The 72,089-nt window shown below is 45.3% G+C and overlaps 1 pseudogene; it reads left to right on the top strand.

The window, feature by feature from the left end:
* The first annotated feature begins 45,421 nt into the window (after positions 1–45,421).
* On the top strand, positions 45,422–46,532 carry LOC146805728 (twisted gastrulation protein homolog 1 pseudogene; annotated as a pseudogene).
* The last annotated feature ends 25,557 nt before the right edge of the window (positions 46,533–72,089 follow it).

The following is a 72,089-nucleotide window of genomic DNA, read 5'->3' as shown; positions in this document are numbered from 1 at the left end:
ATTATTGGTGGGTGACTTGCGTCCTTCACACATGTTTGGTTGCGACATCTCGCAACATTCAGCTATTGTGTGGCTGAGGGGCCATGCTGTGTTTGGAAGGTTCGCTGTCCTGTTGTGCGCTGCCTCGGTGGTAGCAAGAGGGGTGGTCCGGGGGGAGGTCCTGAGGGTGGTGGCAGTGGGTTTTGTGGCCTTCTTGGGTGTGGGAGGTGCATGATCAATAGCTCTATGACATGAGTTGGTCTTCAGATGTGATTCTGGGCTGGGCTCCCTTTCACAGTGTGGGTAGTCGTCCTACTTTACAACAGTAAAAGGCAGATGTTACATTCCTACTGCTAACGCAGCTTATCGCCTGTTTTATTATTATTATTAGCGTTAGTTGTTGCTCTCATTTGTGGCGATCTTTTTTTGCTGAAGCTATTGCTGGAAAACTGGCGATATCGGCTGTTTTCACCAGGTTGAGAATGGAATGATAATTTAAAATCACTGAAAAAAACATAGGTTAATGAACATTATAATTAGAAATAAGCATTTAAAAAACCTTTGAAATTAACTAAAAAAATACATAGGTTTCAGGGACGTTACAGTTAAAAATTATCATTTTAAAAACCTTTGAAATTCACTGAAAAAAACATAGGTTTCAGGGACGTTATAGTTACAAATTAACATTTACAAAACCTTTGTAATTCACTGATAAATCCATAGGTTTCAGGGACGTTATAGTTAGTTGCACATTTCACTTGTACAAAACCATAGAAATTCGGCCGTTATCGTTATTTGACCTAACTATAACTCTTGCCCCCGCAATGCACTGCTGATGACGTCTCATATTACATCATTCATGACATGGTCAGTGACATTACTGGTGACATCACTGATGACATCACTGATGACATCTCAAATTACATCACTGATGACATCACTAATGACATCATCCACGTGAAAACCTGATGCACCTCCTTATACCTTAATAAAACCTTTGATACATCCACTCTAAAATACAGACTACCATTTTCGAAACAATAGAGACACCAATACCAGTTACTACGTATGCACGCACTGATTCCTAGGTCTACACACACATCCACTCATTCACCCATACAGTCACTCATACATGCAGTGACTCATCAATATAATACTAATATAGGCACTCATATACCTATACAAACACTCACACACCGCCACTCATCCAGAGTTACTCACACATCTAGTCAGTCATGCAAAGAATCAATTACACTTCTATTTACTCAGCTATACAGTTATACACACACAACCTCACTTATTCATAGTGATACTAACATATACTTACTCTCCTATACAATCACTGATACAAGTATACACTCATCCATATAGCACTCTCACAATCACTGACTCTCACGAATAGTCATTTATATACTCCAACTCTCTCATACACTGCGTTTAACATATGTAGTTACATTGACATGTAGCAATGAGATATCCATTCACTCACCAACACACCCATATACATACTCACCCACCCATACAGCTGTTTCCACATGCAGTCTTGAACCCATACACCCAGTGAATAAAGAACTCACACATCTATACACAACATCCCTGAAATCTATGTTTTTTTCAGTGAAAATACATATATATATATATATATATATATATATATATATATATATATATATATATATATATATTTATATATATATATATATATATATATATATATATATATATATATATATATATATATATATATATATATATATATATTATATATATATTTATATTTGCTAACCAGAGTGTTTTATCTACCTCACTTATCTGTGGCACAACATCCCTCTGTTAATAACAGATTGTAAGTGGATGACCCATGTTGCCTGCTGATGCCCGGATAGTATGTAAGAATTGAACGGCAGTGTTGCACCTGTACTGTGTATCTTGCTGATAGGCCCAACTCTACAATAGGGGATGGGTTGAGTAACCGAGAATCAGCAACTCTAGATGTCTTTGCCTCACACATTCATATATAGCCTATCAGATAATGAATGCAGTTTTTGTGATTTTTATTTATTAGAATTCTCAAAATGAGTTATCGTGAATCTAAATTTTCGTAATGCACTCTATCCTGTATGTTGGAATCTGAGGTGGCAGTATGTAGATATTTCTCTCCCTTGAAAAGACTATGATTCATCTCTGTGAGAAAGAGTTCTATTGGATGCCCTGTATTTTTGCCCATCACAAGTAAGAAAGCCACTGTCTTGCTTGGTCCAGTCAAAGGTTTCAGTAATTCAGTAATTTAAACCGGAGCTCAAACCATGGTAGCTGTGGCACATGGTAGACAAGCTTACCTTAGAGAATCTGTGCAAAACATTTGGAAGTACCAAAACAGTTAACAATTATAAAACACAACACAAATCCAAATCCTATTTCAATTTATAAAAACAGAGTACATTTTAATAAACAAATGACAAAACAAACAATAGGGAGAAATTGATTTTCTGAACCTGGGAATACCAGGTATTATAGCTCTGGAAACAGTCCTCTCGTTGTTCCTGGGAGCCCTATTCACTCTTACTGAAACCACCCCATATTTTAATGAGTGCCTAAATTCTTTTTAACACCACTGTTTGAAGAGCATACATACAGTCAAATCTACAAAAATAGTCAAAACTTGAAAAATAGCACAAGTTGTTGACATCCATGTATGTGCCTATGCATGGTTATATTTTTTTGTGGATTGCCTTGAAAGGGGACAATCCGTGGTAGCAAGAATTGTGTAGAAGTGCATTAGAGTATATAATGTCTTCTTTCTCTATCACCCATGGAGGATATGTTTGCTGTGAAGAAAACCATTCAGATATAGCCCCTTCAAATTGGTACCTTCACCAGCATTTTGGCACAAAATATTAAGTGACAATATTTGATGTGATATTCTCCTAAGAATTGTTAGATATAACAGCCTTAGGGTCGTCTTTGTACAAAGTTTTGCTTGCCTCCCTCCATTTTTCTGCACTCGTTTTTGCTGGCTTTAGTACTCTGCACACTTTACCACTCCTTGCCAGTGCTGAAGTGCATGTGTTCTCTCCCTAATACATGCTTTCATTGGCTCCTTACTAATTGACAAATTGTCACGATAAGGGTACCTCCCACCTGAAATCTAAGGAGGATGATGTCGCGTGATGGTGTGTTCCATATCACGTAGACCCTCCTCTGTTTTTACAGCCTGCAAATACGGAAGCCTGGACAGAAGATCAAGACACCCGTGGAGATATTAAGCCTGTTTTATACCAAAGTGTCTCCTTTAAAGGGGGTTGATTACCATGAGACTCAACCCCTGTCATTCCCCACGTGGACAACAATCTCAGAGCCGGAAGAGCCAAGAAAGAGAAAACGTCAGACAGTCTGACCACCAAGGAGACGGGAAACAGGACTACGAGCCAGAGGAGAGCAACTTTCAGAAACTGGCAGACGACCTCAGATGAGAGGAAGCGTCCACGGAGAAGCCAGGAGATGAATGAACCAGCGAATCATCCTGCCACACTCACGGAAGAGCGTGGCTTACACAGGTATGTCTGCATTTCCAGGGGTTATTTGGGAGGATGGAGGCAAGAGGCACAGCAGGGGAACCACAACCAACCCCTAGAACAGTCGCATGCAAAACCCTCACTTTTACCCTAAAACACATGTGGTGGTGGATACCCATACTTTGGGTGATCCCTCACTTTCCCTTCCCCAATAAGAGATAGATAGTGTGACAGAAAAACTTACCTTTATCTATTCTGTTTCCTTGCGGTGCACAGATCGACTAGCTGATTCCCTTGATGACGGAAGATGGATAGACAGACCGGAAGACCGGAGCACCATATATGGAGTTCAAAGAAATGCGAAAGACGGACTAATAAAATAAATATTAAAATAAATATGACTGAAAATTTCATTACCGCCCGCCTGATCATTTCAATAGATTACACGTATTTAATTTATTTATAAGCTCCTCGTAAAGTGCACCACATGTGCAAAGGGCCTGTAAATTAAATGCTACTAGTGGGCCTACAGCACTGCTTGGGCCATCCACCTAAGTAGCCCTCTAACCATGTCTCAGGCCTGCCACTGCAGGGCCTGTGCGTGCAGTGTGTGCAGTTTATAGCCACTTTGACTTGGCATTTAAAATCCCTTGCCAAGCCTTAAACTCCCCTTTTATTACACACTACACCTAAGTCACCCCGAAGGTAGGCCCTCGGATGCCCTAAGGCCAGGGTGCTGTGTAAGTAAGAGGTAGGACATGTACTCTTGTATTTTACACATCCTGATAGTGTCAAACAGCTAAATTCGTTTTTCACTGCTGTGAGGCCTACTCCTCTCATAGGTTATCATTGGGTATTACTTAAAATACCTTTAAGTTGTTATTCCTAATCAGAAAGAAGTAGCTGCATCATGTTTCATATTTTTGGAATGGTAGTATTAAATCCTCTGTCCTGGTAAAATGAATTTACCATCACTATTTTAAAAATGTCACTTGGAAAGTTGACATTTCACTGATTTTACTGCTCTGTTTGCATTGAAGTCTGCCTTCAATACATGTCTGAGATGGATGAAAGATACACTTTGTGCATTCCCTCCCAACAGTGACGAACACAGGAAGGCTAAGTGTGGCTGAGTACCCATCTACATACATCTACATTCTAATGGCCCTTCCTAAGCAGGAAGGGATGAAGGGACTAACACTTAGACTTTAATAGGTAGTGGGCTGACCCCATACAATGGACTGAGCCCACTACCTACCCCCACATATAGGCTGGAAGACAGGACTGGGTTGAAAGGCATATTGGTGCACTTCAAAGCCACTTTTTGAAGTCTCCCACACTTCAAAGGCACATTTGGGTGTAAGGCCTTGGTCTCTAACTCCACCAAATCAGACATTTTTGGAGCTACACCTGGACCTCTTTCAGAAGAACTGCTGTGCTGCTCAAAGGACTCATCTGGATAGCTGATCTGGTTTGCCTGCTTTTCTGTTTGTTGCCCTGCTGCCTGCTACTCTCTGGCTCCGCTGCAGGAGATCTGGACTCTGCCTTCTTCTAAGTATTCTCAAAGGGCTTGCTGACGCATCCCCTCAGCTGCATATTAGAAACCCATGCATTGCTCGATGCCGTTTGATTCCAGCAACCATCTTCGTACCTCATGCATCGCCTTTGCTGTGTGGAGAAGATTGACACATCTCGCTGCTTGTGAGCAGCATGGGTACATTGTTCACTGCAGCCTGCGTTGGTCTTGTACACACCCGGCGCTCCATTGCAGTTGTCGTGAACTTTGACTTTGCCCTGGTCCAGCACGACCTAAAGTAAACATTTTAGCACTACATGGTTCTAAGCACTTTTCTGCATTTATTTATTTAGAAATCAATATCTCAACCTCTACACATTGGATTTTTGTCATTTTGGTCTTGGTGTGCTTTAAATGTCTTATTGTATGAGTTATTGCACAAATACCTTAAAGATTGCCTTCTAAGTTAAGCCTGCCTGTAATGTGCCAATATATCAGAGGGTGAGCACAGGATAATTCTGGTAGTGTTGTGGCTTGCCCTGACTAGAATTGTGGTCCCTACTTGGAGAGGGTGCATACCTCTGCCAACTAAAGGCAACATTTCTACCAAGACCATATGTTAATAGGGCATGGACTGGCTCAAGGCCAATGTGGTGGCTCCTATTTGAGCTCTGTCGGACTTCCAGTGATTCAAGTCAAGTCAAATCAAAATTCACTTTATTTGGTTAATTAAAACCATAAAAGCATACTACACAAAAGAAAAACACACAAAGAATAACCATTACAAAGAAGTCAACAAGATAAAAATATAAATCTTTATCTTAAAACATTTCATAACATGATTAATTAAAAATTCACCATGGTTAAAAATGGATCTAAATCATAGTAATCCCTCTCTTATTCTTCATTCTGACCGCTGCTGTAAAAAAACTAGCTATATTAAAAGTTTCCCAGACACTAGTCAGCATCTGCAGGTATATAAAAGCCGGTCTAAGCCGGTCTAGCCTGTATAAATCCTTTACCCCTTAAAATAGGTAAAATGATCGTATTACGGATGTGCAAAAAGAGCTCACAAAAAAACCCAAAATGCAATGAGTCCTAGGTGGAAAAATGATCACACTTACAGACATCCAAGTCCTCCACCTTTTTCCATCCCTTTGGTTCTGCAAGAAGTAGGTGCAACTGATCAAGTCTAGACCTCACAAGAAGAAAACGATGATGCTGATTAGTTACTATACCGAAATAGGGTTCCAAAGCACTTGAGGTGGATAACAAATAGTGTTTCTGCACCATTGGTTTACTTAGTTCCCTGGCCTCTCTATATGTCTGTGACATCTGAAGATAATTTTTTTTAGCCCACATCTGCTCTGCCTTCAGAAGCTTCTCTGGAGATTTAAACAACTCTGGCCTTCCTACATAATTGGCCAACCTATTCACATAAGTCAGCCTGGGAATATTTTTAGCATGCTCAAGAGTTAAGCAATCACAAATGATTTCACGATTCATCCTTACCTCCGGATTAATCCAGATTCCTATCCATTTAAGTAAGGGTGCCATGCCAATTAGGTCTGATATAAAACCTAAGCCTGTTTCTTGATGAATTATGTATGAAGGTGTTGACTGTGACACCGCTAACAGATTTCTTAGGAATTAACTTCTCTATATCCCCAGAGATCAGAGCAATAGCATGCTATGGAAATACATTTTGCCCCAATATATATTCAACATTGCTTGCACTGGCTTTGCCCCTAATCTCCGAGCAAAATCAAGAACTGCCAGCGTGGATCTAGCCATTACTTTTCTTTTTGCTTTCATTTGTGGGACCCAGGTGCCCCTTTCATCACATAAACCCCCAAGTATGCGGATGAAGTCACCTGTGAAATTATATTACCTTCACAATAAAAGGTTGTGGGTTTCCTAGGCTTCACACCTAGAGTCATTATGTGAGATTTTGAAAAATTGACATCAAGGTCCAATGACTTCATGAAAGTGGCAAAGGTGTTTAACAAATGCTGTTAACCACTTGATGTTCTAGCTATCAAGGCAGCATCATCTGCGTATAGGAGAGCCGGAATTAACCGCTCCCCTACTTGTGGGATGTCCCTACTTGCCCCCGTTAACACTGAATTGACGTTATTAATATATAAAGTAAATAAAAATGGAGCTAGGATTCAACCCTGTTTGACCCCTTTAACAATGCGAATAGTTGAGTAAGGTTGCCTTTGTGATCATATCTCACTATAGCTGTAAGATCCTTATGCAAATCGGCCAGAAAGTTTACAATATTCTTATCCAGACCTAATTCTAATAACAGAAACCACAATTTTAATCTATTTACTCGGTCAAAGGCCGAAGACAGGTCCATAAATGCCAAATAAAGTGACCCATTGTGTACTTCCCAGCCAATAAAGACAAATTTGATTGATCCATAGTTCATCTCCCTTTCCCAAACCCATACTGGGATTCAGAGAGGATATTAGTATCATTTAACTAGTCAGTTAGCTTAGCAAGAACAACTCTTCCTAAAACCTTTACTGCTGAATCTATCAGTGAGATTGGTCTATAGCATCGAGGGTCTCCTCTATTTCCCTTTTTAAAGACCGGGACGATAACTGACCGTGCCCAGGAATGTGGCAAGCCCAACTCATTAAAAACTTTGACTAATAAATTAGACCATAATAATTCATTAGTTTCAAAAAGATCCGCCAGGACACCGTCTGGACCAGGTGCTCTCTTGCTTGACATCAGATCTATGGCCACCACTACTTCCTTATCAGTAAACACCAGAGTGTAAGGCTCTACTTCACATGGGGTACTTAGGGATCCATGATCACCCTGGTCCCCATATATCTGTTTAAAATGAGTACACCACCTCTCTTCCGGAATATTACATTCCAATGAACGATTGTTAATGTCTGAAAAAAATGGCTTATTAACAACTTTCCAAAATTTGGCGCTATTCCTAATAACGTCAATGGAATGTAACTCGTTCCAGGCCTCATTTTTAGTTTCTGTCTTGCTTGTTTAAATCGCCAATTTATAATTTTTCCTAAGGGTGGCTATACAAGATTTATCTTGTGGGTTATTTTTCAGGGCAGCCATCAACTTCTGATGAGCAACAGAACACTTATGATTAAACCATCTCTCACCTCTGTTGGTTAATTCCTTGCAAGTAAATGTTAGGGCTCTAGCCACCTGATGACATATTTCATCGTCAGCTATAAGTACCTTATTGTCCCTTTTCCTAGTATCAAGGCAAAGCTCTAATTCCGGACCCACTTTAGCAGCTAATTCATTACAAAAATCATCCTTAGACCATCTAAGTCTACGACCCTGATCTTTTGCTCTAATGGTTACGTTAAGGGCATGTTTACTAGTCTCAGGAATAAGCCCAATTCCCCCACTTAGAGTCAGATGTTTAGGGTTATGGTCACTAAACTGTGACCACCTAGCCATATAATATTTGATGCAGGCGTCCAGGGCAGTATTAATAAAATTGTAATCAATAGTTGTAAACATTCCCCTTCCTTTAAAAGATGGAATATCAATGTTCCCTTCCAGATCATTTAAATGCTCTCTCTTCTAAAAATTCCCCTTGTAGTGTATGTTCAAAGTGCGTGTCCATACAATTGCCAGGTCCTAAACTATCAACGCCATGAAAATTCTTTACACATAAATGAATTTTAAATTCACCTAAAATAATAACCGAATAAGGTGTGACTTGTTTCTTTAACTTTAAGACTAAAGCGATACCAAAGGGGATGATGGACGGGGCGTTTGAACAAATCAAACACTCAGCCCCAGTCAACTGATCTGGGTTTAATTCATCATCATTCTTTAGCTCACTCCACCACCCCTGTTCAGACATGGTCATATGCAAATCAGTCTGACCCTGTGCCTCATGGGAACAGTCCAGCCCGAACTGCCAAGCCATGTCTTCCCATCAACAGTTCTTTTTGACTTTAGGACTAGACAGATGCTCCATAGTTGAAGTTCTGTCAAATGAATTATAAAGATTAACAATTCATACCTTGGGTGAGTTTATAGGAATAATTTCAACTGCCAAACAAGTAGGTGACCCTGAATCGAATTTACGATGGTTACCGCAAACCTTCAGGGAGATCAGTATAATTAATCCACCTTTTGGTCTTCCCGCTATGAATGGTCTTGCGGGTTCAACATAAGTTGCATAACCATCCAGCCAAAAGATGTTATCGGTATCCCAAGATTCTTGGAGCCCAATAACATCATACTCTCTTAATAGGTCAATCCATACAGAGTCACTCATTTTATTTCTTACTCCTGCTATAATCCAGCTAAGTATCTTAACTGAAACCACACCTACGCCGCTTAACTCATCCTCAAGGATCATGTTAACTATATACTCCCTCTGTATATCAATTTCCTGCCCATATGTAGAAATGCCAGCACTCAAGTTATTTATATACTTCCCCAGTGTATCAGTTTCCTGCCCATGTACAGGGAGATCATTAATTAGTCAGTCATTCCCATCCAACCTATTCAATGGGGAAAATCTATTTGCCAGCTTCAACGTGTTATTTACTGCAATTTCTCGTGTGTCATCCACCACAGTTACAGAAGCGGTGGAATGCCCACCCAAGCTCATCTGAGGATAATGACAATCATTAGGCTTAAAACTGAAACCAAACTCATTCCTAACCTCTTCTGGTTGTATAAGCAAATGGGGAATTGGGTTATTCGCCCGATCAGCCCATTTGGGCGGGTAAAAGAAACCAAAAGGAAATGCGGCAAAACCACCCTTACCACCGTGTTGATTACCCTGAAAGAGCCAACCCACTACTCCACTCAGATCAAAATTAACAAAAACATAATTTCCCTCGTGTTGTTTAGGGCAGTGACCAACCCATCCAACCCGTCTGACCATAATATGTTTGAGACGATGCTTTGAACCCTCCCTCAGAATGTGTAGTACACCAAAATCTAACTTTACGTATAAGCTCTTTAGATGTTTCCCTACCATTGTCCTTCAGAGGGGGTACCCCAGTTAGAACTGCTACCAAAGGTGTAGCCTCTGGCGGCAAATGAAGCCTGATTTTGTTGGCTGTCCCTTGCCATTGCCTGCCATAGGCTTAACTACAGGTTTCCGTATTAGTCCATTACTATCCCCCTGGCTATCAGCCTGTATGTTTACTGAGGCAGACTTTCCCGACCTAGGTCCTGAGTGGGAGGCACCAGCACAGTCTCCCCCATGGGAATGTCACCTTACCAACATGTGGAGTATTATTTATAGAAGTTTGTTCACTACTATTTACAATCCCACCATTCATTATGTTAATCACACATCCTCCCATTTTTTTCCATGCATAACAATTTCTTCATTATACCCTCTGTACCAAATTTCATACAGTTAACTAACTCTGTTCTTAATGTATCAATAAGGGTATCGATTTGGGCTAAAATTAAGTCCATGTCTATTGAACCGCTTTCTGGCTGAGATAGCATCCGGTCATTCACAGTCAAATGACTTATATGCCCCTCTTGCGTTCCCAGTTCCTTGTCATATGATCCTGCTTTGGCACCCTTATTCCCCCTTTTCTTTATAGCTACCGGCTCTTTAGATTTCAATGCATTATTAACCACATTACCATCAGCACCAGATTGAATTCCTTGACAGTTGTTTGACAAAACTCCCCTGAACCGTATAGAGTCTGAGTCACATGCCCCCATTACAGGATTGGCAACAACTTCGGGACCGGAGTTAACAGTGGTTAAGTCTGCCGTTAAAGAGTTATTGCTAGCTACAGCCTCGGCTCCTAAACCGAACTGTGCTTCAACATTATTAATTTCAGATGTTATGGCTCCAACAGCAGTAGTTAAATATGACATAATGGGTACACAGTTATGGGGTACCTTTGCTTTTGCTATCAGCAAATCATTTGTACAAGGTAATTTCCGCTACCCATCTTAAGGATTACACAAAAGAGGGGTTGCACAGCCCGGCCTCTGCTGGTCGCTGACGGTCACAGACGGGCAAGCACGGATGTGGCCCGGGCAAGCCCGCACGCGTCCCGCGCTGTGGGAGCCCGCCCTGCTTTTTAAAGTGCCTCCAGACGCTGTAAATGGACGTATGCGGCACCAGCTGCATTGGAGGCTGGGACAGGTAGCTGAAGTCTCCCTCAAGCCGACAAACAGCAGGACAAACACCATCCAGTGTAGATGGGCTTCCCACACTGCAGTAGCCCGCACTGCTTTTTAAAGCACCTCCGGGCGCTGAAAATGGACGTATGCAGAACCAGCTGCATTGGAGGCTGGGACAGGTAATTGAAGTCCCCCTCAGGCTGACTAACAGCAGGACAAACACCAGAGCAGTGTAGAAGGGCTTCCCACACTGCAGTAGCCCGCACTGCTTTTTAAAGTGCCTCCGGGCACTGGAATTGGACGTATGCGTCACCAGGCGTGTTGGAGGCTGGTACAGGTAGTTGAAGTCCCCCTCAGGAAGACGAACAGCAGGACAAACACCAGGGCAGAGTAGACAGGCTTCCCACACTGCGGGAGCCCGTGCTGCTTTTTAAAGTGTCTCCGGATGCTGGAAATGGTCGTATACGGCACTAGCCGTGTTCAAGGCTGGGACAGGTACTTGAAGTCTGACGAACAGCAGGACAAACACCAGGGCAGTGTAGACAGGCTTCCCAGTGATTCTTTGTCGCCACAGTGCAGAAGACGACCATATCAGAGAAAAGATGGGTCGGGAGAGGCCCAGCATCCAGCGGCCTCTCACCCGCCATTCAAAATGCTGAAACAAGCCCAAACACAATGGAGCTTTCCTGAGCCTGGAGCCCCATGGCTCCCCAGATGGCAGCACCAGTTTTGGGAGTTCCATACATGGATCCCAGCAACCACACCAGCGCAGCTGCAAGGCTCTAATCAGTAGGATATAATTGAACCTACATGTGAGAAAGTATTCCTTGTTTCCCTGATCACCCCGATTATTTGACTTAAACTGGTGGTAACTGACTCTGATTTTGCCCTCGGCTCTGCTAAACAGAACCAGGGCCAGTGCTCTGTGTAGAAGGTATACGGTAATTAGGTCTAATTAAAATTGGTATGACAACCTACCTGTAAGCCCCTAGTATGTGGTAGGGCATGAAGGTTTGGAGCCACTGCAGATTTAGTGCACTTAAGCGTGCACTGTGGTGTTGCCTGCTGTCATTTTAAAGACAGCCCTGCTTTTCAGGCTGCTTTTTAAAAAATACATTATATTCAAATTCGACTTTGGAATTTAAGGTACTTCCAAAGTCTTAACACCCTTATTTTTTACATATGTCACCTCTAAGGTATCCCCTAAGTGCCCCAGGGGTAAGGTGCCTTGTTACTATAAGCAGGGGCATTCTGAAAGATGTTTTATATGCCCTGATGATGGAAAGACTGTCAATTTAGTTTTTCCCAAATGTAGCACATTTACTCCATAGGCTAACATGGGAATACTTTAATAAAATATAACTATTGACACAAGTTCACCATAAAAGCAGAAAAAAACACAAACAAAACCAAAACAAATGCGAAGAAGAGGAAGACGTGGTTCAGTCCGCAGGGAGACAGGATCCTGATAATGGAGGTGATAGAACACCATCAACTACTGTTCATCACCTCCATTGTGTCATTGGCAACAAAAAACGGAATATGGCAGTCCATCGTGGACAAGGTGAATGCAGTCAGAGTGCTGAGGAGGACAATGAAAGAGGTCAAGAGGCGCTGGAATGATATGAAGCGCAAAACCAAGCAGAAACTCGTCAACAACCAGAAGGCAGCAATGCAGACTGCAGGTTTTCGTTCAGCTTAACACCAGTAAGAGGCAGTTGTTAAATCCCTGAAGCTAGCTCGCCTTATCGCCTGTTTTTGGATTGGTTCGCCGATCTGGCTGGTCGTTGAGAATATTGCGAAGTGGTGTTTTCGCGTGTTTTTGCACTGGAACACCTACTCTGCATATCATTAGCGTTAGTTGTTGCTCTCATCCGTGGCGATGTTCTTTGCGGCAGCTATCGCTGGAAAACTGTCGATATCAGCAGTTTGCACAAGATTGAGAATAGGGTGAAAAATCTATCGCCACTTTTGCGGCACTTAAGTGCTGATAAATCGGCGATAAGTCCTTTAGAATATGCCCCTCAAAAAGGAAAATATAAAAGTGATGGTTACACCCCTTATAAACTTGAGTACATCCATGCTCCCTGGCCGGCTCACACAATCCTTTTTTACCACTATGGATAAACTAATTTTGGCTGTTTGGAGTGGCAAAAGGGCCATAATTGCTTATGAAACCCTTCAACTAGATTTGGCTCAAGGCGGTTGTAAATTGCCAAACAGGTTTGTTACCAAAATGCCTTCCTGGCTGCACAGGTTGTTCACTTGTTTCACTCACACACCTTAGATGACTAAATGTAGACTGCTCACTGTGCTCTCCCTATCACATTTCCCCCATTATCATGTTCCACTGCCCAGTCCTCTAGTCCCGACAGATCTTTGCAGACACTAGCAAAATGTTGAAGCTGCTTGATAAATGAATGTCTAACGCCTTTTCCAAATACTAAAATGCTTCGCTATGGAACAACCCCAAAATTAAAGCAGAAATGACTTCTACTGTATGATCAATATGGTCCAGTAAAGGAATAGGTCTTGTCATCGGTTTACATAATATTGATTCCACTTCATTATCAATTGCAGAGCTCCAAGCACAATGCTGCCTAAATTATATTGATTTTTTTGACTTTCTGAAAATTATATCGAAACTATTTAAACAAGATATCTTAGGTAAACAAGACTTACTGTATGGTATAAAACCATCCATGAGGCCTAAAAAATGTATAAACTGATCATCACCTCCACATTTAAATCCCAACCCCCATGCAACACAAAAATGGGTGTTAGAAATGGAGGTTTCTAGTTGACAATGGTTGTCGCCTTTGACCACATAGGAACCCATCCTCCCAGTCAGGATAAGGGAGATACACTACTGAAATATCCCCCGTGGTAGCTTAGCACGAGCAGTCAGGCTTATCTCAGAGGCAGTGTGTAAAGCATTTACACATAACCAACAGTAATGCAGTGAAAACACTAGACGGGGACAACACATCAGTTTTAGAAAAACAACCAATATTTACCTGTGCAAACAAGACCATAACGATAAAAGACCAACACACAGTTTAAAAAATATGCACTCTAAATTGCAGGTCCTTGAAGCTGGTAGCTATGTCTGGGGTTACCGCAGTGCTGAAAACAACAGAATCCAACACTTCAGTCTGACCGCATCTGTGCAGACCGGCGTTAGTGTCAGCAGACTCATAAGCAGTACCATTGGTTCCAGCCGACGGCGTTAGTGCAGGCTAGTCATGGCAATCGTCGTGGCTGCGATGTGAAGTGCAGTTGTGCGGTGTGCTATGCCCTCAGGTTGCAGTGCAGGCAATGGCTCATGACAGTCGTCCAGCGGTGTCGGAGTGAGGCGGTGCTTGTGGCATTGCTGACAGGTCAGGGTGCTAGCTTCAGTGCCGGTTAGTCGGAGCTGGCATCGGTCAGCCCAGATTGCAATGGTGGGAATGGGCGGTGCATCGTGTGACTTATGAGTGGTGCCCCCAAACCACGGTGCAGTTATGAGTGTTGAGGTCAATGGGCAGGGACGTCATCTGTGAGACCAGGGTGGCAGAGTGAAGTAAGGCAGTGCAGAGTGCGAGGTCCACAGGTAACAGTGCAAGCAGCGACTCAGTGGCGTTGTCTTTGTCGTTGAGACCAGGGTTGCGGTACAGCAAGCAGCAAAGTGGAAATGCCTTCTGACAGCTTTTATAGCTCTTCTTCCTGACAGGTTCCTTAGTTCAGCAGTAATCTAAAGTTCTAGGGTCTGGGCCCCAATGGTTATACTCAGTTCTGTCCTCTCTGGCCCAGTTTCTTGGCAGGAGGTGGAGACAGCATTGTCCAAGGCAGACCAGGCTCATTCAGGTGCTAGGGAAATCTCCTCCCACCACTCTAAATGCAGACAAGGCCTATTCAGCCCAGCCCTGTCTTATTCGAGAAAGGCAGGACACACCTCGACCCCTCCAGTGACTGTCTACAATGAATGCACATCCCCAGCCCCTGTCACTCCAAACCCAGATAGTTAATCCACAACCCAGCATAGGCACACAGGATGGCTAAGCAAGAACATTTCTGCTTTCTAAAAGTGGCAATTTCAAATACAGAACATAAAAATCATCTCCACTAAAAAATGCATTCCTAGATTCTGAGTTCAGGCATACAAAACTCCATTTCTCTATCTTGTCCCAATGGGAAGATATACTTGTAAAATGTTATGAAGCATTCCCGATTCTATCCTACAGGACTAATGGCCTTTCAATAGTGAAAAATGAATTATACTGTATTTTATTATCAGGATATGTCACACACACCGGTACATGTCCTAACTTTCAAATACACTGCACCCTGCCAATAGGAGTACTTAGGTCCTAACTTAGGAGTCACTCTCATGTAATAAAAGAATCAAAGAGAAGGTTAGGGCCTGGCAAGTGGGTGCACTTGCCAATTCGACATTGCAGTCACAACTGTGCTCAGACACTGCAGTGACAGGTCTGAGAACCCTTTGAAAGGCTGCTTGTGTGGGTGCCACAATCAGTGCTGCAGGTCCACTAGCAGCATTTGATTTACAGGCCCTGGGCACAAATTGTGCACTATACTAGAGACTTAGTAGTAAATCAAATAAGCCAAACATGGAAACACTAATCCATTTACATAATTTACAAGGAGAGCATATGCACTTTAGAACTTAATAGCAGTGTTAAAGTGCCCAGAGTTCTAAACCAACAAAAACAGGGCCAATATAGGAGGCCAAAAAGCAAAAAGTCTGGGGGTAAACCTGCTGAAAAGCCAAATCTAACAATGGTCCAAAAGATTTTGTACTCTGAACTCACCTCCCCTTCACCAGATGTCTACAACACTATTTGCAACAAAGTACTACATAATAAAGTTATCTCTTTACACTCGCATTCACATTTTTTCACTATTCACTTTTTACTGGACTTTGGAAAAATCATCTAACATTAAATTATTTAATAATCATATTTGATGGAACTGCAAATGTGCTCATGAGACAGTGGAACATGTTTTTAGCTGCAATCATCTAGGGTCATTCTGGGAAAATGGTGCGGACAACTTATCAAAAATATTCAACAAACGATTTTGTTAACCTTCCCTTTAGTCATCCTAGGTCCTGGGCTACATCCTTGACACAAGACCTCATTAGTAACGATTTGGCACTTCTTGACCTGCTCTTAACAATAGCAGTAAAAATCATTCTCACAGAATGGCAATCTTTTATGCACATTTCTTATCATACTTGTTGGGCATGGGTCACTTATATAAGAAGTGCACTCAAATCACAAAAGGCTCTGTCAGGAAACCCTAACGTCTCACAAACAATATGGCATACTTCAGTTGTATATATACATCTCAACCCAACAGTTTAATCTTTCTTCCTTATTCCATTATAGCGATAACAAACGCAACACCTACACTGACAAATTTTACCCCACTCTTTTATGACATCCCCCTGGACTCTCTCATTCTCCCAGTTCTCTCCCGGTTGTGGATATTGTCCCCTACTGAGTGACATACCTATAATAAGTATAATTATAATGTGCCTTTCACTCAAGATGAATTGTTATTTTAGACATATTTGCTTTATAAAGCAAACACAAGGAGATGATGGACGGAGCGCTGAAACTTTTCAGACACTCATCCCCTGTCACAGATCTGGTTTGAATCGTTCATTGTTCTTTAGCTCACTTTGCCACACCAGTTCACACCCAGCCATAAGCAAATCAATCTTGACCCCGGGCCTCATTGGAACAGTCCAGCCCAAACTGCCAAGGCAGGGCTTATTGGACTGGAAACAAGCATCCTGGGACCGGTTTCGGAGTAATACTCCTCATCAGCCAGGCTAGCTTGAATCCAGTGACAACGTTAGCAAAGGACCCACGTCTGGGTATACCCTGCTAACTTAGGGCTAACAAAGCAAACACAAGTAAATAATGGACGGAGGGCTGAGCCTGGTGGGCCCCTAGTAGTGCTGTGCCTTGTAGGTGCCTTGTAAGTGTTGCTAAGCATATTGTACTGGCAGTGGGTCTGAATGAGGAGCCATTGTATCTGAAGAAGGTGAGGTCAGATGTGTGTATTGCTAGATATTCTGAGAAATAGTCTGGCACTGCTGTGTTTGCTAGTTCAGCACTGGGAAAAGATGCAGTGCTTTCGAGGGCATCAGTGTACTACAGTCTTCATGTGATAAGTCCTAGATGATGGTCTCACAGGTGTCAAGAGGGAGCCATAAGAAGAAAAGTCCGACTATGCAAAATATGTGAAAGCAGGCGGAAGTGGTAAATTGGAATTATGACGTCTCAGGGTGGGGTAAGTGTCCTGGATGAGGGGCAGTATAGTAAAGCAGGATCTGCTTCTTATGGTTACCACCACTTGTTGCTTCATTTGATAGTGTTTTTGAATAGTCTGACTGGGATCCTGCTAATCAGTACCCCAGTCTATCTGCTTTCTCCCTTCACTGTTATGTCATGTTCCTAGCTACACTCCAGATTGGATACTTGGGCACCCTTGTCAGTCCCTAGTATATGGTACCCATGTACCCAGGGCATTGGTACCCCATAGGCCTCCCATGGGCTGAAGCATGTATTATGCCACCCATTAGAGGCCATGCAAAATGGAACTACAGGCCTGCCACAGCAGCCTGTGTACGTTGGTGCATGCACCACTTACTTAAGAGATAGCTTTACTATATTCAAGGGTCACTGCACTTGAAACCTATAACTCAACCCATAGCAGACCTTGGCAATCCTGAAGGCAGGGTGCGTTGTTCTAAGTGAGAGGGTGCCACTGCATGAGCAGGACAACCCTGCAGCCTACGGAGTCCATTCTCACAGGTTGTTAGTGCAGCAGCGATTTACAACTTTTAGAGTGGCATTATGCGACTGCATGATGACCGACTCTAAAACGGCTGAAAGTAACCCTATTGTGTTTGGTGTCAAACATTGTGGAATCATACCCCCACACCAGTAATCAGTGTGGGAGGTATGATTACACCCCTCAGAAGCGAGCTTTGTTGGGTCCCTAGTGTTCCTGGTACCAGTCTTCTAGTCCCAGGCAGCACAAAATGGTTTCTGCCGACCAGAGACACATTTATGCCCTCCTGCTGCTGAGCCAAGCTCGAGCAGTGGAAGGTGGAACAATATGCATCCTGTCACAGGGAGGTGTGACCACCTCCCGGACAGGATTTACTGTATTAGGGCTGGGTGGGTGTGCTTGCCAGCGACCAAAAGTCTGCATAAGGGGCACATTTGGTGTCCCTGTGCATTGTCCAGTTCAAACCAGTCCTGGGAGCCATTGGCACCTGATCTTGAGCGAAACTGGACAAAGGACATGGGAGCAACCTCCCCACTGTTCAGACCTTTCCCTGGGAGGGTCCCCTGAATCTGTCCAACCCTCTCCCATGGGTTTAAAAGGGCTTACCTGGTTGTAGGACCCTAGATTTGACGTAGACAAGATTCTGAACCAGAAACCACTGAACGTCGACCATTTGGATACTCTGGACTTTGTTTGGGCCCCACTTCATCTCCCTCTCAGTCTGAAGCATCGTCTGTGCCGGTGCACCATACAGGCTCCGTGCAGGACCTGTGGAGCATCAAGTACAATCAAAGATATCTCCCTTGGAGTGAAGGAGTCACACCCCTGCAACCGCAGGACCACATCTCGACTGACTGGTCTGCTGATCCTGAGCTCCTGCAGACTCTGAAGGCTCCAGCAACACAGGAGGTGGGTTTCGTATCCCTCAAGGTCAGATCTGCCTTCTCACCAAGTTTGAGGCCAGAATCCCTTGTGGGGGCTGCAATACCCGTACCCCTGTGCACCGCGTTCATTTGCAAGTGCATATACCTATTGGCATTTCCCAAACAAGTACACTGGGATCCAAATAGCCCAAATTTCTAGCATCATTTCCTACAAAGAACTCCAGCCTCCTCACACAGAGTGCTCCATGGGCTGCTGCTTTGTGAAATCGCTTGAGGTCCCTTTGCGACTCCTATGCCTACGGCCTCTGGGTCTACTTGAGAGTCAACTCTTCTTTTCTTGGGCTCCCCTGGTTGATCCAGGCTTGCCCTGACTCCCCTGTGCTTGGGAGTCTCCTGGACCTTGCTGGTCTGAACCATAACATTCCTTGACCTTCTGCATGGGTTGCAGATGCCAAGGCTTGTTGGTGCTCCCCCCAGACACCGACCCCTCAGCACTCGACATCCTTTGTCGGACAGCCCGCATCCAGCTCCTGGTTGTCCTCAACATCTCCTGGTCCCTGTGGCTGCAGTCAAGAATACCCTCAACGCACCTTCAGCACTCGACCTAGGTGGGCATTTGTCTACCAAGCTCCTGGTCACTCTGGGTCTGTCTCCTCTGCCTTCAGGTACTCTTTAACAAGAATACACCTTTGGATTCCAATGGACACTTTTCTACCTTCCAGCAGTGGCTCTTCCTTCGAAGTCCACCGTTGGGTTCGACGACGGTTTCCTACGCCACTTCAGACCTATGCACAGGGTTTCCCTGGGAAAGGTAACTCTGGCACTACGGTATCCATGGGTGGGGTGGCTCTCCATCCTCCTAATTTGCATGGGGTTTCTTTGAAGTCCTCTGGGAAGGGTCCTTACACTTTAAAACTACAACCGTGACTTCCCCATAGAATTGTATGGAGCATGCGGTCGTAACTCCCACACCGCACCCATCCTCCGCGGGGTCCCTACTTACTCACCTTCGGTGGTTCCTTGGGATCCCAGTGATTCTACGTCCTCTAGACACTGTCTTGACTCGAGTTGTGGTTCTTATACCACTATGTCAGTATATGGTCTTGTCTCCCCCTGGAGCCCACTGTGTATTAGTGCTATTTACTATTGTTTATATGCTACAGTATTGCGTGCTTTGTGATTATCTGCTTGTAGCAGATACTGTGTTGAACTAGAGAGTACTAACTCTATGCCTACTAACAACAAACACTTATCCAACAGAATAACAATTAGGAAAGGGAATGTCCTGAGGGAGAAAGTCAAAAATCTGCTGGAAATCCTTTCCATGGAATGCTGCAATGCTAACAACATTTCTCTGAGGCTGGCCTGCTCCTGTTGAATAACAGACATCCTCCTGTTCAGTTTCTCTTCTATCTGACCACTAGATAGAAGACATTTGAAGCTATGGTACAGCTGGGCCTCCTGTCCTATATGGGTGCCTTCTGTGATGCAACTGACATTCCCACTGTGTCCTGTGTGTGGACCTCCTGCTGTCGGACACCCTTCAAATGTGTTGGGGCAGCTGATTCTGCGGGATCCTTCCACCTTCTACTCTTCCATGTTCCCGATGTCTTTTCCTTTTGTATAACATACCCACCTTCCGGTAGTCCATGGCGAGAAGGTGCCGAAAGTGGTCCTGTCTCAACTCAAAGGTCCTTGCTTCATCAGCTGTCATGGTATCACATATTACACATATTACTTCAAGTTGTAAATGCACATGATGTTCCCTAAAACAGGCTGCCATTGTCGTGCAATCATATGTGGCAGTCAAGAGCTATCACAAAACGTTGAGATAGAGATATAGACTATATACCTTCAGTAGAAAGATATCTTCTAATACAACAAGGAAAACTGAGCCAAGTGAAGTCAGTGTAGGTGTACAATATAGAAATGTAGTCACAAAATGATTACAACAATATCACTCATAACAGTGAGTCACACTCATGACAATGTGTCAATAGAAAATTGGACACATGGTCAGGATACGTACACTTTTGGTGTTGGTATTGCATCATGGAAGTGGGGTGAAAGTTGGTCACAAACATACGTGAGCTGTGATGAGGTAAGCAAGTTCAGCTAGTGTGCTTCTCCGTTGCATGACTCATCTGGAGTTATATATAATGTAGGCCCATTTCACGATGATGCACAGGTGCCGGCATTGGTGCTAGCCAGTCCAACTTACCCGGCCAGTAGAATTTATACCTTGCAGTGTATGAATGTCTCACAGAAATGGCACACAGGGCATGAGTTTGCCATTGCAATGCTAATCCATGTGCACACTCTAGTGCGTTTCTCCAGCTAGCTACACCATACCAATGACACTGTAGCCATGCATTGAGGCCCACTGGCACTCCATAGGTTTAGCAACAATTACATTTGAACACTGTGCTGCAAAATATACACATTGCACTGAGCTATGAAGCCTGATATCTGGTTTACACCTTCAAAGCCATTTGACAATAAGCCTGCCATGTGGACATCTGCACTCACAATGTGCTGCAATCATCCAGTCTAGTAATGATTTGTACAACATCATGGTTCAATAGAGTAGCAGATCTACATTCCTACAGCCTCCAGGGCATCAGTTAAATTGTTACTCTGTCACTCTATTTCACATATATATGACATGTACTACCCTGAGGGAAGCTCAGGCCCCCCAGAGGCTGGATTACAACAGCCATCCCTCAGGTTAATTTAGCTAAATGATGATTTATCAACACTTACGAAGATGTATTAACACCCTTATAGAAACACATGTTGAGATGTCATTTGTTCTTTTTCATGGGTCAAATGCATTATGTAGATAAACTTTGGCATGTCACTACCACATTCCCAGCATCCATCATAGGAAAAACAGGGCTACCCTGCTGACACTGTCCCCCATGAATAAACAATTTGGCTTTTGAATTGACACAAGGGGTGGGTGGAATTTTTTATTCCACTGGCCCAATTGGAGGAATTCAGAAATTCTGCGTTACTCTTGTAATGCTGAAATACTAATAAATTCCACTGATCCACGCCACCGGTGGAAGTAATCAGCACTACTTAAAACAATGGCTCTCTACAATGTGTTACCTGTATTGATTCCTACAAATTAACACAATGTTATGACAAATGTGAATGTCTTATGTGTCATCTCTCCTTCCATTTTTAATGTATTTGTATTAGATGGATTTTGATATTTTGGATTGTATTGATTTAATGATGTGAGATTATATATCTTATTAAATGTTATGATTTAAAGTAGTTTTATTCAATATTTGATCTTTCAAGACTGGTTGTATGTATGTGAGGTGAACTGAATAAGTTGTTCGCAGTTGCTGCGTGATTAGTGATCTCAAAGAGAAATCATTTGAGACTGACAGTCTAAGACAGAACCCTGTCTCTAGGAGTAGTAGGGCCTCCCTCTTTGCAATTACATTCTTACCTGGCCCTGCCTTGTTGACACGCTACAAACGTGGGCATTCTCACATACGAATTGTGACCATGCACAGTACGCTATAGTGCACAGCAGCCACAAAGCCATCGGAAAGGCTGCAGCTGTCAACAGATGGCGTCATCAGCAAGGCTAAGATTAACTTTGATGTTACCAATCAGAAGCTAGAGAAATTCATACGTCAAAAAACTACAGCAACCCTTCTGGTGTCTAGGTTCTTCCTTCCCTAGTCAGCCTAGTGGGTGATGTCCAAAGTCACAAGCGCTTGCACCGCAGCCAATCGGTGGCTGTTGGTTCAGTTGGTGCATGAGATTTGTACTTGTGTGTGAGTGGATTTGGCACTATAGATGCAGGGCAGACTGTGGCATGAGTGGAGAGAAAAGGATTATGCTGTGGAGACAAGGCAACCAACCTGTGCTCGCAGCAATATTGAGGTGACGGTTACCCCCCACCTCAGGTGTTTTGTTGTTCGATGGGCCAGGGCACATTGTGGGCTGTAGACTTTTTCCCACTAATTGGGATGGTATTTCCTATGATAACTAAATTCCCTGTCCCATTTGACACACATGCGCCTTCCCACACAGAAGCTCTAGGAAGAGTGTTTATCTGATATGTAGAATTAAAATCCCTCCCATCCCTCAACAGTTGAAGTACCCTTCTTGAGAATTGGCTCGCTGCGACAGGCCCCTGCACTGGCATGTGCAAGATCCAGGTTAACACGTCAGTTTACTTATCTCCCCCTGTGCCGAATGCCTTTTAGAAGTGAGCTGCACATGTGACTGACTCTGCCATACCTCTAACTGGCTGAAGCCTGAGTGACTTCCTCCCCGCCCAACCATCATTTTGAAGGTTAAAGATGACACAATCCCAACACAGCCATCTTTTTACAGTTTAGTCAGGCACATGACTGACTCTCCCTCACTTTTAGGGATTTACTCACAAAAAATAAATGAAAGGAGTGACTCTGCCCCAGTCACCCTTTTGTCCTGAACATTCATATGGGAGACTGTCTTGAGAGAGACTGTGCCATACAATTATTGGCCTCCTAGCGGCTGACCGTTCCCCAGCACTGGCAGCCTTTCAGTTGCAAAGCTGGACAAATTAAGAACCTTTTCCAACCCCTTGCCCCACTTAGGGCCTTATTATGCGATGGCGGTCAGACCACAGCCACACTTCGGGCCCACCTGCAGTAGTACGAGTGTGGTGGTAAGTCTGCCACAGGACCGTTGCATCTGCTGGGCATCAAGGATTCTGTGGCGGTCTCGCAGTGGTCAGGGAGCTGCAATATGCTGGAAGTGACACTGTGGCACTGCAGAACATATTACAAGTTACCTGTCAACTGCCCCTTTAATTGTGGTGAGCCAACCATGAAAAGTATGGTGTAGAGGCAACAAAGGGGGCCATAACCAGCCCCCCTGCTGCTTCTGGGACTGCTGGTGCATGCGGGGCACAGCATGAGCCCCCTGGATTTGCACCCCCTGTTCCTGCACTGTGTGGCATGCATGCCACTCTATGCAAGTCTGTGCAGTTGGCACACTCATGGCGGTGGTCTGCATCTTAGTCTCTCCCATGAGCCTAACAGACCACTGCTGTCAGGCTGCTGCTGCAATCCCTGTCTGCCATGAATTCCACTTGTATTCAGGCAGGCGGGTGCACCACAGCCTTGGCAGTCTTTCAGCAGACGGCGTATTGGTAGCACTACTGGATGACCATCAATGACATAATAAGACCCTTAGAGTTAAATCAGGTGCGTAAAAGTCTTACTCACTTACAGAGGCCCATTACGAAAGTGCCAGACGTGTGACTGACTCTTTCAAAGTCACATTGGCCATTCAGGGGAAACCCTGAGATTGATTGACCCCATCTAAGACACATCACTCTCTATGTGACAGACCCTGTCCTAGTCCTTACTCACATAAGGGCAACTGAGCCAGGAAAGGATAAAACAGAAATAAAGCTCAACTGTCTTCCCAGGGTATTCAAAGATGTTGGAATAGATGCCTCACTCACTTATTGTTAGCAACCACAGGGGCAGCACAAAACACCTGAACCAGGGGCAGTCAGTGTATAATCCTAGCAATGGTTCAAGAAGCAATTTGCTTAAAATTACACAATATATATATTCTAGTCCAATTAGCAAACAAAACAATTAAGATATAAAAGAAATAAAGAAAAAGACCCATATGCAAAAGATAATTTATACAGAATTATGACACATTTATTACATATTCTAAAACAATTAAGACAATTACGATCAATACAGTGTGCTGCTGTACAGACAATAGATATTACAAACCAGACAGGTGGCAAACGAAACAATACACGTTACAAAGAGGGAACACAACATAAACAGAATTGATGTGTCCTTCGTTAGTTTTATGGCCCACATAAGCGTCGACGGCGTTTCGACCACTGTATAATTACACGGTCATCATCAGGACAAAAGTTTCCATTGAGCGTCAAGAATTTCTTTCTAAAAGAACAAGCCAACCTTATGTATTTGCGATGGTGCAAGCGAACTTCCAAGATATCATTAAAATAGACGAGCATGAATTTAAAACGTCCCACAGAGTATGAGTTTTCAAATGGCTGAATCTGTCCTTTTAATCTGGTAGATTATGCCAAGAGCCAAGTGAGCACATCACTAATGTACTTCCACTCCACAGTAGGTGAATAAGTCCATACTGTGCCGACAGAATCGGGAAGCCCAATTCTTGACGCTCAATGGAACATTTGGTCCTGATGATGACCGTGTAATTATACAGTGGTCGAAACGCCGTCGATGCTTATGTGGCCATAAAACTAACGAAGGACACATCAATTCTGTTTATGTTGTTCTCTCTTTGTAACGTGTATTGTTTCGTTTGCCACCTGTCTGGTTTGTAATATCTATTGTCTGTATACCAGCACACTGTATTGAGCGTACTTGTCGTAATTGTCTTAATTGTTTTAGAATATGTAATAAATTTGTCATAATTCTGTATAAATTATCTTTTGCATACGGGTATTTTTCTTTATTTCTTTTATATCTTAATTGTTTTGTTTGCTAATTGGACTAGAATATATATATTGTGTAATTTTAAGTAAATTGCTTCTTGAACCGTTCACTCACTTATCGTGGCATGCTTCATCACTGGCGCCTATCCACACACTGGTTGGGTAATACTACCAGGGCGGGCACAACTGGAAGAAGATCTCTGGAAGTTCCTAGATAAAATATGAACTGGATAATGCAAGGATTCTGAAGAGAGTGGTGGGTAGTGAGCTTTGTTTAAAAAAAAATAAACTCACAGTATATCCTGAGACAGTTTCTTTATTGGTAGAATACTGGGGGTATGGTTAAAACTAAAAACAAGGATCCCATTGAGATTTAGTACTCAATTATCCTTAAATAATGATTGCTGACATGTTTGAGCCAGCACAACAAATCCAACCGGAGCTGGGGTCTTCGTCAGGGCCACATTCATATCCCTGCATTAGAACAATTACACATTCTTTCCAGTTGCGTGTAAGATATCTAAAGCTCTCACATGAGTATATGATCAGAGTGTGGATCATACCTGGAGAAAGAGGAGAAAAAAAACATTTTCAGAGACACTTCCCCTCTATTGTCCCTAGACCCATAATGAACCTGTGAAGCTAGTGGCTCCATAATGTCCTATTGTGGAAGAGTTCTTTGATATTTAAAAAATTTTATGTGTTAGTGACTCTAGTGGTGTATACAGCATTAATAAACCCATAATGATGCACACCTCCCAAAAGTGACAATAATAAAAATGTAATGCATTAAAAAAGGGGGGATAGTTCATGCATTTGCCAAAAATGTGGGAAACACACATACAATTCCTACCCTAGTTGTGGGTTATTCTGGCATCATGCGTATGTGGGGCCTGGTGCCATCTTGTAGTCACACTCTAATTCGAGGGAAAGAAAATTACAGGATAGTATGACAGTGAACCCTGTGATTTAAAAGAACTTCCTGATCAATGAGCATACTTCAAAACTGCCAGTTGACCAGACGTGTTGACGCTATCCATACATCCAAATTAAGTCCTGTACCATTATTACAGCTCAAAACTAAATAGTTTATATAACTGTCACTTCTACAGGTTTGACTACATGACAGTTTCCGCCAAGGTAAAATATAGTGAGTGAAATCTAGCATTCCCTCCATTAAATGGTAAATTGGATGCAACCGAATACTGGCTACTGCCCGCTGCTTTGATTGGTGCACAATGTCATCCACCGGCAAGCCTTCATGATGACATACCGTGTGCCATTCACCAAAAAGGATGGGAATGGACCGTAACGTTTTCCTAGAAGACTGGGCTACAGATCTATTTGAAATGTATCACCACTGTGTGTGCTCATTGATACTTTTTCTCAAGAATTGTAATACATTTGTGTGCCCTCAATCATACTATTTCGCCCCATATGTGTCGCTGCCAGAAAAACAAAATCAAGGTCAATTCATATTTTGCTTGTGATTTACTTACACAACCAAACTATGGTATTGTGGTGAAGTTTACTCACTACATCAAGGTACTGGCACCGCCCATGTACCTACAGGGTGCAGCTGCTTCAGATCACTGCCGAACGGCAAGGTCGCCGGTGAGTGCGATTTAAACCCATTTGGAACGGCTGCAGTTGCACTGGAGTGACGTACGCTAGTGTGTCACTGCCCGTGCCTGAGAAGTCTGAGAGCCCTTGTCCCTATGCACTCCCTTATAAAAACCTCAACAAGAAGAGTTCTCCCACGTTTTGTAAAAACAAATGACAGGGGAGTAGATATTTGAATTGTGCATGTCTATATATGTGTGTGTCTTTTACATGACGTTGATTAATGAGATGCTACTCTTTGGTACATCCGTTACAGCAGAGTCTTTGTAGGAATCAGGATTAATTCCGTCCTAGCCCTACCATCCTTTCCATGTTGCTAAAATGCCTCATGAGTTTGTATATGTCAAAAAGATGGACTTTGAGACTCAAGATGAAGCACTTGGTCCAGTGGATTAAAACAAAAACATGCCGTCCCCTGCAGAATGTGATGACCCCCCCTTCCATGTCTCACATTGGCCTTGGGCTGAACCTGGCCCCTTGAGGGGTTGGGGAACCCCTTAAACGGTGAGGGCCCAGTGTGTCAGGGGCCCTGTATTAACCCTCCGAACTGGCTAATCCGCTCTATGCCCCTGATATACCTCTGTAGCGCCATCCAAAGGGTTTCAGTACGCTTTCTCCAGCAACAAAGTAATTCTCAAAAAAGATTGAATCTACCACTTAGCATCGATACCCACTATCTAACAATGTGCTGGTTTTCATGTCAGGCTGAAGGCAGTTCTCATTCGGAATTGGTTTGGAAAATATTAAGGGGCATATTATCAAGACAGGCGATACAATTATCGCCGCTTTAGCGGCAGAAAACTGCCGCTAAAACGGCGATAATGGGCTTGATAATATGCTCTATGGAATTCCAATTGAAGCCCATGTTAGATGTGAAGGACATCTAACATGGGCTTCAATTGGAATTCCATAGAGCATATTATCAAGCCCATTATCGACGTTTTAGCGGCAGTTTCTGCCGCTAAAGCGGCGATAATTTTATCGCCTGTCTTGATAATATGCCCCTATGTGTGTTGCACGGATTCAGGGGCTGGCAGAAAGGAAGGAATGCGAGTTTGAGGGGAGCCATTCTCAGTTAAGGTACAAGCGGCGCCAGCACAATAGGAAGGTCGATGGGGCAGACCAAATGGGTAATCACCAACCAGGCAAAACTCGCATGATGTTCTGTCACCTTTACCAATGATCTAAATAATTTCATTTACATGCATCTTTGCTTCTGCAGGTGTGTAAAGTTACCTCAGTATTTTTCTTTTTTACAATAATATTTAAGTGTAGCTCTCAACGTTTTGCAGTACGGTGTTTGGTCATTCTATTTTTAGCAAAAAATGCTGTTTTTAAATCAGAATTGTACCTTAAGCGTGTACCTGATCACACATCCGAAAGTGTCACAGATTTCCAGCTGCAAAGCATACAAATGCACCATGTTGTAAATTTGAGAATGTTAATTAGGTGTAGATAAAAGACACCTGAGTTCCCTGATAAGAAAGATCAGAAAATAAAAGCATAACAAATAACTGGCACTGTTAGACCTGACATCCTTGGCGTGGGTTTTTCCCCTATCTGTCGCCTCTGCTACCGGGATTTTTGATGCTGTGATGGATTTCGTTTTTGCTGGTTTAGATGCTTTGGACACTCTGCCACTGCTAATCAGTGCCAGAGTGTAAGTGCTCTGTGTAAAATATCATATTGATTGGATATACCTGATTGGCATATCTGTATCACCATGAAGTCCCTAGTAAAGTGCACTGTGTGTGCCAGGGCTGGTGATGACAGATGCTACTAGTGGGTCTGCAGCGCTGATTGCGCCACCCACCTGTGTAGCCCTAAAATGGTGTCTCAGGCCTGCCACCGCAGGCCTGCCTGCAGTCCCCGGACTGCCATGTCCTCCTGGCCAGTGTCCACACTGGCCGGGCCTAACCCTTCCCTTTTTATACACGTCAGTCATCCCTATGGAAGGCCCAAGGTACCCCCCTGGCCAGGGTGCAGTGTATGTAAAAGGCAGAGCATGTACTATTGCAGGTAACATGTTCTGGTAGTGAACAACGGCCATTTTGTGTGTTCACTGCTGCAAGGTTATCTTGCTCCATAGGCTAACATGGGGGAGTCTGGTGCCAATGACTATCAGCCTATCTTCTCATAGGAACAAGATAAGACATGAGTGTTTGATATCCCTGAGCTCAGCATTTAATAACACATCTTTTAGGAGAGGTTGTTTTTAAATCCTGAGTTGGAGAGCAGAACTTTTTAGAGAGTAGCTGTTCTCTTGTCTGACCCTTCTGTGTGCCTGGGCATGCTTGTGGATTGACTGTCTGGCTTGAGAGTGACAGGGGCTGGGGATCCCCCAGGAGGTTGGCTGAGTCAGCCCTCTGCTGAATGGCGACATTTGCAAGGAGAGTGGAGGGAGGAGATAGCACCTGGGAGTGAATAGGGCTGTGCCTGCCTGCCACACTGCTGGCTCCACCTCCTGCTGGGCGGCTGACAACTCTGCCCCTCACTCTGAAAAGTAAGCAGAAGCCAGGAAAACAAAGTGCTCCAGCAACACCCAGAACTGGATCAGACCGGGCTCAGGACCCACTTGCACAAAGACTTCAAAGACTTTTAGGGGTATAAGTACAAGACCCCTGACAACAGATTTTTAGATTCTACAATCAAGAGGAACCTCTGCCAGAAGAAGGACTGCTGAGGAACTAAAGGAAGATTGCCTTGCTGTGTGCTCTAAGGGCTGACCTGTTCTGCTGTTCGACTGAAGGAGAGAAGAAGGGCTTGCTGTGTGCTGTGCCCCTGCCTGCTTGTACTACCAAGACTTTGCTGTGTGCTGTGTCTGAAACTGAATCTCCAAGGGCCTGAGAAGAGCTGGCCTCCTGTCCTGGAACCCAGGGTCAAAAGGTTCCCAAGAAACTGAACTAAGCTATCAAGATTGTGCTGCACCGGCTTGAAGTGGGAAGTTGCCTGCAGCTGCTAAAATCCCTGTTGCCGTGAGGGTTTTGCACTGCCAGAGGGCCGCACATCGCCCCGCAATCTCGCCGTACCTTGCCAAGACTCCCGAAGCGAAGATCGACCCCGCTGCCCTCTCATTGGTTGAGAGGATCGAGCCCCCTCACCAACGCCGCGCTGGGATTGGTCAGTGACCTCAGGACGTCCCGAGAAGCCGGCAGAGTGGTGCCCGAGTCATCTGCGTGACCAATCTTTATTGAAGGAGCAGCAAGTGTATCCAGCGTGCCCCCAGCCTGTTAACCCAAGAAGAGAAGGGCCGCACTGCCTTCTCGCCGCTCGTTGGATTGTCGAGAGCGGGCGGAAGGGCGGACGTGACCGGCCGGGGCTGTCAAGGAAAGATCTGCCCACGCTGAGGCTGCAGCATAACGCGCACGGTGAGACGAGCTGACTGGATATTACAGCCCCGCTGTAATACCCCCTACGAAAGCGAGTAGAGACCTGAGACTGTTCTTAACCTAGAAGAAACTTCCTAGTAACCTAGTGCAACCATTAAGTTCGTGTGCAACATATCCTGTAAGTGATCATATTTTCCCCTGCTACACTATATAAAGATATATTTTTTATATATACCGGTGTGGTCTACCTTTGTGGTGTACGAGGGGGGGGTCATTGTGGTATTGAGTGCAAATACGTAACACATTGCCTTGGGGATAAGCCTGACTGCTCGAGCCAAGCTACCTAGAGGGTGAGCAGGGGTTATCTACCATGTGTGTCCCTGTACCCTGACTAGAAGCAAGGGTCCCTATTTGGTCTAGGGTACTTACCTCTGCCAACTAGAGACCCCCAGATCTAACATTGGTGGTCAGCGGTGCGGATCAGAACCAGTATTTGCACTTGACCTACAGTGATTCTTTGTACATCACTAGTCTAGTTAGCAGTTGCATTGCACAAAGTTTTTGAAACCTATTTTTGGAAGGCCTAGGAAGCATCATGTCTCTGAATGGAGTAGGCGAGGAGATGGAATTGCAATTTGAAGTAAAGGAGTTGCTCTCATACAAAAAAGAGCAGCTGAAGCAATTCTGCAAGCAGCTAGGATGCCCAGTGAAGGGCAGCGCTAACAAAGAAGAGCTACAGAAAGCTCTGAGGGCCTGGTGGGAGGCCAAACATGTTGAGCCAGAGGATTTGACTGGAGAGGACGGTGCACAGGAGCATGGATTTGGATCCAGTGATTTGCCAGTGAATAGACCAGCGTCTAGGGCTGGCAGCACCCCTTCCAGTCGGGGCCTCTCTCCAGAGGAGCTGGAGGAAAATCAGAGGATTAGGGCCCATGAGATTGAACTTTTTAAGCTCAAAGCTCAAGCAGAAGAGAGAAAACTGCGCCTTGACAGTGAGAAGAAGGCGGAGGAGAGGAGGAACGCTCTCGCTTTGGAAGAGAGAAAACTCCAGTTGGCTCATGAGTTGAGCATGAGGGAGCTGGACATTAAAGCTAAACAGGTGGAGTCCAGTCCGAATGGTGGCAGCGCACAACCAGTACAGGCGGGTAAAGTATACATACCGAAAGATTTGGTGCAGAATTATCACAGGGGTGAGGATATCTATGCATGGTTTAGATCCTATGAGCTTGCCTTGAAGATGAATGAAGTGCCTGAGAAGAGTTGGGGGGCAGGTTTGTGGAAGCATTTTGAGGCCTCTGGGAGGGATGTCTTAGCACCCTTAGAAGCAGCAGGTACCTTAACCTACCCCACTATGAAGGAGGCCTTATGCCTCAGGTATGGGCTTACACCAGAACAGTACCGCCAGAAGTTTAGGAACTTCAAGAAGCTTGATTCAAGTACTTGGGTGGAGTGTGTGAGTATGTACACGCGTGCACTGGAAGGTTGGATAAAGGGCAGCAAAGTTACTGATTATGTGGGGTTGTGTCACTTGATTAGTTGGGAGCACTTGAGTAGTCTATGTGTTCCAGAGCTGCGCCAGCATCTTTTAGACAGCAAGTTAACTGATCGCAGTGAGCTTGCTAAAGAGGCAGACCGCTGGACTAGCACCAGGGTCAACAAAGGGGTGGTAAGTATCCCAGCCAAGGGTGGACAGGGTCCCCAGCAGAAAGGTGGGGAGGACAAGGGTAACAGTAAGGAGTTCTCTAAAGGGCCCCAAAACAGTTCCCAGGAGAAGGAGTCCCAAGCCCCCAAGCCTAAGAAGTCTTGGCCCCATAAGGGCAGACAGGATAACAGACCAACGCCTACTTGCTATGCTTGTAGGGAAGTGGGGCACATCGCCCCTAAGTGTCCCAAGAAACCCCCAGCACCAGCTGCTGCTCCAGTCCCAGGGTTAACTAGTGTAGCTTTGGGAGGGGATTTGATTTCCAATGGGAAAGAGGGATTAGCTATGATGACCCTTGTCTCTTTAGGAGACCAAGAGATGGTCCAGGATACCTTGATACCCGCTAACACTAAGAAATACGGGCAAAAGGTGACCATCAATGGGAGGGAGATAGAGGCTCTGAGAGACACCGGGGCTAGTGTGACATCTGTCAGGTGTCAGTGGGTGTCTGAAGAGCAAGTCATTCCCAATGTGCTCCGCCCAGTAGTGGCAGCTGACACTTCAGTGCGCCTCTGCAAGATGGCGCGTGTTCCCTTTACATGGGAGGGAGTCTCTGGTACCTTGGAAGTCTGTGTCAGTGATGCCTTGCCGGTAGATTGTCTGTTGGGTAACGACCTGGAGAGTTCTCCATGGAAGGACGTAGAGCACAGAACTCACTTGGAGATGTTAGGACTGCCAGCGTGGATCTGTGTATCCACACGTGCCATGACAGCCAGTAAGGGTGGATTAGTAGAACCGGAGCCTGGAACAATGGCCCAGGAACCTGTCAGGAGAGGAAGAGGCAGAGGGCGCGGGAAACCGGCCCCCACTGCTCCCATGGTCCAGGAGGAAGCAGAACCTGAGGGGGATGCCCTGGAACCTACAGGGGAACAGGTGGCCGAACTGGGGGAATTGCCTGAGCTGACCCATTGGCAGCAAGAGGGTGGTCCCTCCAGGGAGGAATTCTGCCAGGCTCAGAAGGAGTGCCCTTCCCTCATTGGTGTGCGGCAGCAGGCTGCAGACCAGGCAGCGGGCCTAGGGTCCAAGGAACATTTGATTTACTGGGAGGATGACTTACTTTATAGTGAGCCTAAGTTTGCTGAGCCCGGTGCAGCCCGTGTGCTGGTGGTACCCGAGCGCTTCAGGAACTTCTTACTGGGTCTGGCTCATGACGTGCCTCTCGCAGGACATCTGGGACAAGACAAGACCTATCACAGGCTTGTCACCCACTTCTACTGGCCCCAGATGAAGAAGCACGTCAGTACCTTTTGTAAGTCTTGCCAAACATGCCAAGCCAGTGGTAAGAGCGGAGGAAAGTGCGTGGCACCCCTCCAACCTTTTCCTGTGGTGAGCACCCCTTTTGAGCGGGTGGGCATTGATATCGTAGGGCCCCTGGACCCCAAGACTGCCTTAGGCAACAGGTTCATCCTGGTCTTGGTGGACCACGCCACCCGGTACCCAGAAGCAGTCCCTCTCAGGACAATCACAGCACCCGTGGTGGGCCGTGCATTGATGGGGATCTTTTCCCGCGTGGGGTTCCCCCGAGAGGTGGTCTCCGACCGGGCTACCAACTTCATCTCCAGGTACATGAAGTCTCTCTGGGAGGAGTGTGGGGCAACTTATAAGTTCACCACTCCTTACCACCCTCAAGAAAATGGGTTGGTTGAAAGGTTCAACCGCACCCTGAAAGGTATGATTATGGGCCTAGCGGAGCCCATGAGACGGAAGTGGGACGTCTTGTTACCATGCCTGTTGTTTGCCTACAGGGAGGTGCCTCAGAAGTCCTTAGGGTTCAGCCCCTTTGAACTGCTGTATGGCCACCCTGTTAGAGGACCTCTCACACTGGTGAAGGAGGGGTGGGAGAAATCCCGTGGGAAAACCCACCAGGATGTGTTCAGCTATGTGCTGGCCATCCGCAACCAGACGCAGCGCTTCAGGAAGCTCGCTCATTAGAACCTAGAAGCCAGCCAGGAGGAGATGAAAAGATGGTACGACCAGAATACCACTCTGGTTGAATTTCATCCTGGGCAGAAAGTGTGGGTAATGGCGCCGGTGGAGCCTTGTGCGCTCCGTGACAAGTGGACCGGGCCATATGAGGTGGTAGAGCGCAAAAGTGAGGTGACCTACCTGATCAACATGAAGACTCCTAGGCAGCCCCTGAGAGTCTTGCATGTGAACCACCTCAAGCCCCACTTTGAGAGGTCTGAAGTGACAATGCTCATGGCTACAGATGATGGTGGGGAAGAGGATAGTGATCCTCTCCCTGACCTCCTGGCAACCAAGGAGCAAGACGGGTCAGTGGATGGTGTGGTCCTCTCGCCCACCCTGACCCCAGAACAGCAGAGAGACTGTCGCCAGGTGTTGGGTCAGTTTGCCTCCCTGTTCTCCCTGACCCCAGGTGTCACCAATTGGTGCATCCATGATGTGGACACTGGAGATAGTCTACCGGTGAAACAGAAGTTTTACAGAGTAGCTGACAAGGTCAGGGCCAGCATCAAGGAAGAAGTTTCCAAGATGTTGGCGTTAGGGGTAATTGAGCCCTCCAGCAGTCCCTGGGCTAGCCCAGTGGTCCTCGTTCCCAAGAAAGCTGCTACACCCGGTGGCCCGCCAGAACTTCGGTTTTGCGTGGACTACCGTGGGCTCAATGCGGTCCCCAAGACTGACGCGCACCCCATCCCCAGAGCTGATGAGCTTGTGGATCGGTTGGGAGCTGCCAGATATCTCAGCACCTTTGATTTGACTTCAGGGTACTGGCAGATTGCCTTAACTGAGGGGGCTAAGGAGAGGTCGGCATTTTCAACACCTGAGGGGCACTTCCAGTTTCGCGTCATGCCCTTTGGATTGAAAAATGCCCCTGCCACCTTCCAGAGACTGGTCAACCGGGTACTGACCGGGCTGGAGCAATTCAGCGCCGCATACTTGGATGACATTGCTGTGTTCAGCTCCACTTGGGAGGAACACTTGCAACACCTCTGTGAAGTGTTGAGGGCTCTGCAAAAGGCAGGCCTCACTATCAAGGCCAGTAAGTGCCAGATAGGGCAGGGATCAGTGGTGTATTTGGGACACCAGGTAGGGAGCGGCCAGGTGGCGCCCCTACAGGCGAAGATTGATACCATTCTGTCTTGGGAGCCCCCCAAGACCCAGACAGAGGTGAGAGCCTTTCTAGGACTCACCGGGTATTACAGATGGTTCATCAAGGGATACGGCTCCATTGTTGCCCCCTTGACAGAACTAACCTCTGGGAATCAGCCCAGGAAAGTGAATTGGACCGAGGCCTGTCAAACTGCTTTTGATGCCCTAAAAACTGCAATGTGCACAGCGCCAGTGCTGAAGGCACCTGACTTTTCGAGTGAGTTCGTTGTGCAAACAGACGCTTCAGAGCAAGGTGTGGGAGCAGTACTCTCACAGATGGACGACGAGGGCGGGGACCAACCTGTAGCTTTCATTAGTAGGAGGCTACTCCCCAGGGAACAGAGGTGGAGCGCTATTGAAAGGGAAGCATTTGCTGTGGTCTGAAGAAGCTGAGGCCCTACCTGTTTGGGACTCACTTCCGTGTTCAGACCGACCACAGGCCCCTCAGATGGTTAATGCAGATGAGGGGTGAGAATCCAAAACTGTTGAGGTGGTCCATCTCCCTACAGGGAATGGACTTCACGGTAGAACACCGTCCCGGTACAGAACACGCCAATGCTGATGGTCTGTCCAGGTTTTTCCGCCTTAGTGATGAGAACTCCCAAGAGGGTGGGTAATTCTCCCCACTTTCAGCTGGAGGGGACACGTGTTAGACCTGACATCCTTGGCGTGGGTTTTTCCCCTATCTGTCGCCTCTGCTACCGGGATTTTTGATGCTGTGATGGATTTCGTTTTTGCTGGTTTAGATGCTTTGGACACTCTGCCACTGCTAATCAGTGCCAGAGTGTAAGTGTTCCCTGTGTAAAATATCATATTGATTGGATATACCTGATTGGCATATCTGTATCACCATGAAGTCCCTAGTAAAGTGCACTGTGTGTGCCAGGGCTGGTGATGACAGATGCTACTAGTGGGTCTGCAGCGCTGATTGCACCACCCACCTGTGTAGCCCTAAAATGGTGTCTCAGGCCTGCCACCGCAGGCCTGCCTGCAGTCCCCGGACTGCCATGTCCTCCTGGCCAGTGTCCACACTGGCCGGGCCTAACCCTTCCCTTTTTATACACGTCAGTCATCCCTATGGAAGGGCCAAGGTACCCCCCTGGGCAGGGTGCAGTGTATGTAAAAGGCAGAGCATGTACTAGTGCAGGTAACATGTTCTGGTAGTGAACAACGGCCATTTTGTGTGTTCACTGCTGCAAGGTTATCTTGCTCCATAGGCTAACATGGGGGAGGCTGGTGCCAATGACTATCAGCCTATCTTCTCATAGGAACAAGATAAGACATGAGTGTTTGATATCCCTGAGCTCAGCATTTAATAACACATCTTTTAGGAGAGGTTGTTTTTAAATCCTGAGTTGGAGAGCAGTACTTTTTAGAGAGTAGCTGTTCTCTTGTCTGACCCTTCTGTGTGCCTGGGCATGCTTGTGGATTGACTGTCTGGCTTGAGAGTGACAGGGGCTGGGGATCCCCCAGGAGGTTGGCTGCGTCAGCCCTCTGCTGAATGGCGACATTTGCAAGGAGAGTGGAGGGAGGAGATAGCACCTGGGAGTGAATAGGGCTGTGCCTGCCTGCCACACTGCTGGCTCCACCTCCTGCTGGGCAGCTGACGACTCTGCCCCTCACTCTGAAAAGAAAGCAGAAGCCAGGAAAACAAAGTGCTCCAGCAACACCCAGAACTGGATCAGACCGGGCTCAGGACCCACTTGCACAAAGACTTCAAAGACTTTTAGGGGTATAAGTACAAGACCCCTGACAACAGATTTTTAGATTCTACAATCAAGAGGAACCTCTGCCAGAAGAAGGACTGCTGAGGAACTAAAGGAAGATTGCCTTGCTGTGTGCTCTAAGGGCTGACCTGTTCTGCTGTTCGACTGAAGGAGAGAAGAAGGGCTTGCTGTGTGCTGTGCCCCTGCCTGCTTGTACTACCAAGACTTTGCTGTGTGCTGTGTCTGAAACTGAATCTCCAAGGGCCTGAGAAGAGCTGGCCTCCTGTCCTGGAACCCAGGGTCAAAAGGTTCCCAAGAAACTGAACTAAGCTATCAAGATTGTGCTGCACCGGCCTGGAGTGGGAAGTTGCCTGCAGCTGCTAAAATCCCTGTTGCCGTGAGGGTTTTGCACTGCCAGAGGGCCGCACATCGCCCCGCAATCTCGCCGTACCTTGCCAAGGCTCCCGAAGCGAAGATCGACCCCGCTGCCCTCTCATTGGTTGAGAGGATCGAGCCCCCTCACCAACGCCGCGCTGGGATTGGTCAGTGACCTCAGGACGTCCCGAGAAGCCGGCAGAGTGGTGCCCGAGTCCTCTGCGTGACCAGTCTTCATTGAAGGAGCAGCAAGTGTATCCAGCGTGCCCCCAGCCTGTTAACCCAAGAAGAGAAGGGCCGCACTGCCTTCCCGCTGCTCGTTGGATTGTCGAGAGCGGGCGGAAGGGCGGACGTGACCGGCCGGGGCTGTCAAGGAAAGATTTGCCCACGCTGAGGCTGCAGCATAACGCGCACGGTGAGACGAGCTGACTGGATATTACAGCCCTGCTGTAATACCCCCTACGATAGCGAGTAGAGACCTGACACTGTTCTTAACCTAGAAGAAACTTCCTAGTAACCTAGTGCAACCATTAAGTTTGTGTGCAACATATCCTGTAAGTGATCATATTTTCCCCTGCTACACTATATAAAGATATATTTTTTATATATACCGGTGTGGTCTACCTTTGTGGTGTATGAGGGGGGGGGTTCATTGTGGGATTGAGTGCAAATACATAACACATTGCCTTGGGGATAAGCCTGACTGCTCGAGCCAAGCTACCTAGAGGGTGAGCAGGGGTTATCTACCGTGTGTGTCCCTGTACCCTGACTAGAAGCAAGGGTCCCTATTTGGTCTAGGGTACTTACCTCTGCCAACTAGAGACCCCCAGATCTAACAGGCACAAAGAAAAATTACACCGGCATTGAGTGTTTAATAAAAAAGAGAATGGACAGGAAATAACTCGAGTGGATATTCGCAACAAGAAACTTAAAAATTAACTGATGTAGAATGTAGATTGGGGTGGGCAGAAAACCGTTATTATTAAGCTTAGTTATTATGTAACTCCGAGGAGTTACACCCACCCCTTAATTGACACACAGCAACAGGGACAGGTATGTGTTATCAAATAGTTTAAGTGTTGCTCAGCAGGAATCTTTAACCGCACTTACATTAAATCACACTGGTCAACCAGTCTTGGGGAAGACAAGGTAGAATATGGCAGCCGGATAAGAGGTCCGGCCGCGAGCTCCGTCAAACGAGGCATACAACCAAGCATAACAGCCCCACAATTTGAAGCCCTTTGCGTTATAGGTTTATTGAACAAAGATAACTTACCCTTACCCTGGTTACTGAAAAACAAAGGTTTTCAACCCATTTGTTTTGCTGTTGACTCCATGGGAGGGACGTTGTTTCCACAGCATCGGCTCTCGCACCCGCGCAGCTAAAGAGTCGGAACCAGCGAGGAGTGGCATCCTGAGCTCCCGGAGACACGCACGCACAGAGGTGTGTGTGCAGAAGATGCAGAGGGACTGCTCTGCGGCCGAAAAGTCACGGCTAGGGTTATTTACCGAGGTCCCACCAGTGATTGGATCAACCGGCCTGTAACAGCTAACCACAGGGAGAAAAGTAAAAAGGAGGAAAGGAATTGAAGGAAGTAAAATAACTGGAGTGCATGACACCGGTAAGGGGAAGGGGGAGGGGTAAGAAAAGTGACTCGGTGGTTGTGAAATCCGCAGATGGGCCCCTAGCAGAGCACCCTTTGCAAGCCAAAACTATTACAGCGGCTCTAAAAAATACAAGGGACAAAAAAGTCCCCCCATAAAAGAACCCCCCAATTTTCAAAGTCAGGGCTTAAGTTACTCCTTAAGGAACAGGCACTTGGTTTCTGAGATTACACGGGGAGCAGGTCAAAGCTCCTCAGGGGAAGATCGGGTCATAACTATAACCATCTCTACAACAAAAAAACAGTAGAAAATTGGGTGATAGGCAGAAAACTGAACAAAAGAGGAGGGAAATATCACCGTTTTATCAACTAAAGCCGCTCAAACTAGACAAGGGGCAAAAATGAAGGTGACACCCTTCCTCAGATCCTTCTTTAAAATACAAGAAAAACAACCATCTAAAATTTCAGTGTCTGAAGAGAAGAATTGTACCAGGGGGGGTCAAGGATATGCAAGTTGCGGTACCGCCTCCTAGAGATGGAGTAGAGACGCACAACCGGTTTCAAGCCATAATGTTGAGTGATCCAAAAGAGGTGGGGGTGAACCCTCTAATAGTTTCCCAGGAAGGTCTAGAGGTAGAAAGTACCACATGCCAGAGTGTACCTCTAAACAGGCAAGAGAACACCCTGGAGCAATGTACACAAACTGGGATGGGCGATCTGCTGGGGACCTTAAATGGAGAGATTAGTACAAACTTTGCTAAATCAGAGAAAAATCAAGAAAAGATTCAGGCAACCTGTGAAGTGCTTGAAGCGAAAGTAAATTCCTTAATGGACAGAGTACTTGTGATGGAAACAACAGCTGAAATTGGGAAGGATGTAGAAGACTGCCAGGAAGAAATGTGTACATTAAAATTAAATGAGAAGGAGCATAGAGGAAAGACTGAAACCCTGGAAAATAATGCACGAAGAAATAATCTGCGAATACTAAATGTTCCGGAGGGGTTGGAAGGACAGAACATAAGACATTTTTGGGTAAATCTATTGAAAGACTACATACCTGAGATGGACGAGAAAACGTCCAAGACAGCCAAAGAGTACATAGAGACCCCTTCAGACTAGGTAAATTGAGAAAGATTGCTCTGAGACTACTAGTGAACTTTAAAACTCATACTTCGAAAGAAGACATTTTGAACAATGCTCTAAAAGCAGGCACTTTCGCAAAATGAGACTACAATTTTAAATTTCGCTCTGATCTATCAAGAGCCACACAAGACAGGCAGTGGAAGCTGGGAAATTACTTGCAAGATCGTAGGTCTCTGGGGGAGCCAGTCCAAATGAAATTCCCAGCCTCACTAACGATCATGTGGAAAAATTAGTCACACAACATTAAAGAACCAAGAGAAGTAGTCAATATCATAGAGCAAATTAGATCCCAAAAATAGGGGGTCACTCTAGTGTAAAATTAGAGTCTCGTGACAACAGCGATCATCCTTGTCCAACAACAGTAGGGAGGGTTCTCCTGGGGTGGGTGGGGGGAAGAATTTTGTTACTTACTCACACTTTTTAATATTATTTAGGTGGGGAGCATTTGGGAAAAAAATACAAAAAATATTGTCCAATATGCTGAATATCAGTTTGGACAAGATCTCGACAAAAGAAGAGAGGCTCTTTAAAGAGAATGAGAAAAAAAAAACATAACGAAAAAAATCAATGGCTAAATTCTGGGTAATAACACAATCAAAATCATGTTTTGGAATGTGGATGGCCTTAGAGTAAGGAAGAGATGCCCGAAATCGTGTGAATATTTAAAAATAGTGAAATGTGAAGTTATAATTCTGCAAGAGACCCATCTTTTAAAAGCAGAATGGAGTGAAATTATGAAACATCAAAAATGGGTTGATGGCTACATTTGTACTAACCAAGCTTGCTGTATTAAGGGGGTAGCAATCATTTTTAAAAAATCGTCAAAAGTAACAATCTTAGAAGAGTATATCGACTCAAAGGGAAGATGGGTAGTAGCTAAAGTAAAAATAGGAGGAAGCCCATATACCATTGGTGGGTATTATGGCACAAATACAGATGATACTGGCCCGGTCCAAGCTGTATACGTCCAACTAATAGAAGCATCTGCCCCAATTATTTTGGGAGGAGACTTTAATTCATTATTAGATCCTAAAAGTGATAGACATCCACCAGGAAAAGCATTGGTTGAGCAGATTTAGAGAGGATCTAGGCTTGGTGGACATATGGAAAACTAAGGGAAATCAAAGTAATAAATGTACTTATAAAACATAAAGTATAGTCACGCATCAAGGATTGACTTTTTTCTGAAAGAGAAATCAATAAGTAACAGTGTTAATAAGGTTGAACATGTACCTGCACATTTGTCCGACCATTCTCCAGTCCACTTAAAAATAAGACAAGGGCCTCCCCAGGCGGTTATAAGATGGACCCTAGATCTTACGCTCCTCCTAAATAAACAGGTAATAGATAAACTAAAAACTATAACTGAAGAATCATTTGAGAATAATATTAACAATGAAACACCTATCCTCGTAGTTTGGGATGCTTATAAAGCAGTAATAAGGGGAGCTCTCATTGGTCTGGCGGCCACATGAAACAAGAGTCTAGACAACTAGACACAAAATATGTCAGATAGAGACAGAGATTCCAGATCAACATAGGATCCTTACTTAACACGTTTTTTTCTAAATGCCAAGCCCTCTCAAAAACCTTGAATGATGCCACTATCAGTTTAATTTTAAAACCAGGAAAAGACCCCTTGAAATGTGAGTCAAATAGACTCATATCTCTCCTGAACAACGATTATAAAATTTATGCGCAGATCTTAGCAACGAGACCAGGGAGCAATACAAGTTACTTAATTCATGAAGATCCGAAAGGCTTTATTAAGGGGAGATAAATGCATGACCTCATCCATCAACTAATTGGAGCTATCAATATTGCCACCCAAGAAAACACCCCTCTTGCAGTTCTTATTTTCGATGCCGCTAAGGCATTCGATCGAGTTAATTGGATGTTTTTACACAAAGTAATACTCCATTATGGATTAGGCGAAAAAAATTAAATGCATTAACGAATATATACGCAGCACCGGTGGCAAAAATACACATAAATGGTAACCTTACTAAAGAATTTCGAATTAAAAGAGGCACGCGGCAGGGTTGCCCACTCTCCCCCTAGTTATTTAACCTATACATAGAGCCACTAGCAAACTTTATAAGAAGGTCGCAAGGTGTTATACCATTTAATTTTAAAGGTTGGATTAAAAAAGTGGCCCTATACACTGATGATTTGATGGTATTCACAAGTGATCTGAAAGCTTCTCTTCCTATCATTACAAATCTGCTAAATGAATTTGGTGAGGTGTCCGGTTACCAGGTTTACTACCGGAAAACAGAAATAATGGAGTGGAATTCCCAATCATCAACTGCAATAGCAAAAAGCAGAATTAAATATTTGGGGATTGAGATATTGAAAAACGTTGACGAAATTGCCTAAGTACATTTTGACTTAAGAGCGAAGGAAACAAAGAAACTGCTAAGATCTTGGAGTGGCCTACCTTTATCATTCTTGGGGAGATCCAATATTATAAAGATAACTATTTTGCCTAAATTCTCCTTTATTTTCAATGCTATCCCACTGGAGTTTAGAACTCAGTGGATTAAGAAAATACAAGGTGAAATCAATGGGTTTATATGGGCCTCAAAGGGAGTAAGGATTGCGTGGAAGAAACTACATAGGAGGAAAGACCAAGGTGTTATTGCTAGCCCCAACCTCCTATTGTATTATAGAGCCTTTCGATTTAAAAACATCAGGATTCTTCTTTAAGCACACTCATTTTTCACCCCTTATTTAAAAGTCACTACAGAAGAGGACTGCTGTATATACAAATTTGGACACCCAAAGTATTTTAAAAAAAATCTAATTAATTGCAAAACATGGTATGAAATAAGGAGAATATTGAAGATCCCATAATACAGCAGCCAAGCACCCATTTGGAATTCTCCAGGAACTCCTGAATGTCTGAAAGATACTCTGGCAGGTCCTTTAAAAAAGGCAGTTATCACAAAGTGGGGACAATTGATTCAAGGAGGAACTCTGATAAGCTGGGACAGTCTATCAGCAAGTACGGAGGGGAAACTGTCCAGGTTCAAATACAATCAACTTGCAAGTTGGGCGAAGGGCCTGGATGGGTCTCAAGAAGACAACATGGAGATGGAAAAAGAGCTACAAAGTGACCCAGCAAGAAAAGAAATATCGGAATGGTATTGGCTCATGATCCAAGCAGGAGAAGAGGAATTTGTTCTGCTACTGGGCCTATGGAAGAAGAACTTTCCAACACAAGACCTGCAACATCTATGGCAAGTATCCTGTTCTTTATTATGGCATATAATAGTACCTGAACCTCTCAGGAAGAATCATCTTTTTACTTTACACAGGGCATATTGGATTCCAGACAAACTAACCAAGATGAACAGGAAAGTGGTAAAAACTTGACCAAAATGTGGTGAAGCGAAGGCGGACGACATCCACATGTTCCGTCGATGCCCTCAACTTGGTATATTCTGGGAGGAAGTGGGTAGGACTATTAATAAAGCTTTAAGATAGAACATTGAGGTAAGCACAACTACTGCTATTTTCGGTACGGTGGGAAGAAATGGCTCTTCTCCTGCTTTAAATAATAATCAAAAACAATTGTTGTTTATGGTAATCTTACTGGCTAGGCAAGAGATATGTAGAAAATGGATACTCGCATGCCCTCCAATTATAACTGAATGGAGATTTTGCGTAGATAAATTTAGAAAGCTGGATCAATCCTGAGGGAAAAGCAACAGGACTAAATTCTGGGAGATGTGGGACAGGAACATATTCTAAGATGAAGGGAAGTGGCAGGGTGGGAAGGGAAGTCCGATGATTACTTGTGATGCAACAAAACAAATTCGGGGACAATCACACATGGTGGCTCCATGAGGGATTATCCTGGGGGATTTGGAGATTTAAAGACACAATCTCACTTTAAGATTAGAAGGCAGTGTCTTCTACCGGACATGTGAGAGAAACCCCTAGTCAGAAATATTCCAAAAAAGAGGGATTATTGTCTATTCATATCTCAACTTTTGCATTAATGAGGACAAAAAAAAAAAGTCAATCACACTGGAATTATGTAGCAGGAGAGGTTAAACGAGTACAGCATGTATGAGCATAGCATGCTGCAAGATGAAGCAATATATGTGACATAATGACACACATTTTGTAATAATCAGCTTTCACAATACTCTCATGTTTACACTTGGTAGCACTGTGTGGGTAATTTTTTGCACCTCATCAGCACCAGTTTCAAATCAAATATGGACATAGGCATATAAATCTGCACAGACAAGCTCAGTGAAGCTATTTCCATGCTACTGCTACATCTGTTGAAACATTGTTTTTTTTACGTTTATGGTTCGACTAAATGTATTTCACATGAACCAGTTATTGGTTCAGGTGCCAAATGCATAAAAACTGGAGTGCAAATATCACCATAGCTGCACAAATGCATGAAGTCTGTGGGCCTGCATACACTGCTCCTACATTCAAAATGGCATGGCTCTTCGTCAATTATGAATGGTTCTGTGGACAAGTTCTGTTTGTTGGCACACTGACTGTAATTTGGTAGCAGGTGGTTGATACCTCCCCATACACATCACAATGCTAAAACTGTCATTGATCGCATGCAGAGCTACAACCATGTACTCATTACACTTGCTGGTTGCATTAGGATCCCAGAAGTTGTCGACTTCTCGCCAGGTGAATGGGACCTGTCCATGTACAAGAGATAGATTTGGACATTGCATTGTAAATGGTGAAGCTACACAAGGTCCAAATTCCATAATAAATACTACTGCATCCCAGTGCATGTTGAAAACAATTCAACACTCTTGGCACAGATATTTTTACATTGTATGATGGGATGCAGCTAGTCACCGTGCAGGGCTAAGATGGCTGAATGTTGAAAGTCAGAAGTATCTCACAACACATGCCTGAAGCATGCCTCAGGTATGTGATGTTTTCAGTACTGCTGGTCAGCAGAATCTCTGGCCCCAATGCCCCATGACACAAGAGAAAAACTATTAGCCCTTGGAACACCAAATTAGCTCTGCCATGGGAAAGGGCAGGTATACACTGTATGTAACATTGTAAGGACCATATCAGACTTTTGTGGTGCTGGTGCACAAAGTGCTGACTAGCAGCAATGCATGCTACCTTGCAACATGGTGCAAGGGAGCATGTCTTGTAAGCAGGTTTGTACTGTTTTGTCCTGTAAGGGACACCATCCTGCACAAACATTAGCTGAGGTATTTTCATCCATCTACATGTGCTGCACAATGTAGTATGGATAGAAAGTTTAACATAAATTGAGATTGATATATTTCTTCCTCACCCATCACTTGAGGAGGTCTAGCATTTTTGGAGCATTCCCTGGTCAATCAATCACGTATGTTAAATCAGAGAATGCTTCTAAATCCATGCATGTTCAATGTGAATAACTCCCACAACCCATAGAACCAACCCCTGTGGCAGGGTATGCTGCTGCTTTCGTGAGCCGATGTGCATTCGGGCGGAGGTATTGAGGCTGCCTCCCCAAACACGCCTCCAGGATCCGACCAGGCACGAAGGAAGTGCGACTCCTGGCTCGGTGTGAGGCACGGCGGAAAAGAGAAAGCTCGCCACTGAGGAGGAGCGGAGGGCCAGGCCGTTCACCGACAAGCTGTTGAAAGTTGGTCAAGTTGACCAGGGCGATAGATCATGAGGTCACTCTACTTTCTGCTCCCTACAACTGATGTCCTGCTGTGCTGCACTTGGATCTTGCCAACACTGGGCTGCAACAAAGCTCTTTGTGCTAGTGACGTAAGCAAGTGCTTTATTCAGGAGCTTTGCCAATGCCGCCCAAGTGACGGAAACTGCTCATGTTGTAAGGAATGCATGCTCTGCCTCAGCACACTGTGGGATGAGTGCTGCGACTGTGTGGGAATGTGCAATCCAAAGAACTACAGCGACACTCCCCCGACATCCAAGAGCACAGTGGAGGATCTCCACGACCCGGTCCCTTCCCTGTTCCGGGCACTCACAGAAGGAGAAAGACATCTGAACTGGAACATTGTTTCATTCCCTGTGGCTGAAGAGTTGTCCCATCATGAAAATTTGGTATCTTGTTTGGAAACCATGAATGAACCTCCGCATCAAAATGTATCGGTTCCAAAGAACAACGGCCATGTGTCACGCAGCAATGATAAAGAGCGAATATGCACCGTGATCTACTTCGATGACTGCATGTCCATTCACCAGTGTAAGCTATCTTGTGAGTCTGCGGGCGCCTCCAAGTATCGGTGGTTCCACAACGCGTGCTGCGAGTGCATTGGGCCAGACTGCGTTGACTACGGCAGTAAAACTGTCAAGTGTATGAACTGCATGGTTTGAAGAAGAGGAAAACAACAAATTTCAAAAAACATTTTTATCATTTTAAGCTTGCCTCCACCAAAGCCATGTTCTTTTTTTTTTTTCAATTAAAAATTGAAGAGGACTGGAAGACCCCTGTGTTGGTAAATAGAGATCTGTTGGTTACAACTGAATACTGGCAAATTGGGAGGGATGTGCACGATTTCGAAAGTAGTTTTTGACCATTTGATGTATTTTGGAATAGTCTAAATTATTTTTATTTCGTAAGAACTGTGCACTTTTTTATGTTATTTCAGTGTAAAGCTTTCTGTATTAAAAATCGGTTCAGACCTTCTAGATTCTGAACGATAACAAAAAAAAAAAAAAGTATAGCAATGCAGCAATTGGACCTGCATTGCATTACATTGTATCGGTATAGTAACTCTGAGGCCCACAAAGTGTCCTTGTGTTGCTTTAATATTTGCACTTTCATTTTTGTACATGAATCACATTGCATGGTGCAAATTCAAACCATCACATAACAAAATCAGCCCCTTTAATGTTTAACTTTTGTATAACTGATATTGCAACATTAATACATGCAGATGGTACATGAATACATACGGATGGGCCCTTCTATCTCCAATCCCAGCAGGTCCACCGGAGTAGCCTTACGAGCCACAACATCAGCCCACTGATGTTTGAGCTGGGAGATGGTGTGATCACCTCCAAAGATCTGACCCATGTGACAACACAATGAATAAAGTAGAGGGCACCTGAAAAATTAATACACAAGTAGGACTAGGGGAGAAAAACACTTTACAAAAGGAATTCCTGCTTGGTGGATAGATACAATTCTAATAACAAGATCATACATTACAAGGCACAAAATGTCACTAAATAGCCCACCACACCTCAACAGATAAAAACAGTACCTTACAATGATTTCTATAACAAAAAATAATTTTTTACAAAATGTATTCTTTTCTGTTTCTTGTTCTTTTTAAATATATAACTACTGTTTAACTTTGAACAACAATGATACAGAACAAAATAACACATACATTGACAAGAACAAAAAAGTAATTCAAATGATATGCACTGAAATTCACAAAAAGCCAGAAAGCCAAAGCACCCCCTCCCAGCGAGGGCAGGTATCCCTGGCTGACTCTATCTCCAGAGGCCACCATGTGGGGCAGGTAATGCATTTTGAGCCAAATGCGGCCCCTGGCCTCTCCCTCGATAATCTACGACACCCCAAACAAACACCCTTTAAACTAATAACTATACCTAACATATTAAACCCCTACATTTACAAACACCTGACGAGTACTTATATAAAGACAAATACTTATACAATTCACTACAAGAACCCACAAAAGGTACACAATTGGCTCAAGACAGTGACAGACCAGAAACCAACTAGACCAAAAACATTTAAAATCCACAAGACACTCTCCAAACACCACCAACAACCAGATCAAACCAACAGACTATAAGAGAAAGTAAAACGTACTCTCACAATTCTGAATATGCAGCCAGCCACACACATCACATCATTTCTTGGGTGTAACCAGCACAATGTTTGACACTTGGGTCATTTTGTCTGACACATTGCTACACAATGTACATTGTGTGATGGATGCACTGCGCAGTAGGACTTCTGCAGCCACAGAATAGGGGTGATGTTCGGGTTTCGACCAGTGCAATGTTGCGATGCATTGGTTCAGACCTACACAGTATCTACAGTAGAAGTGTGGCTTCTGCTGCAGCAGATACCTAAGGCCTACTTCCACTGGTCCAGGCCTGAGGTGGCACAATTTGGTAGGGTGGTTGGAAGTCTTTCATGTCGCCGAGACTTCATGACAGGAGGCCAGGCAGATTTGGGTTCAAGGGATGTTTGTGCAGTCCTTATCGCCTAACCAGGGGAACAGCAGCCAGCATGACAGTACCACAAGGCAGAAATCAACAGCTCAATACGCACATATCAAGATTGATCCTGGGATCTATGCCCCATTCTTTTTGATTCCCTAATCAGCTCAATCTCACTCTTTCTGCAGTGTGTCTATACCCCTTCCTCGTGATGTATCACAGATGCAACCCACACTTAGGGAAGCACAGAGACAGGATGGGTCCCCCATTCTCCAGTGTACGTCACACCCAGCTTGCAGTCTTGCTGGACTGTCAAACTCCATTTGGTATGATTCCAATAATCAGCATATTATGACACAGCAGTAATATCTTATGCACAAAGGAAGCCAAGGTCCTCAATGTAATGTAGTCGGGCAGCCACTTCTGCGCACAGAGGTATATTTATGACCCCAGTTGCATGGCGCTTGCACCACACAACATGGTACATGCACAATGCAATACAAATTAGAGCTTTATGAAGCTATGCAAGGCCACCTTGTGCAATCCTGAGTGGTTTTATAGATCTCAAGTAAAGCAACGTAAATAGCTGTGTTACCTTACTCTGCACTAGGCAGGCGTTTCATGGCCTTTGTGTGGGTGTTCCCACACCACTCCCATGGTTTTTGACACAATCCCAGATTTACCAGAACTGGTAAACCTGGGAATAGGCAAAAACACACATTTTCCTTCTACTTTCCCTTTGAACTGCACTACAGTGTGTCAGGTTGAACACATACTACCAGCTCACACACATTAACCATGTGCACACTGTTCCACATTTTAACCTACGTGTTTTGTATGTCTTGCATAGACACATGCATTCTGCACATGGTTTGATCATGCTCACATTTCTTGATCAACCTGATTTTAGGCCGAGGTGAGTGTAAAACACAGCAACAGAACATTTGAAGAGTTGTGTGAGCCAGTAGGCCTCACTGCAGTGAACCTGGGTAGAAAGGTAACTTTCACTACGACTGTACACAGCATGCTACCACCCCCACTTTAGCTCTGTCTTACTCCTGGCAAAGACAGTAGCACACATCTACTATGAGGGCAGGTGTTTTTGTGACCCTCCTTGTCCAAACACACTGCAATCCATGACACAGGCCTATGTCATGGCACACAAGCATATTCCATGTTCCTCTTTGGGCATTTTTTCCAGATCTAGTGAGCCAGACTATGAACTACTCTTACCATGCAGGGAAAATTTCATACCCATGCACTATGTTCAATGAGATTGTGTACGTACACATACATTTGTGCTGTACGTTTGACATGGACATTTCACACATTAACCCTCTCTGTATTCCAGATGTGATGTGATAGTTGGCAAACATCTCCCTTGTCTTACTTCTTGGTTAATGCCACATTTTGCTACTTCATCAGTTTAGTGTGTTTTGTTGCAGGTCTCATTGTATTCCTGTGCAAAGCATGGTAAATGTGTATTTTGTCAACTGTGTTCAGATGTGAAATTTACATAAATCTTCCCAGGAAAGGTGTCACATTTGTGCAATTTGTTGGCTCTCCACACATGCATGAATGACTTTACAAATGACATTCCAACATCTACACCTGAGAATAGCTAGGCCTTTGTCCATGAGAACTGTCACCATGATCTGTGATGGTATCTGCTGCGACATTTGCTCCTGCAAAGTGCTGGCATTCTGCATTCTAGTCCATGTGAGCAACACACTAAAATAATGAGTTTGCCACAGTAACAGACTTTTTTGAAGATTTGCTATCCATCATGCAATGACTACCTTATGAAACAAACTGTGCTGCTGCAGAACACAGCAAGAACATTTGCTGTGCTGCACTGCCTTGCTTAAGTGTGACAGGACAGGAACGAGCTATTACTATCTAGACATGTGGCGATCCTGCCCTTAACCTTTCATGCAGTATACTGCATCACATTGGCTTGCTAAGTTTATTTCATTTCTTATTATTTGGAGGTATAGCCCCATTTTGATCAATAGTCAGACAGCATGATTCTTACATGTTGAGGCCTACAACTAGTTGAGAAGATGTGAGTGACTAGATTTTTACATTGACATTTACACATACACAACAAATTAATGAGTTCCAAAAAGTATGCATTGGTTTATAAGTTGACATATTTTCTGTATTACCATCGGGTTTTATTGATTAAGTAAAAAAACTAGCCACAATTTGGTCACGTCTCCGCTGACCTGCCGTTGTGTGTTGCATATATCCATCATTGTCTTCATCCTCTTCCAGCTCCTCTGGATTTTGCAGCTCATAGTCCCACGGGACATTTGTTTTAAAACATATATTGTGCAATATTACACATATGAGGATGATTTTACACACCGTCGGTGATGATTGCAATAGTCTTCAGCTTGACATATCCAGGGATCGGAACCTGCACTATGACCACAAAACACCTCTCAACAACTTTTCCTGGTGGGTGAAGTCTTACATTTTTTGGGGGCCTCCATCTGAGGAGAGTTCAATGGGGTCATGACCTATGGTCACAACCCAAATACTTGGTCACCTGAAAAGTACAAAAAGACAACAGTAAATGAATTTGCACATTGATATTTAGACGTAACTTGCCATGTGTGTTATGTATGCTGGCAAACTAATACACATTTCTTAGCCATTTAACAGTTATGTGTTAGATACTGTTGACCATTGCTTTACACACGTACCTTCAGGTTCTATGCGTCATTGCACATATTTTCCATGTCCTGAGACATAGGACACTTCCACGTGCTGACTGTCATTTGTAGGCAATAGATTAATATGATAAGTAATTTGGACGGTTATAACACCTCTATGTTATTTGCACTCACTTTATGTTCACAGTTACAAACTTATTAACAGAATCTCTGGCAAATATTCAGCCCTATGTAGGTTGTGACAGTGCCAACATGTTTGACACTCACGCATACATCTATACTTTTGACACATATGATGTCCTTGCTTGCCTACATTACTTTAGCACATCCTTTGATTTGTTCACTTAATTTATCATGGCTATTTGCTTAATAAATGTAGTTAATTTCCAACATGTGACATGAATAGTTATATAGTTCTTTGTCAAACAGCTAATATTTTTGTATAGCGAGGTGCTGATGTGAACTTAGATTGACAAATAGGTATAGCAATGTAGCCTTTCCTTATATGGGACAAACTGATGTAGGTAAAGGTACTTTTATACTACAGACCTATACAAAACACTTTCAGAATTCACATGAATGTATGTGAATTTGCCCTGTATGTCATTCAGTAGTTATACTCCTTGACTATGATATCATTGTGGTGGCAAGAGAGTGTTGAGTTTAGGATCCTGAGTATACTGTGATACCGTACCCTGGTTGCCTTTAATTGTTTGTTATTTACTGGAGTATGACATATTTTGACAGCATATAAATTGACTGTGTGTATATTTTTATTGACTTTTTCGATTTTCTTGAGATCAAAAAATAATGTGTATTTCACTCTTTTGTACTTAGTCCTTGGACATTCTTGCACTGATCTTTTTAAGTATGCCTTTTTATATTCTTAAATATGATTATTATATCACGAAATCAAACTTTGGATTTATTATGAATTTTATGGTTGAGTAGATAGTTTTAAAATCTAGAAACTGAAGCATAATGTGCTGTTTTATATTTTTATACATAGTGTTAATGCATTGGGTATGTATACTTTGATGGTTCTTGACAACCCAAATAAAGTATTATGATTGATTGATTGACTGTTAGTTTTACATTGATGGATGAGATGCAGGAATTGTAGGCAACTTGAGCCACAAAACTGGTCATCTGGCCATTGATATAGTGTGTCAATGTGGGTTGAAAAGTATGTGAATGTTTGGACCTAGACTATATGAATGGCTGAGACATGTGTACTTTGATATGTACCTATGTTTGACACTTACACATGAATTGAAGCTACACTTACAGTGTATGACACAAATGGAATTTACAACTACTTCTTCCATTACTGCTCCTGATACTTTAGTCAACATACAAATATCTGTCATGTGTGACACATTTACTTAGGAACTCATGATTTGTTCAACACCAATTTTGTTGTGGAGCTTTCAGAAATTGCTGAGCCTAGATACACCACTGAACTTACACACATCTCACACTTAGCTAATATGTATCCTTTCTACTCATAATGACTTCACTTGTGAACTGCATGATTATTGTGTTGGAATGACACAATGCAACATTATTGCCTACATGTTGGAGTCATTTATTATGAGCATATGACACAAGATCCATATATAAAGACAGCGATGGCTATTATGTCATACATTACAGCTTCTTAATGGGTGTTAAGTATATTTGTGATTGCCCTACCAATGAGTAGTCCCTTCCTATAAGTTCCATTTTGAAATTGCTCATTGATGATACTGTGGTTGAACATAAAGGCATCTTGTGAACTCCCAGGATATTTAGCAAGCATAATTATGAACATTCCCTAATGATCCACTAAGGTCTGGACATTGATGGAATATGTGTGCTTGCGGTTTCTGTACAGGTGGCATGCTTCAGCATGGGGCAATCAATTACACATAGAATATGCGGAAATCCATCTAGGGCATAGAATTCTTGATTGGTAGTCATTTATTCTTGTGGAGCTTCGGGGAAGAGAATGTACAGGTTTGTGAGTTTAATTAAGGTATCCAAAATAGAGGAGAGGAAGGCAGAAAATGCTCCCTATGAGATTCTTGCCAATCTAACTGTTGTGACTTAGAGGGAACCTCATACCAGCATGTGGAGCACAGCCCTAAGTTCTACATGTGGTGGCATGTTAGTGGGCATTGCAGTTGGTGGCAGGAGACTTGGCCCAATCTTCTCCAGAAATTCCAACATGGACTTCCTCTTGAGTCTATAAAACTGTACTATATGCCCTTCCATTAAACACGGTCCCACCTCCTTCACTTCCTATGTGGTGGTGGTGGTCTTGTAGCTACTTCACGCTGCTGTATGCAGACCTCCATTGCATGGTTGAGCTTGCTTAAGTGTTTTTTGATGTAGATGTTTTGACGCCACTGCATCATTTCCTACGCTTGGTTTTGTGGTGCAAAGCAACTCTGGCACATTTCAGGCTTTGCAAATGCATCATTTTATAAATCTGACTTGCTGCTTGCGCCGCCATTGCATCACAATATGTGGTGCACCGCCGGTGCATGCCTCACAAATATGTCCCTAATTCTGAATCTTTTGTGCATAATGTTAATCTAACTTTATCATTTTTCCTTTCTTTTGTTCTCAATTCTGCTTGAGATTGCCCTACTTAGCCCCTCTGCTATTCCCTCCTCCATTGCTCCACTCTGCCACACTTCTATTTCCCATTATTCTTTTTCTTTTGCTGTCCCATCACAACAATTGCTTGTCTCAGTGCTGTTGTCCTCCTGTTATGTACACTCAAAAGCTGTGCTCATTTTAAAAATAAAACATACTAGCATGGAGTATAAGCTCAAACCCGATAACTTGTTCCTCAGTCTCTTTCTTTGCATCCTCATCTTAGTTGCTTTTACGAAGCTGCTCTTAGTAGCATAGCCATTTTGTAAGAGGCCTGGGGCAAATCTGGAAATGGCCCCCCTGGCCACTGTTTGAACTCTGAAATACAGCAATATTCAGAGTTCAGTTGGCCCACCAGACCTCTAATCCCCAGTTCCACTGCACTTGATGTACAAATGAAAGCTATGTCCCTGGACCTCATCTACCTCTCTTTGACAGCCCTACCCAACTGCAGCAAGAGTAAACACCAAGTCAGCCCCAGGCAGGCACTCGGCAAAAAATATGAAGCTGATGTGATTTATGGGCTAAAGAAGCTGATGCAGGGCCGGTTGGACCCCCCCTTCCCCTCTCTGCTTTGCGCTAGTTAAACCATTGGTAGCTGTGCCCCTGGCTGCTCAAACCTCCAGTTATGTTTGATTTCTCTTATGTGCTCTGGGGTGTACTCCCCATCGTTGGCTACCTCTTCTCCCCTTTGGAGATCTTTGCATGTTAACAACTCCTTCCCTCCTCTATCATGGCAGTCATCATCAATTGTGTTCCTCTCTTTTTACATTGTGACATTTAAGAAATATTGGGGCAGATTATCAAGATCAGCGTTAAAATTATCGCCGCTTTAGCGGCAGAAAACTGCAGCTAAAGTGGCGATAATGAGCTTGATAATATGCCGCAGATAATTCCAATAGAAGCCCATGTTGACACCAGAACAAGGGTTTCTATTGGAATTCTCACAGGCATATTATCAAGCCCATTATCGCCGCTTTAGCGGCAGTTTTCTGCCACTAAAGCGGCGATAATTTTAACGCCGTTCTTGATAATATGCCTCATTGTGGGTTACATATTGCGACAAGTTGTCCCCTACAACATTTTTAAGTTTTCATCTTTATTTTGCGACATTTCTGCACCACACTTTTTTACTACAAACATATTGGACTAAATATGTAACAAGGTGTTACAATTGTTAGTCTAAAGGTCCTATTGAAAAGTTTAATTTAGGCTCTACTTTGAGGTTTATGGAATTTAAATATTGTTAATTATCTCTAGAGTCGATTAAGTCAGAGTTCATGAGCATATCATGCAGGTTTAGCCGGCTTATTGCTGACAATAATTATCATCCAACTTAGAGCATATACGGAGCTTACAGCCTGATGTATTAAATAAAAGTGTGCGATTTGCAAAATCACAAGCTGTGAGACCTCAAAACCATAAATTGCAAAGTACTAAAGGTGTACTGTGATTCTGTAATGTATTTTGAACTCATTGCAATTCAGAAAAGGGAGGGGCAAAAAAGGGGCCCCTCTACTCCCGAACTGCAATGAAGTACTTTGATGATTTTGTAGTGAGGAGGTCCACGCAGGTAGGTTGCAATTCACGATGGTTTATTCATGAGGATAACATGTACAGATTTGCAAACACGATTGCGATTACAACGCATCAATTGGTTACTGACAGCCGAAAGGGGCTATCAAATCTCAAAGGGGAAGGTGCTCATCAGGGACAACTTCCAATTAGTGACTGTGAGCTGTCAGCCTTGGAGGGAGGAGACAAACTACAGGGGCATTCTTCACCCTATTACATACACAGAATGCCTGGTTTATTTTTTCATTGCTGCCCTTTAAAAAACAAAAACAAAAGGCCTGATTCACAAAAGTAATCTGAGACAAAATCCTAACTTTACGACTTTCGGTATTCATAAACGGCATTTAGAAGTGGTGAAGTTAGGAATCCTAACTTTCCTATTCCTAAATGCCCTTTGTGAATACCGAAAGTCGTAAAGTTAGGTTTTTGTCTCAGTTAAACTTCAGTTTTGGTCCTAACTTTACTACTCCTAAAAGTTAGGAATCCTAACTTTACTACTCCTAAATGCCCTCTGTGAATACCGAAAGTCGCAAAGTTAGGATTTTGTCTCAGAATTCTTTTGTGAATGGGCCGCAAATACCCTAATACAATGAAGGTCGGCTGTCCCTTACGTGCCTTGGGTCCTGTGCAACTTGTTCAGTAAAATGCTTAAACAGAATCGTCGCCCTTTATTGTTAATGGGACATATTTTGTGAATCCTACAGAATTGTCAATTGCGCTGTGCGAACTTTGTATGTATATCAGAGCACAAAAAGAAGATTTAGTCACAAATCAGTCACTGTTTTTGAATGGTGACTGCTTCTCAGATAAATTCAACTCTTAGGAGCTCATTTATGAGCCCCTGCGTCACTTTTGCGCCGCCGGTGCGTCACTTTTTGTGACGCACCAGTGGCGTAAAACATGTGCCATGTTGCGCCATATTTACAAAGTGACGCATCTAGGTAGATGCGTCACTTTGTAAACCCCTGCGCCACATTATACCTGCGCCAGGTATAATGTATGCAAGGGGGGCGTTTTGACGCAACAAAGGGTCGTAGAAGTGACGCAGTGAAATCTACGAGATTTCACTGCGCCACTTCTAGGGTGCAAATGCGTCAATTTCTTGCGCCTGCCTCAAGGCAGGCGTAAGACTGACGCAGGCCCTTTCACATGGGGCTTGCCCCATGTGAAAGGACACATTGCTGGAGTTGCGTCACTTTTGTGACACACTCCAGCGATGCGTCACTTTTGCGCCTACAGATACGTCAGAAATACTGACGTATCTGTGACTCCTTGCGACATGATGCGTCATACTGTAAATATGACGCATCACTGGAGTCGCAGGGAGGGCGCAGTGAAAAGTGGCGCATCACTGTTTTCACGCAGTGATGCGTCACTTTTCATAAATGAGGCCCTTAGTACCCTGAGGGAAAAGTAAGAAACAGATTGCATTCGTCAAGAGGCCTAGATAGTTTTTGATGATCTTGGCAGAAGCACTTTCTGAGGCACTCAATGCATAGAGATTACTTGCAGAGAGTGTGCATACAAGTGTCCGCGATAAAACAGCCTATCTATCAATGAATCAATCAACTGAAAAAATTTGAGGCAGGAAAGACACTGCTAATGGCAGAATAAATCTTGACAGCCCTTGGACGAAAAGATGTTTGGTTACCTCGCAATTATAAAAAATATACATTAAGGTGCAATAGCTAACAGGTGGGTGCCTAAATAGTTTTCTATGACCTTTGAGTGACTCAGAAGGGTAACACTTTGAGGAATTTTGTTATTAAAGAAGTGCTCCGAGCTGAAATATTTACTTCTAGAGGCTAAGGCAAGATTACAGATGTTCACCATAGACATGGCAGTCTCACACAGTGGGTTGGACTTTTTTTCTAAACAAGATAATTGAAGATGGGTCCTAGCTCACTTGTTCAAACCTCAACTAGGTTCAAATAACTTCTCCTAGTCAAAAGCATTTGTATCACGCTTAACTATTCTACCTCAAACCAGTTATTATACAAAACTTATCAAAGTCTTAGAATCGTTTGAATCTCTTTAAAATTATTCTGTGCTTTAGACGCTGCTCCAAGAGGCAAAATGTCACTTTTCTGATATTCTCCCACATAACCTCTAGTGCTGAGGTTTTAATTGTATATTTTTTATTCTTACATGTTTTCACAATGTCTAGGAAACTACTTCCAGCATGTCAAATTCAGGACTTGGGCTTATGATGCATATGCATCAAAGTTTTAGCAAACACCAAAAATAGAGATCGGCAAGACCCTGTGCAAAAAATGAATAAAATGTATCCTTCAACAACCATTATCAAACGTACCCTCATAAAACAGTATATATACTCAGGCAAAATCTTGTTTACACCCATAATACTTTCCAACATTTCACATTACAATTATTATGCAAAATTTCTGAGATTAGGCCATTTCGCGATTTAATATAATTGAGATTTTGTTTGGAAACAAAATCAATGTAAATGAGCCAAACATGAGCAGCTACTGTTCATGTCACACACAATGTTGTGAATTTGTTAGCATGAAATGCATGTTTGCATCCATTTAGAAAACAAGGTCGCATTTGGCAATAAATATAAAATAACACAAAATGCTGCAACTGCTTTTCTCGTTATAATACATACTTTTGCATAATTTTTGTGCACTTTTTGTAATTTCCACAAAGGAAATTGAGAGTTCCCCATAGACCTATACTACCCTCAGACTTCATTGACAAGATAAATTAAGGAAACCATAGGGCATTTGATTATTTTAATACATGGCTTGACGAAAATCATCTTCTACATATGGACTTAAACATTGCTAAATAATATATATGGTATGAACATTTTGTAGCAAACATTTTCCTTCTTGACCTGATAGTTGAAGCTGTCCACATCTGTGTTTTAAGGCCTGATGATGGCTTTGGCATTGTTGTCAGCAGATAGCCTCCTTAAAAATGATGTGTTCATGTATACATCTACAAGTTTACCAAATATGATCAAGTATCTCATATTTTTTAAGTTCTTTTCTTGTTACCAGCGAGAAAGTGAATTCTTAGTTTGCTTGGGATAGACCAGACAGGCTTAACTTTATAAAATGTGTAAAATATTTAGAAGTTACAAAAATTGAAAAACATAACACAATAAAAATCCACTCTCATTTTTCAAAATAGAGAATATTTTATTGAACAAATGAATACAAAACGACAAAGATCTAAGAAGGGGAACACTTTTTGGCACTATTTTTATTTGAAACTTTGAAACTTCTTAAGTAAGAATTATTAAAGTTTGAAATAAAAATAGCACCAAAAGTGTCAAAAGCCCAGAATGGACAACTGTTTCATGCTAGACCGGGAAAAGGCTAATGTTTGTGGAGACCACAACAGAGTGCGGGCGGGATATGAGGACCATCATGGTCCTGATCAGAAAGTTACCTTCACACCTTCAAGAAGGTAGAGTCCACTACAGGGTAAGGCTGTTGGCTGGATCCAGAGACAGTCTGATCAATGATCAATGACAGTTTGACTAAAGATGAGGTGTCAGTGAAGCTATCAACAAACAACAAAGAGGGGGGGGGTTCAGAGAGGGAAAAGTCCAGAGTTCGCACCCCCGAATTCTTCAATATTGATCAGATGCTGCTTGTCTTTGGGCCCAGTGAATATTTCTACTTTAAGACTTTGACTCTTTTCTGGGAGCCAGATTTCCTTAGAGCGGCAAGGAAGTAGGCTGTAGTTGAAGAGGGTTTGAGGTCACAATGTGTTTTGAAGTGGGTGCCCACGGGTGCCCCATTTATGCCAGACACAAGTCTGTGGGTGATATGACTCTTAGGCCATCCTTCACCAATAAGGTAAAAGCTCCCAGAAGTAACCCAACCTACTTTTGCAGCAGTTCCTGTTTGCTCTAATACAACGGGTCCCACAGTGCCTCTCTCTACCTAAAACGAAGGTGGCAGAAGCTTTCTTTCCTTGTGCAGAGCTCCTGGACCCACCCTAGAGGTGTAGTCAGGAAAATGAACAACCCCTCCTCTATCGTAGCTCAAATGTTTTTCGGGGGCCACCTCCTCTCCCACTGATCCTGGTTCCTAACTGGCTCAGGGGACAATGGAAGGGTCAGGCCGAGGTGTAACTACATCTGTCTGAGAAAAAGTAGGCCCCTTTGAAATTAATTAAGCTCCTACGCACTGCACATGTGGTCATCGTGTCAAAGGAGCAGAGCACCTTTCTACACACAAGGCCTTTGTCCCAGCTCTGGAAGCAAGATCACAGCTCATCATTGAGCTATTCAGCTCCTGGGTGACTGATGAAAGTTCATGCAAAGGGCATTTAAAAGCTTCAAGCAGGTGCTTTTTATAATATTGTTTGCAACATATTTAGTATGAATCAGACTTTACAAATACCAGTGAATTGGGTTTGTAATAAATATTTCAAAAAGTCCATGAATGAACATAACATTTTAGATAATTCTTGGGTGGAGATAACATTATTTATTTTTAACATTTATGCTCATTGCTTTTGTATGGTACAGCTGTCCATGGTACAGTGAATATAGCTTTTTGGGGCCTTGTCACTGTAAGGACATGTTTTACTATAAACATTTACATGTTCTAATTTTAAATAATGTGCACCTTGTATTATTGGGCATCATGGCTTACTTAGGGGCCGATTCTGATCCTGGAAAAATTTCCCCCGTCCAAATTGTATCCGGATTTTTTTCCGTACGAATCGTACAAGTAGCGTACAAACTGCCAAGTACGATTCGCATGGGAAAAACTCCATACGAATCACATCGGGAAAATTTCCCCACAGGTCCTCGGGTCGGAAAATGTGTCCGACACATCCCCGGACGATTTACCGTACGAATCGGAAAAATGAAGTCTGACCGCGCAAGTACGATCACTCCCGTCCTTTCGATTTTACAACTGTATGGAAAAAACACCGTACGGACCGAACTCCCATAGCAACCATGGAGACATGTGCCTGCATACGCGCCAAACACCCCACCACAGACCACGCATGTACGCGCAAAACGCCCCCCGGCCGCGGATGTACGCGCCGAACCCCCATCAGTGTATGTATGGAGCGTACCCCCATCCGTGTATGCATGGAGCGTACCAACTCCCCACCCGTGTATGTACGGACCGTACCTCCACCCCACCAGTGTATGTACGGACCGTACCCCCACCCCACCAGTGTATGTACGGACCGTACCCCCACCCGTGTATGTATTGACCGTACCCCCACCCCACCAGTGTATGTATGAAGAGTACCCCCACCCATGTATGTACGGACCATACCCCCACCCCACCAGTGTATGTACGGACTGTACCCCCACCCGTGTATGTACGGACCGTACCCCCACCCGTGTATGCATGGAGCGTACCAACTCCCCACCCGTGTATGAATGGAGCATACCCCCACCCGTGTATGTATGTACCGTACCCACACCCCACCCGTGTATGTACGGACCGTACCCCTACCCGTGTATGTACGGACTGTACCCCCACCCCACCAGTGTATGTACGGACCGTACCCCCACCCCACCAGTGTATGTACGGACCGTACCCCCACCCGTGTATGTACGGACCGTACACCCACCCCACCAGTGTATGTATGGACCGTACCCCCACCCGTGTATGTACGGACCATACCCCCACCCATGTAGGCATGGAGCGTACCAACTCCCCACCCGTGTATGCATGGAGCGTACCAACTCCCCACCCGTGTATGAATGGAGCGTACCCCCACCCACCGATGGACGGTGCGGACCAACACCCTGCCCGTGTTCTTATGCACCCTACCCCAGGCCCACACACCAGCACCCTCACCCAACATCGCACATGTACGAGTCGTACTAAGCCATAGCAAAGGACAGCACTGTACAACAACATGGCCCATGTACGCACCGTACAGATGCAAAAAACACTCGTACTGAACCAGGACAAACCAAAAAAACACAAGGAGAGTCAATTCGATGCACACAACACCACAAAATATATCCAACAAGGCCAAATACATCCTATACACTGACCTGCAACTGACAAACAGATAAACAAAGGCCCAAACCACTACCACTCCTTATAACACTCCCACCCAAAGTTCAAACACAGCCACAGCCACACCCACAAATGGACCAATAAAAGGGCCCAGCACACACAAACCATGATCCTTTGCAACAGATCCCCTACTGCCAGACCACAGAGACAACGCACTGCACCATACTACATACATCAATACACCTTACACTTGCACTTCTTCACACAACCACCATCACAAACACACCCTAATCACATTCACACACACACACCTGCACAACCACACTCACACACCCACAACCATCCACACCCACACCCCCACAGCCATCCACACCCACACCCCACACCATGCCCACTAACAAGAATCCAAAGTTCACAAAGGAGGAGCTGGAGGTCCTTGTCGACGAGATCGTCAGAGTCGAGCCACAGCTCTTTGGAACATTGGTCAGACGGACCAGCATAGCCGAAAAATCTGCCATGTGGGAGAGGATAGTCAATTCCGTGAATGCTGTTGGGGCCACCAGAAGGACCAGGCATGAGTGCCAAGCCAGGTAGTACGATCTGCGGAGGACGGTCCGCCGCAAAATGACGGACGACCACAACCAGGCCATCATCACTGGAGGAGGTCCGGCCCGCAGACCGGTACACTACCATCCCTGGGAGAAGGTGATGGCCACGCTGTCGCCGGTGGGAGTAGACAGACTAGAAGGAGTCCGAGAGCCTGGTGAGTACACAAACAACTCACCTCACATGGGGGGAACGCCATATACAACCCAAATACCAATCATGCACGCAACCCCCCCAAAGCCTGCACCGTACACAACCACACTCCAAAAACACACACATGCCACTAGCGCCTCCATGCCCCATGCCCCAAGCAAGGCCATGCCAAGTCACAGGCCACACAAAACACCAACACAAGACAGGATGTCCCCGATGCCGGGAGGGTGGGCCTCAAAACTAACACAGAGCAACTCTGAAGCACACAACAATGCCCTCAGCCCATATGGCTTAGGGCACAGCCATACAAACAGTGTGTCCCCACACAATACTGTTTTGCCTGCTAATGGTGGCCGCGTTGCAGGATGACATGGGTATGAAGGCACAATTTGCACATAACAGCAGCTAATGAAGACGCATCACATTGAAAGAGTGTTTGCACAGCAGCAGCGCAGACTCAAACACTCCACCCAATGGGTGCCCGCAGAGAAGAAACAAACCCACATGAACAAGCCAATGGCCTTTGAAAGACCTGCAAAACTGTGTGTGCCCAGGAAGCTGGGCTGAGGTGACAGAGGGTGACACACTGAGGGAGGGAGAGGGGGGAGAGAGAGGGACGGAGACAGAGGTGGACACAGGGAGACAGACAGAGGGAGGGAGGAGGCTGACAGAGGGAGGGAGAAAGGGAGACAGAGGGAGACGGACAGTGGGAGGAGGGTGACAGAGGGAGGGAGAAAGGGAAACAGAGGGAGACGGACAGAGGGAGGAGGCTGACAGAGGGAGGGAGAAAGGGAGACAGAGGGAGACGGACAGTGGGAGGAGGCTGACAGAGGGAGGGAGAAAGGGAGACAGAGGGAGATGGACAGTGAGAGGAGGCTGACAGAGGGAGTGAGAAAGGGAGACAGAGGGAGACGGACAGAGGGAGGAGGCTGACAGAGGGAGTGAGAAAGGGAGACAGAGGGAGACGGACAGAGGGAGGAGGCTGACAGAGGGAGGGAGAAAGGGAGACAGAGGGAGATGGACAGTGGGAGGAGGCTGACAGAGGGAGGGAGAAAGGGAGATGGACAGTGGGAGGAGGCTGACAGAGGGAGGGAGAAAGGGAGACAGAGGGAGACCAAATAACCCTTGGGTGGTGTGGCCATGTCCGCTCGTCAGCAGGTGGACTGTGTGCATGTAGACAAGGTTTGGCAGTGCGTGAACCCCCCCTTCAACCTTTGATAAACACTGGGCCATGTGTCAATCTGTGCACGAGTACATCCGTGCTGCAAGCACAAACATAACCTTACACCCAGTATACCCACCCACTGTGTTTGTCAGAACCCTGTCACAAATGGTTAATTTACCTAACTGCATTCTCAAATAGCATGGAAAAACACCATTTGGCCACGTACAGTGCAACACGTAAGGCGGCTCTGCATGGCTTGCTACGCCCGCTCACTACACTGCTGACTGCGTTCCCAAAAGATGCATCAACTAAGATTGTGTCACACATAGGTAAAGTGTCGAAAGCTGTGGCCAAGGGACATACCCATGCACAAGTGCACTGTGAGAGGAATGCTAGCCAAATCAAACCACCCAGAGGAACTGTGCCAACTCAAAAATGAATGAAACATGAATGTCGCATGTAACACAATTAACACTGTCTCTCTCACACACAGGTCAACGTCGTCGATCTCCCCCCAACACTGGGGGGGAAGACTCACAGGACCAGGCTCTGCGTGAAGAGGACCCCACCGGCAGCGACGACTCTCACCACTCCGTGGATGACCCGGACCAACCTGGCCCCTCTGGTGTCCAACCACCTGCAGCACTTGCGTCAGGTACAACTGTGCCAACCACCACCCCCATTCCTGCCACATCCCAGGAGACACCCAGGAGCCCTGCCCGCACACAACAACACAGCCAGTCTGTCCACGAGGGACAAGGTTCTCCAGGCACCCAGGAGGAGGCAGGCGACACCGCAAATGCCATCCCTCAGGGGTCCCGGAGACCCGATGTGCCCACAACGGCAGGCCAGGTGCAAGTGGGCAGGGGTGGTGGGAGTGGAGGACGGCGGAGGCCCGAACCTGACCAGTTGGCTCAGGAACCGGTAATGTCACACGTCAGCAACATCCTCGACTCATACCGGCGTGACGCCAGGGGCATGGTCCAGATTGCGTCCACCCTCACAGACATCAAGGGGACCCTCGAGGAGATGAAGACCCTGCAGGCCGAGCAACATGCCTGTCAACAGCGACACCAAGGACGGATGGAGGCAAGACAGGCTGAGCTCGTGGCGGTGCAAACGAAAATGACCCGTGTACTCTGTCGGATTGCCGAAAACATGGGCAACCCTCCCTGTGCCACCAGGCGAAGAACATCACCACCCACAGGGAGGGATCAGGAGGAGGAGGGTTCATCCGACGGAGCATCACAAGCATCGTCACGGCCTGCTTCTGAGGGTCCCCGCAGGAGGGTGGGTCGTCCACGCAAAAGACCGTGAGAGTCAGCGGAACATCACCATCTCCCAGGTCACCTGGCCTGGCACCTGGCCCTCTGGCCCAACAGCAGCACATCAGCAAATGACATTCTCTTCCACATGGCCTTGCTGGTCACTGTCTAACCAATGTAGACAAAGACTGTGGCATAGACTCTGATGACTTTCAATGGCAAGGATACCAACTCCCCCTGTGAACTTTGGATTCTACACTCCCTCCAAGCACCTCTTGTCACCCCCCCCAAACACGTGCCCCACCACAAATAAAAATCTTCACAATCACCAGATGATGCCGTCATTTTGCATTATTCCACTACATGTGTTTGTTGTAAAGTCAAACCATGCCTGATTTCAGTAGTAACTCCAACCATCCATACCCTGGGGTCTGAGTCTGGCACAGGACACACATGGGTCACAATGTATCATCCAAGACATACATGGAGCACCATACTCACCCGTGATGGGCCCAACGAGCTGAGGGGGTGCCCGCACAACTGTGCCTACAGACCTATTTAGAAGAGCAACAGTCATGCGCAGAGGTCAGGGATCATGTGGAGTGTCCTGGGGTGGGAGTCCCAGGTATGTGTAGACACGTGGCAGAACCATGTCCTGCATGCTTGAGTCAGGTGGATGTGGAGAATGGTGGGCCGGCCAAGGTTGGATGCATGGAGATGGCACAATTGGGTGTTGGATCACAGTGCCACAAGGTTGTGTTGTGGTTGTGGGCTGCATCCTGAGTGTGTGCGTGGATTGAGAAGGTCATCCTGCAGCTGGCAGTGATCCACTCCCCGCATCACTGTTGGACGTTTATGTGGCCTGGTCGCCTGATGTAGTAGCAGAGCTGTGCAGATGCACCCTGGATGTGGACAAGTATCATGGGATTTCTAACGCACATGTCCGTAGAGTGCAGGGTAGGATTAGACACGGATGTCTTAGTTGGCCTGGGGGATGGTCTCACTCTTGCCTTGAGGTTGATGGAACTGGGGATCTTGTGCATAATGCAGAGTGTGCTGCTGCATGAGGCACAGATGCTGCTGATCAGCATAGCACATGTCAGCAAGCAATCCATGATGAACACCAGCTCGTTTGCGTGGACCCTGGGTGCTCTTGCTGCAGGGCCTGCAGCAGCATGTGCCATGTCAAGAAAACAATGCCACAAGTAGCACACAAAGACAAGGATCTCAGGAAGGAACTATGCAAAAGGTGTATGTCAAGGAAGGAATGTCTGGTTCAAAATGGCACACACACACACACAATGGATTCACATGCAGCACAGTGGCCGTAGTGGAGACTGAGATGCCACAATACCTACACAGCCATGGACATCATGCCCAATACAGAATCTAATCCCTGACAAACAGCTTGCATCTTGCTACTCTACACATAGACTCATATGCACTATCTGTGATAACTATGCCAGACATGCCGCATGCACAGTGGCAACAGACCACCATTGACAGAGATGAGGCACCTTGGAGACAGAGGGACACCTTTATTAGTCATGTGTGTCGGAATGCTAATGCAACTCTGTCAACACATACACAGGTCATGTGGATGAACACGTGGGACCAACACTGGCACCCCCCTTTGCACCACAGATGCTGGAAATCCATAGCACTGGCACACAAGTGACGGGTTACAGCTAAACACCCCCTGCTGATCACGAAGAGGCTGCTATACACCATTGAGCCCCTAATGGGGAATTCACACACCATGTCAACCCGGTGCAACCCGTATTTTTCCGAGGGCAGTGTTACACACATTGATGGCTTCATCACAATCCACAATCCCATTACAGATGACTGTCACCAAGTCTGACCATTAATTCAGGTGAATTCAGCTCCATGTCATGTGCCCCATGGTGATTCTACATGTATGTAAAGTATCCAAACATGAACAGGAGCAGTGCACACACATTCAAAACAAATACCACTCCCAAAAAGCCGTGCTGCATCCCTTACCCTAAGGAGATTTTCAAACTTGTCCGTGCATGTAACACTGATTCAGCACATGTTGCTGTGTTCATGAGGAATAGCAGGAGCACAACAATGCCACCAGCAGACAGCATGCACAAGTACCTGTGGATGAGAGACACACCAGAAGTCAGCCAAAAGAAGCACATCGGCATGCATGTGCATGTACTCGACACGTATAAGGTTGTCAACATGCTAGGTGACAATGATGACTCTGGAAAAACATTCTTCTATTGCAGCATCACTCGAGTGACACATCCAAACACACCTCTGACTCACTTGGCAGACATGCAGATGGACACACACATTGCAACACATGCCACACACGGCCCAATGCGTGCACACTCAGACACTGGAACTCACCACTAAGCAAAGAAGTTGCGTATGAGCCTCCTCCTCCTCCACATCACTTGCCTCGTGACCAAGCCCTTCATCCTCCACGGGTGGATGGTCCTGCTCATCTGGATCCAGGATGAGTGGCACAGCTTTCTCCACTGCCATGTTGTGCAGCATGCAGCACACGAGGAATATCTTGCAGACCTTCACCGGTGCATATGGGAGTGCACCACCAGTCTTGTGGAGGCAACGGAATCGGCTCTTCAGGAGGCCAAACGTCCTCTCTATCACTCGCCTGGTCCGCCCATGGGCGTTCTTGTAGCGGTGATCGGCAGCCGTGCTGGGGTTGTGGAGAGGCGTGATCAGCCATGGCATGTTGGGATAGCCAGCGTCCCCTACATGGAAACATCATGGACAACAGTGGGTCAGGAGAAGCAGTAAGACAGGAAGATGACGTCAAATACTGGACTGCCAGAGTATACCCACCAACAATACATGCTCGTTCGTTGCGCAGCTGCAGCATCATTTCAGGCACCCTGCTACGCCTCATGATGTAGGCATTGTGTGCTGATCCTGGAAAACGAGCACAGACATGTGAAATCACCATGTTGGCAAGACACACCACAAGGGCATTAATGGAGTGGTAATGCATGCGGTTCCTATACGCTACCTCCTGTGCCTGTGGTGGTACCAAAGCCACATGTGTTCCATCTATGGACCCAATGACATGGGGCATCCCTCCCAGGGCATAGAACTCACGCTTGACACCTGTCAACTGCTCAGGAGTTGGGAATTTTATGAACGCATCCAGGTGATCCAACATGGCCTCTAAAAAAATCATGCAGAACACGGCTGAACATGGTTTGGGACATGCCACCGACATGGGCAATGGTATGTTGAAAGGTACCCGTGGCAAAGAAATGTAGGGCTGCCATCACCTTCATCTTGGGGGTCAGTGCAGTAGGATACCTGTGTAGCGGTTGGAGGTGTGGTGCCAGCCGTGTCGTCAAGTCCTCAATCAAACGTTGGGGTAAGTGGTAGCGGCGTATACAGTCATATTCCCTCAGGTCAGCCAAGTCCGGAATTGCTCGAGGGAGAGGCGGAGCCCTGCAGTGAATTAGAAGGGACAATGAAGAGTGAGTACAGTACACCACCAATGTCAATGTACTGAGCACATGCTCAACAGGCAATACACATATGCTACATACAGAGTCAGGTCTGTGCAATATGCCCTGGACACGTATGCCAGGCATGTTACACTCCTACCAAGAGCCAGCTACAAACGTTGATTCTCAACCTCAATATGCCATGCCATGAAACTAGCTGTGGGCCAGTGTAAGTGAGCAGGCAGACGCATTACAGGAGTTGCAGACATCCAAATATGTGCAGAAGAAGGATGTTTATTGTACAGACAGGTTGCGGAACACGAGAGGCACAGGTCACATGTCATAGAAAAAGGACAGACCACACACCTTGCCATGAAGGATTACATGTCAAGACTGATCACACATACATTGAGAGTATGCAGATATGTCCTTGTTTTGAAACTCCGTGTCGATGCATACATACACACCTTACATCGGATTACACATGTGTGCTGGTGTGCGTAACAGTGTGCCATGCCCATCTACACACAGACACATGTTGGTTGCAGCAACTGCAGATGCATTTGACCAAACACCTACAGCAAACCTATGGGAACACATGACACACACATGACATAGTTACAGCGTGCAACGCGGCCATTCACTTGTCAGGGGTAACATTCTGTGTACCTGGCATCAGGGGACATTTGCGGGTGTCGGTGACTGTGCCATGCCAGTGACGTATGGCTCACCAAGTCTGTACTACATGCACACATGTCAAAGGAGTGAAGGAGATGTGTGGCACATAGGGCACCATCACACGTGACATGTGTACACAGCTCATCATACTTTAATTAGCTTCACAGCTCAGGAGTATAGTGCCACATCACAGCCTGACCCACCTGTGCCCGACACATGTAGTACTGCACAGACAATGCCTTGATGTCCAGCTTTGGCCAGGTATGACAGCTCAATTCCTTCCTGTGTGCCGCCTGTCACCACTGTCAGGTGTGAAACGCACCGTACATACGCTCTGAGGGCGTGTGTAGGGTCCCTATCACTATGGGAGTGCTGGCGTATGCGTACGCCACAGTGATACGGACCGTACATGTGTGTAGGGTCCCTATCACTATGGGAGTGCTGGCGTATGCGTACGCCACAGTGATACGGACCGTACACGCGTGTGTAGGGTCCCTAGCACTATGGGAGTGCTGGCGAATGCGTACGCCACAGTGATACGGACCATACACGCGTGTGCAGGGTCCCTATCACTATGGGAGTGCTGGCGTATGCGTACGCCACAGTGATACGGACTGTACACGCGTGTGTGGGGTCCCTATCACTATGGGAGTGCTGGCGTATGCGTACGCCACAGTGATACGGACCGTACAGGCGTGTGTAGGGTCCCTATCACTATGGGAGTGCTGGCGTATGCGTACGCCACTGTGATACGGACCGTACACGCGTGTGTAGGGTCCCTATCACTATGGGAGTGCTGGCGAATGCGTACGCCACAGTGATACGGACCATACACGCGTGTGTAAGGTCGGTCCGTATCAGTGTGGCGTACGCATTCGCCAGCACTCCCATAGTGATAGGGACCCTACACACGCGTGTACGGTCCGTATCAGTGTGGCGTACGCATTCGCCAGCACTTCCATAGTGATAGGGACCCTACACACGCGTGTACGGTCCGTATCAGTGTGGCGTACGCATTCGCCAGCACTCCCATAGTGATAGGGACCCTATACACGCGTGTACGGTCCGTATCACTATGGCGTACGCATTCGCCAGCACTCCCATAGTGATAGGGACCCTACACACGCGTGTACGGTCCGTATCACTGCATTTAAGGTGCCCTAGGGCCATGGAACGGACCGTACCTGTGTGTAAATCTTAAAATAAGATAGGGGACACATGAGGGACAAGTATAAGGGCCGAAATGCATGCTGGTTGTCATGGAGACCGAGTTTAAAGTTTGAATTATTGCATCAGGTGGCCAGCAGAAGTCGGTTTGAAAAGATATACTTTGTTGCAAAGTGGTTGTTGACTTGACATCATGCTCAATTTTTAAACCATGCAAAGCCACTCACTGGGGTAGGTTTACAGGGATTGGAGGAAACGTAGGATGCTAATGTGACTGACCAATCACTCTGTACTCCTGTGAATGAAACAGGCCAGCAAGGCCAATATAAGGCAGCCAGGTTCCATGAGAGAGCACTTGCCTGCACATCCTTTCATTCCACAACACTGCTGCTGCTCATGATTCCTCTGCCACCATGTCCAGGTCTGTGGAGAGGGCCCAGCCATTCACCATGGAGGAGAACATTGCGTTGGTGGATGTGATCCTCCCACAGTACACCATGCTGATTGGTCGACCAGGGGAGCAGGTGAGTGCAGACTCCACTAGCTTAGACTGTGCCCCTGTTTTGTGACTGTGACTTCTGGCATTGTGTCCCTGTGTGACAGACATGCAATGTTGTTTGGAGTGGGTCACAGGGTGGGGAAGGCCTCATGTCTCCCATGCAGAGCATGCTGTGGTTCCTGTGTGCACTCCTCACTTGCATTGTGCTTACTGTGACAATCAATGCATGGTGCATGCCACATTCTGCCTGGCTACTCCTCCTGGGAATGTTGTTGCTACAGTCCTGATGTGATTCTGTGGTCCCCCCAGTGTGACAGGTGATAGTACCCATAGATGTGTGTTTGTTTAGTGTACCTGTGCTGTGAGTGTACAAATGATGTGTTCGTCCCCTGGACATTGGTGTGTGTAAGTCCCCTGTCATGTGGGTGAGTGCATATGGGGAGTGTTGCACACCAGCTGCATGAGGGATGGATATACCCTGCCCATGTGATGTGAGCAGGGAGCAGTGCTGTGTGACTGCGGTGCTGAGCCAGCCCCACACCTGTGACACCCCCCAGTCTAGTGGCACATGGGCAGAGTGAGGTTTGTACCCACAGTTGGCAATGGCAGGTGATTGTCCTGTGCCTGTGTGTGTCTGTGTACTCTGCTGAGGTAGCGTCAGTGGGTTGGGACATGTGACTGCTTTGAGGTGTTGTACATAATCCTTGTGTAGCTTGTGATGCACAGTGTGATCCAGGATCATTTATTGTGTGGCACCCCTCATGCCACCTGTGTACCTTCAATGCCACGTAGTGAATTTTGCCTTCCACAGTGGATTATGCCCCTATGACAAATGTGCAATGAGTTGCCTGCATACCATGGCCTGTTCAAAGAAGACAATTTGTTAATATGTGTGTCTCTGTGTCATTGCTCAGGTGAATTAAAGTATTCTCACTTTTGCATCCTCACGGGTAGGCGTCCATGCCAAGGGGGAGATATGGAAGCAAGCCTTCAGTGCCGTGAGGAATACGGAGGGTCGGAAGCAGCGCCTAGCCCAGGTGAGGAAACGCTGGCAGGATATCCGGTGCTGGACGAGGAGGATTGCACGGGTCCTGCTGGGGGACTCACCTGAGAGCCGGAATAACCGTGAGCGCCGGCGTCTGACCCACATCCAGAAGCGTGTGCTGGCAGTGGTCTTCCCCGACTTGGATAGGCGCTTACTGGGGAAGCAGCAGCAGCAAGGGGGTAGGTACATGTGTGTTTGTTGTGTGTCACCAGCTTTTGGAAGTGCGCAGTTGCATGGATACACTGCCAGGGTTTACATGTGCAGTGCATAACCAGTTCCCCAAAGTAAACCGGTGCTGTTCTTCCTCCCTTCCCCTCCTTGCCATGTGTTCCCTGGTCTGTGTTTAGTCACTCTTGCACAAGGTAATCTAGGCTGGCAGTAAATCCAAGTGCCCAATGCTTGCAGCATCATGTGTGGGGGTGGAGTGTAACAGGTTTTGGTACCTTGGCTGTGCCCTGGCCAGTTCAGTCATTGTGGGGTCCATGTCAGTTGGCACTCATGCTGCAGCCCAACATAGGAGTGTGTCTTTAAAGTGTTCTGCCTTCCAGCATGCATGTCCAATGTTGTGCCCTCTGACATGATGTCCATAAGTGGGATTAATGCATAGTGCAGGGACGGTTGCTTCAGTTGTAGTCATATCCATCCAGGACCATGGAGGTGTGTGGCCACTACCGTGCCCTGGGGCACCTTTTCCTAGGTATCATGTGTGTCATCCAACTATGTGGACATTTTCTGTGTCTTCGGCATAGGTTGGGCTCTGTGGCATTGTACCCTGGCCTCATCTGTATTGACGTAAACTGTGCTACATGTGTCCACTGAACAGTGTGATCCAATTTTGCTTGTGCATACTCACAGTGGGCAGTGCCTGTGTGTCTTGGAACGACAATCTGATGATGGTTGATTGTCAATGATATATGTGGACAGGCGCACCAGGGGTGGTTTGTGTACAATCAGGATTTAGTGCAGGCCATGTGTTTTTATCCCAGAGTAAGAGGTGTAGGTTCTTCCTCTGTCACAATCACATTGTCTCATGTAGGGGGTGCTTTGTGCGGGCAAGGCCTACATGTCCAAATCTGAAGTCTCCCTGCTAGGTCTGGCCTGTGTGTGATGTT

The sequence above is a fragment of the Triturus cristatus genome, chromosome 8, assembly GCF_964204655.1.
Source record: "Triturus cristatus chromosome 8, aTriCri1.1, whole genome shotgun sequence".
Taxonomy (NCBI): Eukaryota; Metazoa; Chordata; class Amphibia; order Caudata; family Salamandridae; genus Triturus; species Triturus cristatus.
Note: the sequence above shows the minus strand (reverse complement) of the source record. Positions and strands in the feature narration are given on the sequence as shown.